General features: G+C 40.3%; 3 protein-coding genes across 3 annotated transcripts in view; 2 read left to right on the top strand and 1 right to left on the bottom strand.

Moving 5' to 3' along the window:
* loxl1 (lysyl oxidase-like 1) overlaps positions 1 to 8,907 on the top strand; it is an 18,317-nt gene extending 9,410 nt beyond the window's left edge. The window contains exons 4-7 of the mRNA XM_026378459.1: positions 3,523 to 3,679; positions 4,089 to 4,184; positions 4,644 to 4,759; positions 6,526 to 8,907. Of these exons, the coding sequence (XP_026234244.1) occupies positions 3,523 to 3,679; positions 4,089 to 4,184; positions 4,644 to 4,759; positions 6,526 to 6,532 (376 nt within the window). The 3' untranslated portion in view covers positions 6,533 to 8,907. The remainder of the gene's footprint in view (positions 1 to 3,522; positions 3,680 to 4,088; positions 4,185 to 4,643; positions 4,760 to 6,525) is intronic.
* A 10,494-nt stretch (positions 8,908 to 19,401) lies between these two features.
* On the bottom strand, positions 19,402 to 24,606 carry LOC113174650 (secretory carrier-associated membrane protein 5-like). Its single transcript, XM_026378730.1, has 7 exons — positions 24,475 to 24,606; positions 23,968 to 24,035; positions 23,661 to 23,780; positions 22,052 to 22,208; positions 21,461 to 21,562; positions 20,900 to 21,017; positions 19,402 to 20,535 (listed from the first exon to the last, which is right to left on the bottom strand). Exons 2-7 carry the CDS (start codon positions 23,972 to 23,974, stop codon positions 20,359 to 20,361), a joined length of 681 nt encoding a protein of 226 aa, XP_026234515.1. The 5' UTR covers positions 23,975 to 24,035; positions 24,475 to 24,606; the 3' UTR covers positions 19,402 to 20,358.
* An 8,387-nt stretch (positions 24,607 to 32,993) lies between these two features.
* Positions 32,994 to 71,384, top strand: igdcc4 (immunoglobulin superfamily, DCC subclass, member 4). The gene is given in 21 exon segments (XM_026378952.1): positions 32,994 to 33,271; positions 48,665 to 48,979; positions 52,900 to 53,041; positions 54,796 to 54,929; positions 58,635 to 58,769; positions 59,724 to 59,876; positions 60,457 to 60,653; positions 60,655 to 60,868; positions 60,957 to 61,121; positions 61,399 to 61,536; positions 61,881 to 62,063; positions 62,420 to 62,632; positions 63,064 to 63,165; positions 63,354 to 63,540; positions 63,777 to 63,904; positions 64,452 to 64,622; positions 64,797 to 64,931; positions 65,644 to 65,746; positions 65,912 to 66,143; positions 66,270 to 66,398; positions 67,346 to 71,384. Coding segments are annotated over 21 exon segments (3,771 nt in total). The 5' UTR covers positions 32,994 to 33,204; the 3' UTR covers positions 67,874 to 71,384.
* The last annotated feature ends 705 nt before the right edge of the window (positions 71,385 to 72,089 follow it).

Below are 72,089 nucleotides of genomic sequence, written 5' to 3'. Positions count from 1 at the left end.
GAATAAATGTTGAGACATTGCAGAAGCTTATCAAAAATAATGCCACGGCAAATGTGGGCTGTAACCAAAGCTAAAGGCGGGCCAACGAAGTATCAGTGTGTGACTTCTTTTTTGGACTGGCAGTGTATATAGGAATTTGTGTATTTTATATGTAGGAGGACACAGAATGCCTTGCCACTTGCTAATCATTACAGGAAGCACAGGGGGTCATCAAAAGTATTTTTTTTTTCTTTTTACGTTAGAAAAATTAAAGTAATTTATTTCAGCTAACTATTTGGAGCTTTGTACAGTAGTTTGGACATACCTCACCATATCCTGGTTGCATTTCTTTATAAGCAAATCTCAGAACACCTCTTATTTGTCCTCAAAGATTCCACTGTGGTCCTTTATGTTTTGCAACCTGAGGTCCGATGCGAGAATCTTTTAAAATCTTTCTTGCTGCAACACAAGTGGAAAATGACTCATGACAATGAAGAAGGCCTGGAATGTTTTGTACATTTTGATTAAAAGTTACTCTTGTTAAACCAGTTACGTGTGCTTCCAGTACTACATTCTCTTTAGTTGACATAGTCAGTGAGGGGATCCAGGAATCCAAGGAGGCAGGGGACCCTTCCAGGCATCTTGTAGCCCAGCACCTCCCACTCTCAATCTTTTTCTTTTCTTTTCACTCTCATTCTTTCTTTTTCACACACACATATGCACATACTGTATACACTAGATAATCATCTCAAGACTGCCACAGAAATGTGTGCCAGTTTTGGAAACACAAACAAAGACTGTGCTTTAACTTCCCAGGCTCTCCATTCCCCACCCTGTTTTATACATATATGTGAATATATTTACACATAAATGGTACAACTTGTATAACCATGTCCCCTTAGTAATAGAAGTCTATAAATAAACACACAGTACACTAGCATGTTAACAGGTACAAGAGAGTAATTCATGCCCATGTTTATAACAATGATACTGTTAAGCTTCAGATAACAACAGACAGGTTTCTACCTGAGAGAAATGACTATTTGGTTGCCCTTTCCATGGAAAGAATGACACCTCAAATGGTCACTTGCTCCATCAGAGGAAAGTATCCTCTTTCCATTTCAAGTCATCCTTTAGACTTTAATGACTGTTCCTGTAAAAGCTGTTGCTGTGTTGAAACATGGGCCATGAAATAAAACGAAAGGACAATATTTATATAGTCTGAGTTTGTCTCACTCTAGGTAATCCAGGGTTTACATAACCTGCTAAAATAACTTAGGTGAATAGCATCTAAGTACTCTATGCAACACAATTTAGATATCAAAAGAATATGGAAATAAATACTTTCAATAACTGAGAGACATTGTGTTTAATTATATCATTTCAAGTTATTGCCCCATTTCAAAACATTGTCTTGTTGCATTAACCTGACAATAATAACAGAGTCTAGGAGACATTTTCTTCAAGTATCCTCTGCCTTGGAGCTGTATGTCTCCAGAGTGCAGTTACTGGTTCTACTAACCTGCCAAGTGTTTTTGCTGCTTGTTGCCATTGTTTAATTGTTGTTGTTGTTGCTTGCTGTTCTTTCCCCTCACCTTTCCACTCACCAAAACTAGTCGAGGCACCACCCACCCTGAGCCTGGTTCCGGTGGAGGTCTCTTCCTCTAAAGGGAGTTTTTCCTCTCCACTGTCGCCTATAGTGCTGCTTAAGTGGGGTTGTTGGGTTTTCTATATAATTCTGTACACAGCTATTTTTTTCTAAGGTCTGAAACCTAAAACATTGTAAAGTGCCTTGAGATAACATCTGTTGTGATTTTGCACTATACAAATAAAAATGAATTGAATTGAAAATAATATGCATACTGTATGTTGCTATCAAGAATGACTGCCACATGCCTATCACCAACATTATAAATGTGGTACTTATTGTTAAGCTGCTGCTTTAGTTTACAATACATAAAATAAAACAAATTCGTAGAAAATCGTACATTTGGGATGTACCAATTTACTATGCATTAGTTGACATGTCTATGTCTATGTCTATGATATGTCTGCGAATGTTCCACACTGTTACCTGCTATATTCACACATGTCATCATATAGAAAATACATGGACTTTGTACTATGGGACTTGCAGGATAAAGTCAGTTTTAAATCTAGGAAAACTAACTTCTTCTCTTTTATCATATAGGCATATGCCTATATAATAAAAAGAGACACAAAATGATGACAAAATATAGAAGCTTTTCCTATCCACCCAGAATTATGTTGTAAATTTGCTCGATGGAAAGGCAGGATACTCTTTTTACTATCTTCTATGTGCACAACAGGCACAAAAGGTTTGGCATTTGGGAGAGGTCCTTCTCACTGACACTGTCACTCTCTTAGAGTTGGTTCTTACTTGGTTCATATGCTGGTTGATCAGTGGCCATGTTTTTCCAGGCTTTCCTAAGCTGCTAAAGTTGTGCAAACACACAAAACACACTGCAACAAATGCAAAATACCCTCTTGCACTGGTACACACAGATATGTACACAATGCTCACACAGATATATGTATTTTTATCTGTGTGCACACACACACACACACAAACATGTCTTTTTATCTTTGTGGGGAAACTTATTGACATAATGCATTCCCTAGATTTTTACCCTAATTCTAACCCTAAAACCTGGTCTTAACCCCTAAACGCTCTTTGAGGACTGCCTAAATATTCTCACAAAACCAAAATGTCCTCGATCTGTGAGGGGAAAAAAGTCAGTCCTCACTGTGTATTAAATAGAAGAAATCACACACACAAACATGCACAAAGTGTACACACTTTCATGCATGAACCCCTCTGATCTTGCCGACTGATACAAACTAATTAACAGCATTCATACATCATCAGGGTGTTAATGTGCTTCAGTAAGACTTCATTGGTAATATGAGTTTTTAGTTTATTTGGTCTTTTGGTACTTGATATGTTCAATCAACGTACAACATCACTTACAAAGGCGTTAACAGATGAGGTCAACAGGTTGTGTATACAGCATATACTGTTAAAGTTTCACTTTACCTAGGATATAGTAAATAGAAAAAAAATGGCCTAGTCACCTACAATGAATTCTGCTTAACTTAAGGTGCTAACACCAAATACATTCCAGCTTGGTAACAGAACATTTAAGGAGACATTTATGTTAAAGCCAAACTGAGCCAACTGAAAAATTGCATTAAGACCTACAATGCGAACATATCCTTAGATAAAAGTTTGCAATTCTTCTGTTTCACAATGTAACTTGAAAAGTATCTGAAAGTTTGAATGCATTCATTAAATCAAAAATTTGCTTTGTTTTATGGTTATAACACAGAAACTACCTTTTTTTTCAGGTAATTTCGAAACTATCATCTGTGTGCTTCAGATAACATATCTAGAAAAATCCATTGTTAATATCTAGTTATTACTCTTGTTATTAGTTTGGCAATTATCATGGTTTTACCTTGTCATATTACCCCTCGCACCTTGTTTGAACTCCACGCTCAGCCTTTTGCTTCTTCCGACAGGCACTACCACAGCATGGATGAGTTCAGCCATTATGATTTACTGGAGGTCAGCACTGGCCGTAAAGTGGCAGAGGGACACAAGGCTAGCTTCTGTCTGGAGGACACCACCTGTGACTTTGGTCACTTGAAGCGCTACGCCTGCACTGCTCACACTCAGGTAATATACAAATGATGACACATGATTGATTTCCATTGATTTTCTAATTGTTTTTTAATTGGTGGTCACCGGTAACATTTTACACCTACTTTTACCCAGTGCTTTATGAACCACTGAGCCATATCCAGCAATTCTTTCATATTATAGCTTTGCTATTGTACGTTAGTATGTCTGTGAAAATAGACTCAGCTAAGAAATATTATAAATACATCACAATTTGCAACTGCAACTATGTTTTTTTCCAGGAATAATAACCAAGTCGTTATTATATGAACAGTTGGATTTTATTCACTGCTGACGTAGTATGCAACATATTAATGCAAATATTGTCTGTGATCATTGACTTAAAATTACTTTGTTTGACTAAGATCAGTGTATTTTAATAGACCCTATTCTCCCCTCTGTTCAGGGTCTGAGCCCAGGCTGCTACGATACTTATAATGCTGATATTGACTGCCAGTGGATCGATATCACAGACGTCCAACCTGGAAACTACATACTGAAGGTAAGAGTCAAGTGAGAAGCCTGCTGTGCATTGACGTGGCTAGTGTATAAACAGCACAGGGTCACGTTTCATTGAAGACCGAGGGGGTTCAGGCCACCAAAACAAATTGATCTGGGGTATGAAAGAGTAATAAAGTAATGAATGTTTTAAAACTGTACTAAAAAACTGTAAAGCTGGAAGGTGCAACACATCATGGCTCAGTACCACAAGCATTAGCACAATTGTGTGTATTTTTAATTTGTATTTCTTCTTGCCAGTATGGTTTCAAGATATATAGTACATTCTAAAGATGTATGATTATGTTCAATACTATTTATTCAAAAATATCTATTAATGCTACTTAATTCATATACATATTCAAAATACATTATTTTTGAAGCCTTATTGCTTAACTGAGATTTTGTAAATATGGTGAATTCTAATTTCTAATAGTAATGTTTCTCTCCTTTCTGTCTCCAGCTCCAGGTTAATCCCAAGTTCTTGGTTCTGGAATCAGACTTTACCAACAATGTGGTCAGGTGTAACATTCACTACACGGGGCGATTTGTCAGAACAACCAACTGCAAACTATCACAGTAAGTAAAACATAATGCAGTGTTTTTTTAATCACATAGTTGATCTGTTATTTTATTGGAAGGTTTATCATTCAATTTGTAATGCTCTCAAAATCGTCCACCTGTTTGTACAATTAAACCCTGGGCAATTTTCAGATATTATGTTTTTGTAGAAACTGTAAATCAGGGTGACAGCTAAATGCAGTTTTATTGAGAGCCTTGTAGTGGTTTGTATTACTTAGTGTACTTAATGGGTTCCAGGCTGAAATATTTGATGGTTTAATTGATGGTTTAATGACTTATGTTATCCAGTTAGGCTTAATAGCCTCTAAAACTTTCATATTTTCCCTCGAAGGGAGATGTCAATGTGTTGAACTTTTCAATAGGGCTATTAGGAAGTATATCATGGCACTCACAATTACTATTATATCCTCTTGAAAAGCCTTTATGCAGAGAGTGGATACACATAAGCAAAGCATCATTAGGTTCAAGTGCCCCAACCAGTCTCACTCAGTTTCACTGGTACAGTGAAATTTCCACTTAGAAACACATATGCCTAAGTATTTGCAAAGTATTTGTAATTTTTTGTTTCTGTTTAAATAACACAAATGATATAGTGGTTTAAAATATTTTAAAGCAATTTCTTGTTTTAACCATGATTTTATGGTCTATTATGTTGTGTTATGATAGCTCCCTTCATTCTTTCCTCATTCCAGGCTTATGTCTTCCCTGTAGTTTCCTCTTGGTTTTTCACTCCCTCTTGAGGCTGTTTTCTGGTTGCCACTCTATTCTGCTATCACGAATTAAACAATGTGATGACGAGTTCTGTAAGCGTGTACATCAGCAAGCACAAACAGTGCTACTTAATTAGAATCAAAATCATTAATCTTTACTCACAAGCTGGTTACATGTCCCTTTTAATCAGGTTATATCAAGACACTGGTGCTATACTTCCTTTCAACAGTTATAATTATTGTTCCAATTTCTCTTAATCATGCTGTTCCAAATTACCAAACCATGTTGAAAAGCCTGAATTACTCTGCCAAGGGTGGTACCTTAAGTAGCCATTCATGATTTAAACAAAAAAACCAGGTTGATGCAAAGCCAGTAGAACATAATCATAAACTGTGTCAACAACACGACTGACGGTTATGTCACCAAATAAATGACTACAGTTTTCTGCTGCCTTCATCCAAGTAGTTGAACATCGCAGCAGTGCTTCCAATCCTCTAAAGTAGTGATATGTCTGATCGCTTAAGCACGTTGCTCAAACTAAGCACAATGTGACAGCAATCATTGACACTCTGAACACAATGTTTGACAACTCTGCTTGACTTCAAATCACGACATAAAAACTGGTCCTCTGTTTTGCTTATTTGTTGTCGCAATAAAACACCAAATTTCAAACTCCTTACATCCGCCTTGGCCCACAGGCGGTGGGGCAAACCTGCCTCACCTCTGACACTACTTTTCGAGGCGGCTTAAAGGAGGGTCGCCAAGGGGCTAATGTCACCTGACTTCTCATCTGGCTCCTTTGCTCTCAGTGCCATTTGGTGGTGGTCATTCACAGTTTTGGATGTTTGAGACTTTTGCTTAGCTTTGTCATCACAGTGAGAACAGCGAGCAGCTATACAATGGTCAACAAGAAAAACAGATAAAATGTAAACACAAAGAACTTTGCATGTGCTGTGCATGTAAAAGTTTTTCTACATTTTTACATACAACATGAGTTGCAGTATCACAGTGCGTTTTACAAAAGTGTTATTTGTTGTCTATTTATTTTACAGGTCTTGATCAGACACTGGAAGGCTGCCACACTAGAGTGACCCTGATTGCTATTCCATTGAAATGTGAATGGAATTCATTTGTTGTTGGTTTATTTGAGGTTGGTTTTTTTACTATTTTGTGCTGTTTTTGGATCCTGGGCCCATGACAAGCAAGAGTTGCACAAGCGCTGATGAGAATGTAGGGGTCTTCAAAACACAACCATACACAAACAACGCTGCATAATACATATTGAACATACATATCACAATAATGAACCAGCAGTTTAGTTCTTCAAAGTCTACTGTCCTACCAACTATATTTCTCATATTGCACCACTATCAGTCTGGTTGGTTACATGCTAGAATGAACACAAACATTAAGAGTTGTTTTGTTATAAATAAACTGTAAAATGGTGCCGGTGCAGAAATGAGTGGTTCTAGACAAATCAGGGTTCAGCTGCAACCCAACAAATAAAATTCGGGGTAAAAGTCCACCCAGGTGTAATCAGCCGTGCAGTTCGACAGACAGAGATGCCCAGTGACTCAGAAGAACTATAATGTGTTAGTGTTTTTTTTTTTCTTCCATTGCCTCAGTGGGTCATGCCGGGATACTGTGATTTTCGGGGCACATCCTGTTTAATGTTGTGTTAACAGGAAGACAGCAGGTCATATTTGCATTTGTCAGCTCCATCAAATTGAAATTCAGCATGCTGGGCGCTCAACTTCTCCAAATCCTTGCATGTCCCCATTCGTCCTTTTTTATTTCAATAAAACAGGAACAGGAAGCTCAGCTGGCAGAAAAGGGTGCTCTTCAGAAAACAAGACTCACAGTGTATAAGCTGTATGTTTACATTGTCTTAGGGTCTCTTCTTCAACTACCAACACTGGTCAGGTGGCACATACGTCATCTATACCTTCTGAAGAATATAAGTATACAAATCTTCCATTGATGTATGACTAATGATGGAGATCATTTTGTTTTAAGTGATTGTACTTTGTTTATCCATTTTGACCTGTTACTGTATTTTTTTTAAAAATTGCATTTATATATTTTCTATTCTTCATAATCAGATTTATTCAAATAGTACGCATTGTTGGAAAAAGCACTACTGCTACAGACTTATCACGCAGAGTGTCAGAAAACAATCTCTACCTACCTCTCCATTTGAACGAGATGTTGTTTCCTGTTGGCTTCCACTGGGCATCCCTGCAATGGCATCCAACCACTCTGTTGCAGCACACAGCTAAAATCCTCAAATCTACTGAATTTGTGAAAAAATGCACAACTTGGGAAGCAAACAAAGACTTAATCCAAATCACTTGAAGTTATAGTATAGTCCTTAAAATTTCAGCCCAGGTAGGATTGGTGACATTTGTGGTTACTGGTGGTAACATAAAGTGCAGTTTAATACTAGACGTTCTGACAACAGCATACACTCGGTCCTTTTTGTAGATAAATTGTTCACCAGAAGAGCAAATTGTCTGTTTACACTATGTTGTAAAACATATGTTTTTATAAGGCAGCTCACCTCACAGCTAGAAGTACCTGGATTCGAATCCAGCAAGTGCTTTTCTGTGTGGAATTTGAATGTTGTTACCATGCAAGTCCAAAGACATGCATTTGAAGTTAATTGGTGACTCTAAATTGCCCATATGTGAATGTGAATGGGCCCTGTGATAGACTGGTGACCTGTCCAGGGTGTACCCCACCTCTTAGCGAATTAGGGCTGGGACAGACTCCAGCACCTCAGTAAAGCAGATAGGATCAGGGATGAATAGATGTTTTTGCAAAGACGTCAGTCAATAATTGGTCGTGTGCTATGAGCCATCATCACCAGTAACTTTCCTCATAACAGCAGAGCACAGTAACAGGAGGAGTTGGACTTGTGGACTTGTACGACCTACATTACCTGCAGCTCTTCGCCTAACACCTCACTGTGGCTGGTTAATCTTGTTCTAACTCTTCCTGCAGTACTTAAGAAACAAACTACACAAGGAATTGATTGTTGTCTTGCTTCTTGCATGTAAAGGCAAAATGAAGTGCAGAAATAGTGAATGCTTTCTGATTTAGAAAGATTATTACAGAATCAAAATGTGCAAGTATTGATCAGAGATGGTAGAAAAAATGTCTCTTCCTAAAGACTATTACTTATTTTATATATATATATATATATATATATATATATATATATATATATATATATATATATATATATACAGCCTGTCCAAAAAAAGAAAAAAGTCACCACCTGGATTTAACTAAGAAAATAGCTAAGAGCCTGCCATTAGAGAAATACTGCATGAATGATTATTTTTTTAGCTGCTAACAAGTTTTTTAACCCTAACTGATGCAGTGAGTAGCTTCTCACTGCATCAAACAACCATTCTTAAACAACCATGTCGGTAAGACACATCCTGTGGTTGTGGAAAAGATGTTAATCTGTTTCAGAAGCGAAAAAAATTATAGCCATGAGACAAGTTAAGAAAACATCTAAGGAGATTGATGAAACTACTAAAACTGGGTTAAGAACTGTCCAATGGAAGAAGGTCGTGTGTTCTGATGAGTCCAGATTTACCCTGTTCCAGAGTGATGGATGCATCAGGGTAAGAAGAGAGGCAGGTAAAGTGATGCACCCATCATGCCTACTGTAGTGTCTACCATACAAACCTGTGGTGGCAGTGTTATGATCTGGGGTTGCTGCACTTGGTCAGGTCCGGGTTTAGCAACGTTATGCGTCCAAACAATGAGGTCAGCTGACTACCTGAATATAATGAATGACCAGGTCATCCTATGAGTGGATTTTTTTTCTTCCCTGAGGTCATGGGGATATTTCAAGATGACAATGTCAGAATTTATCAGGCTCAAATTGCGAAAGAGTGGTTCAGGGAATATGGCACATAATTTTCACACATTGATTGGCCACCACAGAGTCCAGACCTTAACCCTACTGAGAATCTTTGGAAAGCCTTTGAGACTTTGTGCAGAGATCTGACTCTCCTATCATCAATACAAGAAGAAAATTAATGCAACTGTAGACGTAAATAAATGTTGAGACATTGCAGAAGCTTATTGAAACAATGCCACAGCGAATTTGTTCCATAATGAAGGCTAATGGCGGTATAACAAAATATTGGTGTGTGCATTTTTTTTTTGAGACAGGCAGTGTATATAGAATATTGAAATTATATTAATTGCTGAATTTGGACTTTTCCCAGGAACAATTTCAAATCTATGTCCTTATCTTACAAAACACCAAAATGTCTTGTGATGTCAAATTTGGTTTATTGTTTTTTTTTTTTTTTTTTCTTCATTATTTTATATGATTTTACTTTATTTTGCTTTGTTGTCATTTTGCAATTTTAAATGAATCAAATGTTTTGGTTTAAATGCAGAATACATTGTCTTTGGTATCCAATTCATTACCCATGGTGTGCAGGTTTTTCATGTTGTACTGTAAATAGTCAGTTCTTTTATTTGATCTGAAAATACTTTGGTAGCTGATGATTATACTGTATGCTTCCTGAGAAAGATGCAACAGCATGTGAATCCGATATATACAGTGGAACAACAGCGTAAGAGTAGGTGACAATTATACAGCATCTTTGACATGTGGTTATGTAATTTGTCAAAAATGTCATATACAATAAATACATTTACAAGTCCTCTGTGTTCTTGGAATGGGATGTGAATGTGATGCGTTGTGCTGCATATGAGACCCACATCTGTGGGTTTACATAGAATACTTATCAGTTGAGTCAGAGGAAATGCTGTTTGGCAGGTGTGACAAGTCAGCAAAATTATTGCCTTCATTAAAGATTAGGTGTGATATGTTTAATGCATTAAGGCATTTCCACAGTACTGTATGTGATTTTGTCATACATTATTCAGGCAGGGATGCAAATCTGACCTTTACAAATACAGAAAAACACAGTACGTATAAGTTGTATAACACCCATTAGTAAACAACTGCATGGTGGCACACACTGGTCCCATGCATAAAATATTTACACTAATTACACTAGTTTTCACGTTGTAGTTTAGTTTCCATAATTTATTGGGTTGAGATTTGTGTAGACAAAATAATCTGATTGGGTCATATTCCTATCATCTCACATGCTGTCAGCCAAAGACCCATTTATTTCTACAAGTTTACACTCTGCAAGTCTTTACTGCAAATAAACGTTTGGCATTATCTGCCTCCTTTTGGCAGCAAACAGACACCAAAACACATTGTTTACACAGAGCTATTACATGGAAATCACTGTAATGTTGCAACAATGAGAGTATGTTGAAATGTTATCACAGCTAAATAACAGCACAAAAGTAATGAGGTTGGATAGTGTGGAGGTAAGATCCTTGCCCTCCATGTGGCGAGACCGGGGTTTGAATCCCAGCTGTGACCTATCTACAGCAAGAGTCCTTAGGCAAGACCTCCTTACGCTTACCCTGCCTTTGCCTTGTACCTCATTTGTAAGTCACTGTAGATGATACCGCCTGCCAAATGACTAAATGTAATACTCTTCATTTGTTCAACACAGTTGCACGTTTCTTATAGTGACAAAATAGCAAATGACCTGAAAAGTGTACTTAATCATGCATTACATATATTGTCATGTGGAAATAAAGATGTAATAAAACTGGAAGAGAAAAGCAAGTGTGTACAAAAAAATAAAAATATATACACTGTACGGAAATTGCCTATTTTTCAGAAAATTCACCTTGCAGAGAAAAACATCCTAAAAAAGAACAGAAGGCAAGAGAAAAATACAAAAGACAACACGACCTTGTTTGTTGAAAACAAAGATAAAATCTACTTCTCTCTGACAAAGTCTTGACAAAACCTGTGTATTCAAAAGGTCACAGATAACAATTATACTACATCTGATTGCATTAGATTGTGCAGTGCTCCTAATAAACTAAACTCAGTAGAGCTAAATATGGTGTTTGGACACACATGCACGTTATTCGTAAAAGTATTTCCTGCCCCCCAGGAGGAATGAGAACCCATTATTTGGTTGTTTTGATACACAGTTCTCCTTTTCATATTTGGTCTGTCCTAACAAAACCCTAACCCCCGTGATGGGACTTCCTCTTCGTATGGCTTATTTGTTCAGGCTGTTCACACGAAATCACCTCGTTCCAGCTCTCTCTGTCACATTATGTTGTTTTGTCAAAGTACTGCAGTACGTGCTGGTATGTGATTAACTTTGACCATATGTGTTTATGTTAATATGTTTTTGTGTGTGACTGTGTATATTTCTGGTTGTGTATGTGTGTGTGAAAGAGAGAGAGAGAAGAGAGTGAGACACAAGTAGATAACTCTTAATGAAGCAGACGTAAGTCAAATGAGGTATTGAATAGTTATTACTTTTCCAGTAAGACTGGATAGACTTTGGCTGCCTTATCCAAGTTACATTCTACGTAATTGTCCTGCAGCTGCTGGTAAAGTAATGTAAATTAAGTCTTATATTGCTCAGTGGAGTATAGGCAGTAATGCAAATGTCCACCAGGAGACTCTTTTACAGTGTTGGCTTCATGTTCTTGATATTGGTAATGAAAAGGACATACTGCTGTACATTCCCTGCAGCACCATCTGCAGTGGCTGTCAGAGCAATTGAATTAGAGACATGTAAATGATTTAGTACCATTCCTTGCAACAAATGAATATGCAGGTTGTGTTTATCAGAAATGTGTTAGAGGGTATTTCCCAAGTGAGTCCAAACACTGTGAAATTCTGAGTGGAGCACATAAAAATACCCTGAAGGGTGTACAAAATAAAACCCAGCATATATTGAGATATGAAATACACATGATGCATAATGCCAGAAATGCTAACACAAGCATGCTACCGAGAAAATAGAACAAGAGGAGACTGGAGGGCTAAATCAACACAATGCAGAAGGAGGAAGTGTTGGTAGAAATGGTCAGAAAGGCTTGTCAGGTTGTGCAGAACTGGAGTCAGGTGATACTGATGAGCTGATAGGTCGTGCAGTGTTATTAGTCTCCCTGAGCCAACAGTTACACCAAGGTGGGACACCCCATGTAGTGGTAAACATTCTGCACCAAATTCACACAAAGCACAAAATAATGTTGAGCAGCATTTTCTGACTCTAGCTGAAGCAGCAGTCATGTTGTAATTCCCCTCCAATGTTGCAGCCCCCCCCCCCTCGTTCAGTGCGTGAGCTCCGCAAACATGCAGGTCCCTGATCAAACATGAACATGTGACAAGATAGTGTATTAGTATCTAGAGAAAAGGGGAATAATCCAGACTACACACAGATCAGGTTGCAATAAGATAACGCCAAATGCATTATACAAGTAAATAGTTGCTTTGGGCAGCAAATGTTATGTCTGATCTTGGATAAGGTGAAGATCTGTAGGGAGAAGCCCCCCCAAGATAAATATTTCCCCTTGTAGCAGGCCGTATTTACTTTACCAGCAAACCTATGTAAAGGAACAAGCATTTTGCAGCTGCAAGCTTACACCATAATTGAGGAAACAGATCAAGTGAAGTGAAGCAAGACTTATTAGATCTTCCGGCATTCTCAGTGGTAGGACGTCACTGAATACACAAAGCGCCTGCGGGAGCACACTGTAATTCTGCTAATGCTGAAAATGGAAAAACACAAGGAGACACCTTTACGACAACTCCAAGTGTTGGTCATGATCGAATGATGACTTGATATCGCAAATGGGCTTTAGCTTAGATTCCTAGAAGTACTATTGGAGCAGGATGATGAGGCTGGGGCCATCACATTGGTGAAGCTGGTGAAGTGGTTGAGCCCTGGGATTTGTTGTCATACCTGTGATGATAATTTTAACATAGCATCCACTGAGACTGGCCATCACAATATTCAGCCAAGCCAGTGTTCAATTGTAGGTGATCAATACGATAATACAATAAGATAATTAATGAAACAAATAATTATATAAATAAGAAAAACCTTTCACAACTCTCCCATTAGTTGCCTTGAACACTGCTTTAAATTCAAGTCTTCCTCCTCATCTCTTTCCTTCATATGCACCAGATAGTTTATTTGATATTTACTGACATTTATTTCACTCATGCGGAGCATAATCATACGTTTGTGGTGACACTGATGACAAGGTGACAACATTCAGCTTCAGTAATTTGCTCACCTCAGCTGCACCCTCCCCACCCCTGTCCCCTTTTAATCCCAGCCAGTGTCTGCATTAGTTTGCAGTGATGTCATGAGGGAGTGTTTGTGCTTAGCTTATAATTATTTGTATTTAACCAGACTTTTTGTCTGCAGCGCTTCGCCTCCACAATCTGCATATAATATGTATAAGAGCTTAATTAAGTTTGGACTGAATGCACACATCTTTATTTAATAGTGTGAACTCTCTCAGGCGGTTTTGTATATTTTATGATAATTTGCAAGATTTATATATGTCATTTTAAAAACATAAGCCTTTCATGACCAGAGTGCCTGACGTACAAACGCCCTCCTGGTTTGTGGTTACTTAATTGCTGACACAGTCTCAAACCACTCCACCCTAATTTGACCAGCTGGCTTACAACGAGACAGGCCTAAAAGACATGACTTGAGACCTCCATTCTTCACTCCAGCAGGTTTATGTGCGAATAATTGAATTTAGTGGAAAGAGAGAATGGGGACTAGTCTGTGAGCCGACATTGCCAAAAAGTCCACCTCCAGACCCGAGGTCTAATTTCTGCAGAGCCTACTGTGTAGAGATTCTGTGGCACAATATCAAGGCCACAGGTAATTCCTCTTCTGGCTCTAGCTCTGCTTTGAAAGCTAATTAAATGAATAAAGATGTGAAGAAATCTGCATTTTCGCAGGGATAAATGCATCGCTGCATTGGAAAGGTAAGAGGAAAGGCTGGTTTTGTAAAGGAAGAATAGAGGCAAATGAGAAACCACTGGCAGGGAGATGGTGAATGGCTGAAGACATTTGAATAGTGAGGAGAAAACAGTGCTCTGATTTACATGCAGCTGCAGTTGCTGGCTCATTTGTTTTGATAATAGCTCATCCTGCATACACTTTGTGCAGAGCTGACTCCACCATATATGTCTGAGTTAACAAACATTTCACTTCTTGTGTTAACACTCCACATCGAAAGCAATGGGCGTTATAAGAGACAAAGACGCGGCTTGTGTCAAAGACACGAGACACACTTGAGTGCACTGCCTGACAGTTTAAATACTGCCTACCTCATCACTGAAACATCTGGCTTGTCTTTGGTGCACGCTGGAAAAACAAAACACTCTTTCCTTACAACGTAGTTGCCTCGCTTTACGTGCTCATCAATTTTAAATATGCAAATGGACAAATCTCCCGGCATCTCTGGGAGTCCACATGCTTACAACAACCGGGCAATAAATTCTCATTAAGGCTTCTTTTCCTTGAAAGGCAGAAATTGAAGTTGGGATGTTCGTGTTTATAGTCAAGGCAATTTGAACAAATGAGAAGATCTTGTGGAGGGAAGATAGGCTTCCAACTTTAATCAGGTCCCTACTCCACCACACACCCACCCTTCAACTGGCTTCAGGGGAAGTGTCAGTGATGAAGTCAGCCACTGGGAGTGACGGCCCTGTGCCACTGTGCTCAGCCTCCCTCCTCTCTGACAGGGCCATATTTCACCAGACTCATTTTCCAACCTCCACTGTCATCGTTTGCTGCGCTGTCAGGGGAACGACTCCCATCATCAGATCGGTGATTTCAGAGGCTGGTGGCAGCAGCGCTCCCTCGCTGTAGCTGACTAACGTGGCCCGGCTCCAGACAGCTGTGACCCCTCCTTAGTAGCTGGCTGGACGCTCTGATTCCTCTCATCATGCACATGTAAAGATGATCTAGGGTGGAAACGTTAGCTGCATCATGCCAATAGCTTTTGTGAGCTGCTGATTTGTACAGTACATTTGTTTGAGTTTGTGTCAGCACAGTTGTCAAAGTGCAGCTGTCAATGTCAGAAGTCACTTTCCTGTCAAAGAAATAGTTCCACATTTTAGGAAACACACCTACTAACTTCATCCTCAGAGGTAGCGTAGCTGGGACTGGCAGAGGGGTGGGCTCTGTGTGGTGGACCTCAGTGCAGCACCACAAAGCATTAACCTGAGCACAGAGCTTAGGTTAATGCTGCTAATGTATGACTGCCCCGAAACATCCAGCTCCAACCGCATCATTAAGTTTGCTGATGACACAACAGTAGAAGGTCTCATCAGCAACAATGATGAAACAGCTTCCAGAGAAGAGGTCGACCTAAGAACAACAACTGTTTTTTGTGAGCGTGAGCTGTATGTATGTCGTACACACACACACACACACACACACACACACACACTGAAATGATGGTAAAAGTAAATCCGAATGATTTTCAGTGTTGTAGGGTAATCACGCATTTCTCCCAGTTGACGTGGGCTGGTGATGTATGAAGTAAAACGTTATTATAAATGAAACAATAATTGTATAGAAGCAAAATCCTTAGTGACATCGCTGTGCTGTTGGATCACCATCCATTCGCACATTTACTTTTCATCTTTCCTTTCTATTTTAAGTCAAAGCAAACTTTTGATGATGTTAGTGAAATTCTGCGATTGTAGTCGCTGTTATGTTGCTAATGACATCTCGCAGTTTGATCAGTCACAGCACAAAGGCACGCTGAGGTTTTTTATTTCCTTTTTGGGTCACCAACTCTAAGGGCCATAATTAACAGTTTATAGAGATGCAAATGGGCAATTCTGCAAACAATTATGAACATAATTACTCTTTTCTCTTGTTTCCTTTTTTCTATTTCTTTTTTATCCAACTATTCTATTTTAAGACAGTTTGATCATTAACTGCCCAATTTAGAAATCCTTAGGCTGCAGATGCACATTCACAGAGGCAGAATCAAATGACTCCCTCCCACACATTCATTTCACTGTTTCTTGAGGTCACTTAGTAAACTCAGTTTTAAAATTTGCCTTGTCCTTGTAATGTGTTGACTATTAGTCTTAGTCAACTAAGTCTCACTTGGACCAAAAAAAAAAAAAAGTAGATTGTAGAAAATGACAAAATAGCTAACGACAATCTGTTTGAATCACCATGTTTACGAGGGAGCACTTCCCTCGTTCTTCCACATATCAACGCCTGCAGGTTGAGTGTGTGTTACGCAAAAGTGAGTGCATGATTCTCCAACTGTATACCTGTAGTGTGTGTTTGTGTATGTGTGACAGCATGAAAGGGCACTCTCTCTCCTTCTCTCGTTAGAAATGAAACACAAAGCCCTTCTGTGCTCAGTCAACTTGAGGTCATACTATGCTCTTTATGAGCACCTCACCTCCTTCCACCCTCCAGACCTCTCTGTTCTGTGTTGTTGGTACAACTGATCATGTCAAACAGTTGTATATGAGAAAACTCTGGTTAGCTTTTTGTTTTTGCGTGTTTTTTTGACTGTCTCTCGTTTAAATCTCTGCTTGAAAGTGAGACATTTTGCTTTCACACAACATGACAATGACACCACTGTCCTCTGAAATCCATTATGTCCAATAGCTTCCGCCCCACCTTGACAGTTCGTAGCTGCACTGAGCAAAGTGTAGGCTACCTGCAACACTCTGCACACAAATCTGACAATTAGCCACATGGCTATTTAAAATAAGGCATCCGACCTTGGAAGAAACCTCTGGAGGAAAACCATCATAGCAACAGTTTTCCATTGTTGTTGTAGGCAGTATGTATAAACATAGCTTAGGTTTGTTATGTGTTCACCTTTAATACATCCAAAGACCTATTCAATTGTATTCATTGAGATGTAAAGTAAAGAGGTACAGTTTTTGTTTACAATGTTTCCTTGTTATGGTAAATAATTTTCTAATTTACTCCCCTTATTTAGAGGATGAGTGTAAAAGGTGATAAAGAATAACTATAAAGTAGTACCTTCAGACATTTTGAAAACTCTGCCTACTCAACCCAGCAGCCAGCACAGTGCAAATCGCTTTATCTCTATCCCCCTAAGAGAGCTCGTACCATACAACACAGCATCTACTTCCGTCCCTAATCTGCAGGATACACCATAAAACCGCTGCTCGTACTATACCTGCATTGGCTTAACGGGCCTACACGCATCAGACTCAGACTTGAAACTCGCCAACACAGTGGTTAACTCAACAGCACATTCCTACCTGAACACCTTTATCCAGCCCTACAATCCTTCACCTGCTGCGCTGCACCTACCAATGGTACCTGATTATCCCCAAAGCACACAGCGAAAGACTCAGAGGTGCCCCGATGGTGGAACAAGCTGCCTGTCTCTGCAGGCTCAGTATTATAAAAAAGAAAAAAGGGGTTGAAGACAGAAATCCAACATACCACCATACTGTCTTCCATTTATCTGATGGATGAATCTGCATCAGCTGTATTCATAGGTAAATAAGAACATGTTAAAAAGCTGTTGTGTTCCCACTATAGGCAGCGAGTGTAAGATATTTTACTTTAAAGCACCTTAGTTCGTATGAGAAACAGCACATACAGCCCACTGTAAACCAATCCTAAGACACACTAAGCATCTAGGTCAGACCTGCCTTTTTTAGTCCAGCCAGAATGAATTAGGATGTTTTTCATGTCATGTCTTACACGGGGACGAGGAAGAAAACAAAAGGAAAAGCATCTGTGCAGTCTTGATTTGTTATGAATCAATGACCACATTCTGTAACTGACAAGCAGTCCTGTTTACCTGAAGGTGCAAGTCTTTGCTGTCACTTCTTGTCACAAGAGATTGTGTATGGCAATTACAGTGTTTGTTGGTGGCTGCTGGTGGATCCTCTGGGTATTTATATCACTGTATAATTTTATCCCCGTCTCTACAGAGTAATTCTCACTCTCACAACTCACAGAGATGCAGATAGTAGGGAGGAGAACAGCCACACAAATCCATTTAAAATATATTTTGAATCTAATCTCAATGATTGTCACCTGCTGCTGTCACCTGATGTCAAGTGTTTGCAAAATGTAGGGAACAAATATATATATATATATTTTTTTTTTTTGTCAGGCAAGTAGTATCAATCATCCAATGTATCTCAGATTTCTGTTGCTCTTGTCTGACGTTAAAAATAAATCATGGACAAGAAAAATGAAGTCCATACAGTGCCCCTAGTGGACAGTCAGTGTGACTGGCAGACAGCAATAGAGGGCCAATACTGCCACCTGAAGGAAAACACCACACCTCCCATTTTTTAATTTTCCATTTGAAGTGTGTTCAATTGTAGCTGCAGTACCGTTTGCTGTGTGTAATGTATTGGAAACAATTTAAAATCACATTTTAATGATTGAGTACAATGTCTTGATTAAATGGGGCAAATATAATAAAACAGCCACACAAGAAACAAATAGGCTCTAGTCAAAGCAGCCTTCTGAAGTAACGGCATCATAATGATATAACAAACAGTTTGCCATCGGTGGATATTAAACTTAGCAGCTTATTTTATGAGTTTACTTAAACGTGGTTTTTAATGAGCTTAAGTTCTTCATCTATACCAAAGTATGAATGCGGTAACTGTCAGCTACAATGTACGGCATGTTTCACAAATCTAAGTTGATTGAAAAGTGTGACACCCTATATTAAACCTGCTATAGGTTCATGTTGCTTTCTTTTAGCAAAGAGAGAATTCTTCACTGAATACGGGAGAAATAACACAATACCTGATATTTGCACCTTTGAATGTGCTTTTAGTGATTACCTTAAGTTCCTACAATCTAATGGGAAGGAAGACTGAGAAGGGAGTGACATAAAGAAAGAGCGACAGAGTCAAAAGCAAACAAACACAATTGAGGGGGCAGCCATATGTGCAGCCTGTAATCTGTGAAGGATGAATGAAGGTAATCTGTCCGTGTAGATGCTTTTAATTCATACTAAAACCATTAGTGCCCCTCTGTGGTCAACCAACCATACAGCAGGAGAGATATCTGCATTTCACACAACAGCTCATAAAAGACATTTGTTTTAATGTTATTGTTGCATTTGGTTACTCGCTGAATTTACATAGAGTTCATTATAAATGATAATAATCTGACATTTTCAGAGCAAGGTAGACATGTCAACAGGAAGATTCAAACACATCAGCGAGGCAGCTGCTAGCAAGATTTGATTTTGAATTTCAGTTTAAATCCTGCTAAAGTCTTGCAATAATACTGTCTCCTATTGTAATACAGACAGACTTCATTTTGCACATTGCAACATTCTTCCATTTCACAGTGCAATCATTGACAAACCGCAGGGGACCATGATGAAACTGAACTGAGGTCAACGAGAGAATCATCATTTAAAACACTAAAAATAAAATAAAAACATAGTTATCAAACTGCAAAGGATCTTTAGTTTAACTTTGAGTTTGAAAATAAATGAGAAACTAAAACAACATTACAACCTAAGTAATTTATCCTTCTAAATCCTCCCTGAATTTATAACCTAATTAGTTGATCAGTGCTACATTGGACATTTGTGTTTTTGAAGAAAAATTAGATTTTTTTTTGTTTTGTTTGTTGTTGTTGTTGTTTTTGTTGTAAAAAAAAACTGCACATCAACACAAAGCACAGCTCTCATAGTGGAACCACTAAAGTACTGTAATCCATATTAAAAACTAGTTACTTCTCCACAAAGGAAAAAAAAAACATACATACATAATTACCATGCCCTTGAATACAGGAAAGAAAAAAAACAATATCCCACAGAGATATCTGCAGTTTTGCTGAATGTGGACAAAATGTAATAACTTAATATCCGAACATTTGAAAAAATTAATTACCAATATTCGTGCAATTGTCTAAACCCTGTTGATCAAACTTTGGCATGACTCTCATGTCATTTTTCTGACCCTTCTTGTCTTGAGGAGGCTACATCTGGTTGTCATACTGCGGGCTGGAGTACTGATCTTGCATGACTCCAGCAGCTGCCCCCATGGCAGCCTGCTGAGCAGCCGCCTGGACATGAGGGTTCTTCCAGGCTCCTGTGGCCCATTCCTCCTGAGCTTTGGACATGCTGGCCCCACTCCCACGGTAAAAATTATGAATCTGCAAATGATAGATATGTTTTAATTTATTTTTGTTAATGATGTAATGGTATAAAAAGAACTTTAAGGCAGTATTAACTAAACATGTGGTATAATTACACCTGATTGTGAGTGTTATTACAATTCAACTTTGTTCAAATAATCATTCCATCATTCATTCAGCAGATCTATCACATTGGTATCTACTTTACAAGAACAAAAACACATCTGTAATAACAAGTAGAACACAGAATAGAAGCTACAGAACATGATAGAAAGTTATTTTCTGATGCAAAATAATGGCACCAGTGGAACAAACCACCGCACCACTCATCACTCTAAAGATAATTCTTAAGTATCTTTGTAGAAATACATGAGTCAAATACCTTGGTGAGGGCAATGAAGGACAATGAGGCCACAGCAGTGAACATGATGGTAGGGACCAGCATGATCAGCGCAATTATAATATTATAGCTGAAGAAGGAGATGGTAGCCAACCAGCCACTGAAAAAGACAAACATGACTATTAACAAAACCTCATTTAAAAATGGATTAATTTTAGGTATTTGTTATCATGATAGAACCGCAGAACATCTGGACGTTAAATGCCAATAACTCTGTGGTAATATAAAGTTGAAATGTTTTACAGCTCAAACATGGAGAATATCCAGGTATCCAAGTCCAACTGGATTTATTGCACAAGTTAATAATGTCTCACTCAGAAGTGGATTTATCTGTTTAAAACAACTTTAAGATTTTTGTGTGACCTTGCATAACAGTTAATTAATCATTTATGAATGCAGGTGAAAATATCTTGAATGATATAGATAAAGATGTAGATATTCTGATTGAAAATGTGAATTTCTCTGCTATAAGTAGATTTACATTATTTAAAAAAATAAATACAAGAAATAATTTGTGTGCATTTTCAGTCTGGGACTACATACCATACTCCCCATCCAGGGATGCCTATGCTTTGAATGATGCTGATGCCAACTTGAGCCATGAAAACAAAAAAGAACAGCATGAAGTTGAAAGAGCTATCAGTCCTGTGAAAGAAAGGACAAAACAGTATTCCTGCTTTAGACATAATGTTGTATTTTCACTTTGTGTCTTTGATTACAGGTTAATCAACGCCATTCCAGCCCAACAAGAAGGGGAAGTATATAGAGCCAGGAGGAGAGGAAATTATTTAAGAAGATATTTTTGCTGATGATGATGATTTTGACTTTTGAAGTATGGTAAGAAAATACTTTTTTTGTCGTGTTCATATCCTGTAAATGGTTGCCGACATGTCAATAGAAGGATGTGTTCAATTATCTTTATTAGCACTCTGATGTGCCAGAAGGGACTCAAAAAGCCCCAATAATAAGTATACTATAAACCAGGAATGTAACCTATATCCACAGCATAGATTTTATTATCAATGAGATTAGATCTATGAAATAATACTCAGGTTGTCATTCAACACCACCTTTTAAGGGTATACTGCAATATAACATTATGTAGAGAACGTCAGTAATTTAGATTTGACTTACTTGAAGGCCTTGTAGATGGGCCTAAACCAACAGACGTAAGAGCAGGGAGTGAACATAATGAGCCAGATTATAGCCAAACCAAAGTTAGTCACTCCACCTCCACCAAACATCCAAGCAAAGCAGGCAATGAGATTCACTGCAAGTGTAGCACTATTCACTGCAGGAACAGAGCAGAACAAGTTCAGACACTGAATAACAAGAACATGCATCCGTTTGGTACATGCACATGCAGAAAAGAGGTTGCAAAGGAAAGAAAGTTGATATGACGACAGTAAGTGTTGAGATATTTAATTGCAATACTTAACTCATGAAAGAGCTTGTGTTCTTTAAATTACTATAAGTGTGTGTCCTTTTCTGTTTGATTTTCTATTTAATGTTTTGTATTTAATTTCTACTAAGCTTGTCTAGTCTTTAGTTGCCCTTGGTTCTAATTGAAGTGTTGGGCTCTGGTGCCAAGAAACAACAGCTGCAGCATTGCAGTTTTTCTCTTGCAAATGTATTAACACTTTTTTCCTTTACATCATCATTGAATAGTTAGCAACCAAAGCGTGTCATGTTGGGCACTCAAATTCTGTTTCAGCCTGTGTGTTAACTGTTTTGAAAGTGTGCTGTCTCAGTAGACAGAAGTGTTCAAGCCAGTAAGAAAAACTATAAATCTGCACTTCTGCACTGAAAACAAAAATGCTGTTGGCGTTGAATGGTGTTAACAATTGAGATGAGAAAGAAATGTTAAAAGAACAAAAAGCATGACGACTTAAGAAGTGATAAAATAATAAGGGAGAAAAGCGATGCACATTTAGCACCAACACATAGCGACATATGGCAAATAGCAAATCCAAAAACAGTTTGGCACTGTGAATACCTGCTTCTGCTTATTAATTACACAAAAAAGAAGCCACCTGCAGAAAGAAAAGAGTTTAGCTCCAGTGAAAGATTCAAGTTTCAATTCATAGATACATATTGAATGTGTACACGTGATTATTGCAAATGGAAAAACATCCCTGGATTTGTTGATTACACACTGCAAACACAATCAAAACAAGGCTGTGGTGGTGCACGTTGCAGCAGCTTTGGACTCTGTCTCTGTCTTGTTCTTCCCCTGCCCTCTGCTCTATTGCATGCCTTCATGGACGGGCAAGGAGCTTCCAGAGCACAGCAATATCACAAACATCATTTTACGGCTTGTTTATGGTATAATAAACTTTGATAAAAGTGCTTCTGGTCAAAATAGTTGAAATCAATTTCAACATTAACCGCTCTCTTCAAACCAAGGCCATCTGGTCAGTGCTATGACTCATTAGCAAATAAACCAGTCAGGACATCACAGCTACAGCCAATAAAAAATATTTTTGGACCGCAAAGATCCTTGTAAACCATCGACCTTCTGTTACATCCTTTTTATTGTTAGATGACCACAGAGCAGAAAACCGTTTATGAGAGCTGTGAGGGAAATTTTGACAATTTCAAGAATTAAGGTAGCTCCTGCAGGAAAAAAGTATCAGAGATAAAACTGAAGACGCAAACATTATTCATTAGCACAATGCAGGAGGATCATGTAACATGGTACAGTACATATGTTTAGTATTGCATTCCACTGAAAGTCACTCACACATCCACAGGTGGTACATTTTCTTGCACATGCTGCGGTGCTGTTCAGGGAGCTCATCAAAGTCCTGATAGAAACATGGCTTGATTGGAATAAATCCAGGCAGTGGAGGGAAGTTTGGCTCTGCAACAAATCATTTACACATGACACTCTTCCAGGATCGCTTTTTAGTAGCCACATATACACACACACACACACATATATATATATATATATATATATATATATATATATATATATATATATATATATATATATATATATATATATATATATATATATATATATATATAGTTATATAATCACTGACCTGCCATGTGGAGAGAGTCAAGGTTGCTGCTTAAAGTCACTCGTTCCTCAGTCTGTTGAAGCTGTCAGCTAAAGAGAAAACACAGACCAGGACAAGAAATGCTTATTTCTGCAGCCCCTTTGCAGTTTTTGACTTGAATCTCATTATGAGCGCACATAAAGTAGGTGACTACTTTCCATACTGTTTAAAAACCTGTCATACAGTAGATACCTTAGGGTAAACCGGCGTTTACTGCGATTGCTAATACGTTGTACTGGAGGATTTAATGTTTGAGTCGTCCATGCACGTCTCAGTGGTGATTACATTTTAACCACCAATGAAAACACACACACACACACACACAGACACACACACACACACACACACACGCACAAAGTGCTCACATATCGCATGCAAACTGCGTTTGATGGGGGAAATGGCCCGACAAGAGTCGCTCGATGCGACAGACAGAGAGACTGGCCGTGACAGCCAGGAATTACGGATTGCACAGGAATCTAATCTTCTTACCTCCTGCACAGAGCACACGCTCCTCCGGTCACACAGCCTCCAGTGAGGGCTTCAAATGCCTGTTGAACGGGGTGAGACCTCCAATCTGATGATATCTACAAGCAAACTATCAAACGATTATAAGACTTTCTTCTGAGCAGGTGGTATTAAATCCTAACTCTCCCGACTCTCGACCAATCACAGTGCTTCAATCTGCTGTCAGTTTGATTCAGACCAATGGGCGGATTAATCTAATCCTTGACGTTGTGTTGTTGACCCAATCACCGGTTAGCTCTCTGTCCGTGGTGCTGAAACCGAGGTATAGAGCCAACAGTGTGGGACTGACAATTAGCAGTGACAGTGCACATCTATTCTGTTTTATAGATTAATTAGTAACATTCCTCTTTATGAGAAAATACATGCATTTGCATACATGATGCATGATATTTTGCTTACTCAAGATTTCTTATGTAAAAGAGACAGCAGTCAGTAGATTTAAATAATAGGACTGCACTAAAGTTCTATATGTTTGTATGTATGTATATATATATATATTACCTGAAAATGAGGTTAGATTCTGACACAAGCCCTAAAACCAGATAAAGGGAAGTCGGTTAAACAAATGATAGAAGAAAGTGTTGTTATTCATTTATTTATCTGGGAAAGTGTTCCAAAGCTAAATATGTGTAAAATCTACATAAACCACAATGCTGAATGATTAGTCCATCTCATGAACCCATATTTGATTCACAATAGAAGATGAAAATCAAATGTTTACTGAGAAAATGTATTTTTGAGCTTGATGGCAGCAACTCATCTCAGAAAAATTGGGACAGAGGAAAAAAATTCTGGTACAACAAAGTGGTGTTAGCAAGGAAGATTTGGAAGAACATTAAGTTAACTGTCAGACAATTTCAGAATAATGTTCCCTAATGTAAATTTGCAAAGACTTATCATCATCTACAGTAATAATACCATCTAAAGCTTGATACTTTTAAAACTTTGCAAGTGACAAGGCTAAAACACAACGCTCCTTATTAATGATCTTCGGGCCCTTAGATGGCACTGCATTAAAACAGGTATGATTCTGGGATGGATTCAAGATTCACGATTCAAAAAACTTTCTTGATCCCAGAGTGAAATAGTTTTGCCTCATTACAGTTGTTCTCAACACAGACAGAAAGAAAGGGAACCACAACCAGGAAAGATCCACACTATATATGTGAAAAAGATGAATGAAAATGGATCAATATTTATAGCCTATGGTGGAATGACAGCAATTATAAGATGATAATTTAATTTTCACTTCCCCCATCCCCTTACAGAGGGGGGAGGAATTGTACAGTTTCATGGCCACAGGTAGGTAGGAAGGACCTCCTGTGGCGCTCTGTGGAGCATTTAATGTTAATAAGTCTTTGGCTGAACGTGCTCCTCTGTCCAGCCAACACACTGTGCAGTGGGTGGGAGGGATCGTCCAGGACTGTGAGGAGTTCGGACAGCATCCTCCTCTCAGCTACAACATGTGGAGGGTCCAGCTCCAACCCCAGAACAGAGCCAACCCTCCTAATCAGTTTGTCCAGCCTGTTAGTGTCTGACACCTTCATGTTGACGCCCCAACAGACCACAGCATAAAAGAGGACACTGGCCACCAAAGACTCATTCATCACCAGATCCTTTGCAGTGACATCCTTTGGATCAAGCACCGCACTTTAAAGCTCTATCATGCAAGAAAAAGTCAAATGTGAACATGATCCTGAAATGATGCCATCAGAATTTGACATTATTTTTGGAAAGCATGGGCTCAGGGTCATGTGGGTAAGTCACAAGCTATGTAGTGCTATGTTGATAATGTTGAGATAACTTCATTTCAGCATTACTGCATATTTGGTGGTGGCAGTATTATGTTTTGGGCCTAATTTACAGCCACTGGACCAGGATGGCTTTCATAATTGAAGGAGCCAAGAATTCGGATTTGAATTAAATCATCAAAAGATTTGAGTTGTATGAGCAGAAATAGGATAGATACCTCCAAAAGTGCAACAGTAGTGCTCTTCAGGATAATGTGAGAATGTCTGTACGTCAACACCGGAGCAAGTCCACAACTGAATGGCTTCAGAAAAACCAGATCTGCCTTTCTCAAGTGGCCAAGTCAGAGCCAGACCTCAAAACAATAGAGATGCTAGAGAATGACTTGAAGAGAGCCACACACAACAAGTCCCAGGAATATGACAGAGGAGTTAAGCCTGGAAGAATGGGCTAAAACTCCTCCTAAACAATGTGCAGGTCTGATTCACAGCTACAGGAAATGCCTGGTTGAGGTTATTTTTTGATTTTTGGTTTGTTTTGTGTTTTTGTGTCATTATTTTAGGCACGTTATGTTTGTTAATACTTGAGTTAGATGAAGATCCATAAGGGTCACGTACTTTTTCTTACATCTATATAAAGCAGATACTAAAAGCTCTACTTAAGCTTGTAATAGTTTGAGCACATTTTGTTGTCTATACTTGTGTACCTTTACTGCAGTAATATTTGCAGTGAGTACATTTGCATGTAAATGAATATTCTTGTACCACAGTAATTATAGTTTTACATGAGTAAAGAACCTTAAGAAACCCTTACTACCACTGGAAATAAAACTGAGATTAATCCCCGGGATCCTAGAAGGGATTTTCTTTATATTGTGCAAATTCATCTGTGAGACTCCTCATAGTATCATCAGTCAAGTAACTGCTTGCACCAGCAGTTTAAACATAAATATGAGTTTTGATTTGTTGCTGACCTAGATACTAGGTTGGCTGCAGCTATCGAACTGGGGCTGCTGTTTTACTGCTGTGAGTGAGTCTGGAGGGAAAGTGTAAGCTGACTGTGTGAAATGTTTTAGTACTAATCACCCTATTCTGTCATAACTTCACATGGCTTTCTCTTTCTAAAGGATGCTTTTGTCTTTCCAGTCTTTGTGTTTTTAATCTGTTGTTGGCATCAAATACTTTACCTTTATAGTCACAATTCAGTCATCGAGTGTGACTTCTGTCGCGCAAAATGAATAGGTCAAGGACAAAAATATGAGTGGTAGACTTGTCAAAACCTGTCTCAGAGTTTCATTATTGAGAGACTGAAAGAGGTTCAGCAAGGACCTGGCTCAGCATCTGGCTGCTCTGGATGCCAAGATGATCCTTCCAAAGTCCAAAGAAGCAGCTTAATCAGGAAAGAACAAACCTAGTGGTGGCCTGAGAGCTTCAGGGTCCTGCACAGTATCCTAGCTGTTCCCAGGACTGCACACTTCTGGACAGAAATCCCAGGTGTCATTCCTGGAATCTGCTGGAACCACTCTCCCAGTCTGGGGTCACAACCCCCATTGTTCTGATTATCACAGGGACCACTGTTGACTTCCAGGTGTCAGGTGTAAGAAGAGCAGCAGCATGGATGGAGCAGCTTGTCGGTAAATGCCGCACTTGATGGTGTCTTGTGCAATTCACTTAAAGTTGGCCTCTAGGGTTGTTTTCCACAGTCCTACTGAGTTGTTGATGAAGGCCCTTAGAGTCTTGTTGATGTTGTGCGGTTTTAAGCATTCCAGGATTTATGCATATATGCATTACCCATTTGCGTATGCATATGCTGTCTGGTCTTTGAGTCTCCAGCTCATCATAGCTGCTAAGATGCCTGACAGAAGCTTCCGTGTTGTGCAGAGTGAGACTCCTTTGTGCAGCCAAATCCCCAGGACCTCATGCTCTCAAGCTGCTCGTGTTCTGTTGCACACACCTCACTGCAGTTTGAGAGGGACATCCGCAGCTTACTGTCAATTTACAGATGAGAAAAGTTTTATCATCTGTCGAGTCTAACATCTCCCACTATCACTCCCGTCACTCTCATCTGTCATCTTCTCCCTGTATTATTGTTTCTCAGGAGAAGAGGAAGTCTATGACAGGCTTTTCTCAACCCAGCATGCCGTAAGCCTTATACATAAAAACAGAACAGCTGGATATGAGTTGTCTCTCTCGCCTTTGAGATACAGTCCTTTCTTTAACACATCACAATTTTCAGCTGGGATTTTGACTCAGAATCTACATTTTAAGCTAATTAGGATGAGGGCTGCTTCTTTCAAGGAGTAATGGCCCCACTCTGTATTATTAATAGAGCCCACCTACTCCCTCCCCATTCAAGCTCACCAACTGTGCTTCACTATGCATAGATTAGAATGGGAAAGTCAGATTTCCCCTGTGAGCTTTGCCAACAAGGCATTGAGGCAACACAGTGAGTCTTTTATGGGCTCTTTTTGCTGCATGCTTCATCATCATCCTGACTTCAGTGTAGGAAGAAAGCAGGATATTAAGTATCGGGTGAGACAGTAAAAAAATGAGATGGGTAGGAGTGGAAAAAGAAAAAAGACAGAGAGATGAAATGAGAACAAATGAAGCATGAGAGAACATCTTAGCATCAACACGTAGTGAGCATCAAGGGGAGAGATTGTACAGTGTACAGTTACTTGAAGAGTATAGTTTTGTGTGGATTCCTTCTCCACTATTATCCACAAAAAAACTATATTAATGACACAGGAATTGTAAAACTGAATATTCAAATGAACGTTAGTTAAAATACCCATTTAACGTTTTACATTTTGATTTGACTTGATTGCTCCTGCACTAACACACACACACAATCACACAGTTAGTCCACTTGTTTCTTATTGAATACATGAATACATTTTTTTTTTCTTCATCACTAGGTGAATAAATGCACTTTAAATGAGTAAAAAATAAGTGTGCGTTGTTGGACACTCAATATCCCTGCTTGATGCTCTCAAATGTGGCCCAGTGCCAGTGCGCCCAGCGTCATTGTCCTCCGAAAGAAAAACCATTTGCCCAGTCACCTTCTAAGCCCATGTGCCACCTTTGTCTTAGTTTCTATGGAGACGCTTTCCTCCAGGCCAAGTATGTGGAGGGCACCCCTCCAGCGGAAGGAGGTGGAATAACATTGTGGCAAGGCAATCACACACCAACCTCATTAACATATCCAAACATGAACCATGGACCGTAGCGTACAATGTTTGTTCACTAGACATTACACAGTAGTTGATTAAACTCAGCTGGAAATGGAGAATGGATATATATGTATATATGTATATATATATATATATATATATATATATATATATATATATATGTGTGTGTGTGTGTGTGTGTGTATGTGTGTGTGTGTGAATATGTTTTAGCATGATTCTTAAATATGCTACTACTGGAAAACTATTAAAAAACATTGAAAGAAAGTTACAGTAAGACTGTAAAAAATACTTTTTCTTTGTTCACTGGGTTCATTCAGCATTCTGATCACTGTTGACATGAATGATGCACATGGTGACGGTGACGGCGCCTGATGTGGTCACTCCTCAGCACCTCCAGCTGGGGGCACTGTTCTATAGTCAGTAATATTTTTTTATGAGCTGTTGTTCTGTCAGCTGGAGCTGGGTGTCTCTGACCTTGTGGAAGATGAAACGCAGCTATCACGTAGTCTATTACACTCAGTATTCAAATACACAAATACCACAGGCTCAACAGTGTAACATCTGCGACATGGAGACAACAAAGAGCAGAAGAGGAAAAGTTCACACTGCGCATTACAACCGCGACAATGTTGGGACCATTTCCTTAAAACACTACTTTTGAAAACTAATGAGTAAAACAATAAGAATACAGAATATGTGACCATGTTTTCTTTTCATCTTCATTTTTTATTCATGTTACTATAGCAGTAACTGACTGATGATACAGCCACGAAGATTTCTGTATAATCCAGCTCTCAACCCTTAAAAGTAGGAAAGTCTGCTGTCAGGGTGACAGAAATCAGTTTTAAAATAAACAAAATGATGTTTTCTACTCTAACTTTTCAACCTAGCCAAAAGAACCCACAATGGGACACGGATTTCAAAGGAAACAGTTTTAAAGATGCTGCAGTCACTTAAGTAGCACAAAAGCATGTAAGCGCTTTATAACCATGTTTAATGACCTTCAAAGTGAATATCACCAATATACATTTCTGTATAATTCATTATCGCTTTGAGAATAATATAATATAATCTTGATATTTACAGCAGTGACTGGATTGTATGGCTAAGCATTTCAAATGTGCTCTTTATGAATGGTGGCAGTGAATAACAAGTCATCAGGTCATCTTCGTTATTCACGCAATGGAAATCGTGTTATCTTTAAATGATTAATTCAGTTTCATGTATGTTTGCTTCTGCTTGAAGTTGCTAACACTGCAGTGGTGTGTCACTTATAAGAAGTGTTATTTAGTCCCTGAACTCACAAAACTAGAAACGTGCAAGTTGGTTTTTAGAAAAGACTTTAAAATCAGTGTTGACATTAAAAAACAACTCTACGAACATGACGCTATTTTATCAAAAGCACTTTCATGAAAGTGTTTAATCTTGTGCAACAGTCACTACGACGGACATTCTGGTGTGCTGCAGAGTCGCCCTGCTCTTTGCCAAGCAATTACAATATTGTCTTTAGTAGAAAAATCCAATTTGTTTTCAAAGAAAGCAGCCACACGAACCTACCACTAACTGCCAAGACAAACTACTAAAACCTCTTGCTGTTTGACTCAAGCCAGACAAGTTTGCTCTCCTAATTGGTCTCAGTGGGCAGAGTATTAAACGTGTAAATAATTTTCTCAGCAACAGGCCCGCTCTATCTTTGACTCGCTTTCATTGTGAGAAGAAGAATGCTGGAGCCGCGTTCTCTGCTGTTATTCCTGTAGCGTGTTGTTTCTATCCGGCATAAAACTGCTTTGAATGTGCTAATGAGAGACTAATGCTCAATAATAACAAAGTCACCGATCTCAAAATGAATTTCAACCAGAGTGCTTTGGCCAACTATGTCTGTCCGGGGCAATGAATTGCAGATGGGGTTTCAACTGTTGCTGCAGTGTGTTCGGTTGGATTGTGGCTTCAGAGAATCAGGTTACTCGTAATTAAGAGCATAGCTCAGGTACACTCCACTGGATCAGCTTTTGAAGTGCTGATGGGACACAAGTTGTTTGATTTCTGGCTGTCTGGACTGTTGTAGCTGCTTTTATATGTTAATACTTCCTACAATAACCGTAAAGGCAGCACACACACACACTCACAATATGATGGACAGACACTGACAACTCAAGCAAACGGTGAATCGAGGTTTAGTTAATTATTTATGATAAAACTGGCCTAAAGCTCTTTCTCACTGATGGATTCAGATCGCAGTTCTTCGGTGGGGTGATTTGCAAGCAGCTGGTAGTTTGTGTTCATTATTTTACAGCAGCTGGAGATGAAAAAGGAGAAGCGGGGGGAAATTACAGCTTGACCACAATCACAGAGGACACAGCAATGCTATTAGTTTCCCAATGCAATCACATAATCCGATGGCCTAGACATTTGCTTTAATCAGACACCTGATCCGTCCCATTTAATTTCATCAGCTCAAATCAGTCTCATATCAGTATGAAATGAATATGCTGAGATGAGGAATGGGGCTGGTTAACATACAGTAATATTTTCCAAAGGGAGCTTCTAATTGTGCAGGATTCATCTTTTCATCACAGCATGCAACGTACACATATTCAGGTGTATTGTCCATGTGAACTTCAGGGAACTGTTCTCTACAGGGTAACAAGTAGCAGCTGTGCCGCGCTCTGTAGGTTAACTTCTGCTTGAGACTGGTTATTGCCTTTGCTTTTTGTTTTCCTCCCCGACTCTTCCTTTGTATGCTGCTGAGCGTGGAGATGCTGCTGGTATCAGTGCTGCACGAGGCGAGTCTTTGTCTGCTCCGGGGGAGGCTTGGCTCCAGCTGGCTCCTGCTATGTGTTTGCATGCAAAAGTCAGTGGGTCCCTCAGCACTAAGTGCAGGAGGAGAGCTGGTTGATTGATTGGGATGCACACCACCAGCGCCCCCCCTTACCCACCCCCACCCCTTTTCTTTCTCTTCCTCCTCCTCTTGCCCAGGGAGCACATGTGCCTTTCTCTCTTGATAACAAATTTGGTTTTCCAGACCTGCTGGATAGCACACAAACATGGCACTACATGTTACATTACTTAAACTAAACTAAATAAACCAATGACTGTATTTTTTGTAATCCCCCTCAGTGTTTTAAACCCTGTGCTCTTCGTTTTGCGTTTGCAGAGAACGAATCCATCCAACGCATTCATCGTCCCAGACAGACAGAGAGGGCGCCTGGGGTAACATCTACTTCAACACATTTGTTTTGTCAAGTGTTCCTCCTGCGTGTCCGCTCCGACTGGATGTGAATGAAGCTCCCGAGTGTTGGTGGGAAACACGCAGCTGAATAATAAAAAAAAAATAAAAAAAACAGGGGGAATAATGGGTGTGTTACAATCACCAACAGCTTTACGGGACTCCAGCGACGATCAGCCAGCCAGTGTCTGGTGATCGTGTGCGTGTTGTGTGCGCGCACACATGTGGGCCCGCGCGCGCGCGCGCGTGTGTGTGTGTGGACCAGCAGCCAACACACACACACACACACACCATTCGTTCGCAACATGGCGTTGAAGCGCCGACAGACACGACGGCTCTCCGCCGACTAACGCGAGCGTCTCGTTTGGAAAGCCAGGGGACTGTTTACCAAAGAGGCGCAGCCATTTCCAGAGAGTCCTTTACGCACCGGCGGACACGATAGCGGATTCCAACATATGCATGTGACGGTATAGCTGCTCGTATAGACGCACGCCGCTACCCCACTGGTGGAAATCAAAGGCTGTACATGGCGGTGGAGAGTACAATTTGGCTGCTCGGTCTTCTTTCGCTGTTTTGTGGTCCATCCAAGCAAGGTAAAGCGCTCACTTTCATCATCTGCATGGGTTTTTTTTTTTTTTTTTTCTGTGTGTGTGTGTGTTTTTTCTGTGGAGTGCATGTGTGAGGCAGCGGTCCAGGCACGTAACACTGAAGTGTAGTTACTCAGAGCACAAGTGAGCCACTGGGTGAATTTGCACCTTACATGCACCGTGCAATAGCTCATCCGTGTTCTGCGTTCACCTCATGTGGCCTCTCCGCTCCTCTCCTCTCCTCTCCTCTCGGTGCCTCTGGGCTGAGGATGTGTTGTTACTTCAGCTACTGGGTGTCTCTCGCTGGATGGTTTTTGGCCTCAAGAAGTTGCAGCGCATTGACCAAGTAGCAGCCCCCGATTGTTGCCACAGGGCAGACAGAGGGCTTTGAACCGACCGGGGAAGTTTGGGATCAAACGGAGGATGGAGCTCATTATGAGGACTTGTGGGCTCGGCCTCGGTGTTTCATAAAAGCGCAGCGCTCTGGACGTGGCACCGTTTGAAACATGTTGACTGCTTTGACAAATAAAAAAGAAATCTTTGAAATCCACAGTTTAAAACGGGACTGTACGCACCACGCTCGTGGCTTTAACCACTGGCTCATAAAGTATCAAAAGTTATCAAAAGTATAAATATATGATCTTCATAAACTTGCAGACAGGGGACAGTGTCTGGGAGTTGATATTGTTTTATTCCTCAGACCTTGCTGTGACTCCAAAGTGTGGGAAAGGACTGGTTGGAGAGCAGAGGGTGAAATACTGGCTGCAGGATTTACATGATAAAGACCTGTTCAGAAAATCAGTGGAGGTCATCCAGTTAAGTGGTGTTCAGGGTCAGGAAAAGAACATATTAAAAATGGTGAATGTGTTATGCATTTCATTTATCAAGTCTTTCACTGAGGCTTCTCGCAGAGAGGTTTTGTCCTGTGGAGTGGTTGATGAGAATATTTGTGCGTGGATGTAGAAAAATCTAGTGAAACAACCTTGGTGTGGAGCTGTAACATTCTCATTTAGTCATTTTTCAGACTCTTTTATATCAAAGCAACTTACAAGTGAGGTACAAGGCACAGGCAGGGGTAAGTGTAAGGAGGTCATGCCCAAGGACCCCTACTGGAGTTAGGCCAAATTCAGGATTTGAACCCTGGTCTCCCAACCCCAGTCTCCCACATGGAGGGCAGCGTTGTTACCACTACACTATCCATCCGCTATAAGTCATAGTAATACTGATTTGGAGCGAAATAGTCATAATGTTTTTGTGCAGGTGTAAAAATCACAGATTCGCTGTGTGACAAAAATGCTTCACACAACACAACAGAACTTTGAGATTTAGCCTCTGTGGGCTGAGATCTCCCAGAGCTGGCGTTGAAAAATAGTCAGGGGTGGATAGGAATGATAAATGTACTCCTGAATATAGGTGTGTGTGAAAAAATGGCAATCATCACGAGATAACTCATTCCATCCATGTTCTGACTGACAACGCAAAAAGTCAATGATGAAGGGAATAGTATCACGCCAAACCAACCATGTGGCTGGAATAAAGGCTGACGGACTCAGAGCAGAGTGTAGAAGTAAATTACTACTATATGAAGCCAGAAAAACAATTTGCAGATTAAGAGAGAAAGGAAAAAATTAGTTGCAAATAGCTTGAATTGCAGATAATTAATATGGAGTGAGTAAGCTGTTCTAATATCTCTGTAATGTAATACAGTAACAGTACTAACGATCATCCAGACAGACACCACCTACCTCTGAGATGTGCTGTAATTTTATTACATAACTTCCATTATTCATTGTTCAATTATGCATATAGAGGCCTTAAAGGGTGGCAAGTAGAGGTGTAGCTCCTTGACTTCCATCTGTTATAAAACACTGGAAAGGTGAGACAATACAATTGATATAGAGTTAAATGGCCATGCCCTGCAGACTCCAGCAGAGGCAGAATATTTGAATTACTCCTCTTGAGATCCTCCTGACAGGACAGTAAGTGTTACACCCGAGGGCAAACACATCCAGATGATAAAAGCATTACAAGGTAAATAATTGAGATTGTGATGGAGGTCGTCCGTGATGAGACTGAAGAGGAAACTTATTTACTTACTAGGCAAGATGCATCTTTGAAAGTTGGTACTAAACAGGTTTGACAATTTTGTTGACAACTGTAGAATTGATAAAAATGTAGTTAATAAAAACGACTAAAGAGACAATAAACAAGTCACAGATTCAAATCCACTGAAATATTGAAGGCAAAAAAGTGTTTTGCTTCAGAGCATAAGCCACATTAGTGTGCTTTATGACCAAATGAACAAATTAGTATTTATCATGTAGTATTACCAAATAATTACACTGAATTGTTATTAGTCAGCAAGATCAGTAAACAACACGGCCATTGAAGGTGACTCCGTGTGTGTGTGTGTGTGTGTGTGTGCAGAGCGTGAATGTCGTGGGTGTTGGTGGTTGTGGGAACTGAGGTGGGGGCTTGAGGTGTTTCTGGGTCAGGAATGAATTGGTGGGCGCTAGTGGGAGAATTCGAGAGCCAGGGCCGTTATTACATCCACAAACAAAGAGCTTGTTTTGTCCGCTCTATCCATCAAACGAAAACATCACAAGAGAGAATGAAACGAAAAGTGCCGGTCTGCCTGCGCGTTCCGTTATTAATGGACACGATAAAAGAAACGTCTGCAGTCCTGCAAGACTTTATGAGCAATTAAAAGTTATTGCCTCACCTCTGGCCCTTTTTATATGTACATGAAAGTGGTAAAAACAGCAACACGGGTGATACCAGGACAACATCTCGAGTTCATTTACATTGCACCAACAGTGTAACATATCACATTAACTCTTACTATATTTCTGCTCTCAGTCCTTCTAGTTGATTTTTGGGTTCCAGCAGGTGTTGAATAAGCTCACGTGATGCTTTTCTGCACTGGGGAGTTTAACATTCACATAGTTACACAGGTGGGAGATGCCCAGTGCAACAGCAGTCTGCTGCAGTTCCACAGGCGCAGCATAGTGTAATATGGTTTGATTAAGGGAAAAGTACTTCACATTAATTTATTTCCCTGTACCAACTATCACCCATTTTCTAAATTGATTATTCTGCGTGTCTAAGGGAGGAAACCAGAGTACCCACAAGAAAACTGCAGAGTAGGAGAACACGTAAGTGCACTGTAGCCTGCTGCTCGAATGAAAGTTAATTCTAACCAATGGCAGTAAGACATGTCCAACTACTCTGTCATGTACAAAGCACACACACACTCAAACACTAGAACACATCTCTGACACAAAGATATTCATTTGCCCACTCTGTTTGAACATCTTACTCATGCTTTAATTCTCACTTGTCAGTGCTCTCAGTCCTTACACCCCCAGCTCTTCCTCTGCAACTAAAAAAAATAGTTTTTGCCCTCTGTCATCTTCTAATCAAAATACCTGGTGCTTTATTATCACTTATTGCTGCCATAGGTAGAAATAGACAAAAATATCAGTATGCATTTAGTGCTGAACGTTTCTGTGTCTTCAACCTTTTGCTTTACACAATGAGAAACATTATGAATTCAATGTTATTGGATTTTAAGGCTCACTTCTAATTGGTTTAGTTTCATTCTGTGAAACCGAGTTGAATAAAACTGCTGTGGATGATTACTTCATGACTGAGAAATAATGACTAGAAGATAAGATAAGAAAACCTTTATTTGTGATCACAATGAGAAGATTGCATTGTTGCAACAGCAAAGTACACAGCAGAGTGCCAAAAGTAGCAATTATGTAAGATAAATAGAAAATTAAAAATATTAAAAATGCTAAGTGGAATAACAGTGTAAAGCTACAAGAACTATAAGTGTGCACAATATGTGCCTCTGGGTGCACACTGAAGTTCACCAACTTCTCCTTGGTCCTCCCTGTGTTGATGAGGAGGTGGTGCTGACACCAGTCCATGTAATTGTCTCTGCTTCTCATACCGTCTTCTGTCACACATATGCACTAGTTAATGTGCCTGCGATTCCATTATGTTGCGATTACAGCTTCTTCCTTCCTGTATTAACCTGTAATGACACATTATTCAGACAGACAAAGTAGTAATGTATGTTGTTGTGAAAAGCTACAGTAATGTATTGCAGACATGGTGTTATTCCTTGAATAATAAATATTCTCAGGTCACATGGTGTCATCTCCGTAGCTTATTTTCACACAAAGTTAATTTTTATATGCAGCACACAAGAAAACGTAGCCTGTAGGAAACCTGCTGTTGAAGTGACTCTGTACAATGTTGGGAGGGAAATGGTTTTTGAGTCAACCATTATTTCACACACTGTACAAGTGTACTGTGGGACAAAGTTCATTCTATGGCTTAAATATCATGAAGACGTGAAGTTACACAAGGGGTTACAGATTGGCACAGCATCAAAAGAAGACATTTTGAATGTAGAGAGGTCAGAATGTTACAAATATGTAATATTTTTTTTCAAAAGCTGAGAAAAAGTTGAATTCAGACTTTAAATTAGTCCAGATTTTATCCGTAAATTGACACATTTGTGTTTGCAGCACGGTGAAGTCATGGGTATCACTGCTACACTGAGATGTGTGGTGCTGAACAGCAATTTCATCCAAACGCACATTTCGATTTCAGGAATTTCTTCTTTTTTCAATATTCTCCTGCGTCTGTGCTCTTTTAAACAGGATGTTTAGATCAACCACAGAAATTTCAAGCACAAAAAATGTGTTGCAGTAGCTCCGGTTAGATCTGCTCTTTTCGTAGTTTTTGTTGTATTTTCGTTGCTCTTTTTACTCTTTTCTGTCTAGTTTACACTATTCTTGCTAACCAGGATGTGCAGTGGTTTACTTAAATGTTTTTACCTGTTTTTCCAAACTCTTGTTCTGGGAAGCCATGGCAACAGATGCATCCGGGAGTGGAGAGTTCACGAGCGCTCGTATTATTTACCAGCACGACCAGCTGATTGCACTCTCCAGGCCTACACTGTTAGAAGCGGGGCCCCAGATCCCTGTGGAACTGAGAAGAGGCCGCTGGTGATGCAGGGCTGGAGAGAGTGGAAGAGGAGGTTTAAACCTATTCTTCCTACTCGTTCCGGGAAATGTGAGGACTCTGGCAAATATGATGGTCAAGCATGGAGTATGACTATGACCCAGTGGTTACTGTATGCAAATGTGAAGGATGCATACACCTCCACTACTCTGCCCTCCTGGGCAGATCAGATCACAGCCTGGTGCTCACCCATTGTTCAGCAGCAGACAGTGACCAGGAGAACTGAGGAAGTGGTCTCAGGAGGCAATAGAGTCTCTGCAGGGGTGCTTTGAACTGGGAAGTTCTCAGGGAACAGATGGAGACGACATCGACTCCGTGACAGACACCATCACAGAGTACATCAGCTTTTGTGTGGATAATATTATCCCAACCAGGACAAGAAGGTGCTTCTCCAACAATAAGCCCTGGATTAACTGCAACCTGAAGGAGCGGCTGAACAAAAAGAAAAAAGCCTTCTTGGCGGGTGACAAGCCCCAGGTGATGACGGTTCAGAGGGAGCTGAAAGTGAGACTGATGGGGAGCATGAGGCCTGATGAGTAGCTACAGATCCAACTTCAGCATAACAACATGAAGCATGTGTGGTCTGGAATAAAAAAGATCAGAGGCTTCAAAGAGAAGGGGAACCAGGTTGAGGCAATCTTACAAGAGCAAATGAGTTGAACAGCTTCCTCCTCCTCCTTTTCCTCATCCTCATCTGGCAGATACTTAGCCTCCCCCTTCTTCTCATACATACAAACGGACAGCACACCCAATACTATGAATATGAGAGACAGCACACCCTTCATTGGGGACACCATAGAAAATGAGATCTCGCCATCACCCTCCTCTCCCTCCTCCAACATTCCTATTCCAACAAGCCATCTGTCTGTTTTCAGCAGCCAGTTGAAGAGGCAGCTAGAGAAGCTGAACCAAAATAAGTCTGCAGGATCTGATGGAACCAGCCCCAGAGTCCTGAAGGCCCGTGCTGATCAGCTTTTTGGGATCCTACAGCACCTCTTTAACTTCAGCCTGAGACAGGAGTGTGTGCCGAAGCTTTGGAAGACATCATGTCTCGTGCCACTGCCAAAATGTTCATTTCCAACTGTTCTTAATGATTACAGACCAGTCACCCTCACCTCACATGTCATGGGTGTATTAGTGGTGGCAAGGAAACTGGAGGAGAAGTACAGATGGACTGTTTTGTGGTGTGGTAACAATCACCTGACCTTGAATGTGACAAAGACCAAGGAGATGGCTGTGGACTTTAGGAGAACCAGAGACAGTTTAAACACTTGTCTCCATTTTGGGGGAGCGCGTAGAGGTGGTGGAGGGGGTACAAATACCTGGGAGTTCACCTGGACAACAGACTGAACTGGAAATGCAACACAGAGGGACAGAGCAGATTCTACTTCTTGAGGAGGCATAGATTAGCAAATCTTTTACAAGTCTGTGGTGGCCAGTGAAATTTTCTTTGCTGCTGTCTGCTGAGGCAGCAGCATCAGAGCCAGTGACACCAACAAACTAAACAACTCATCAGGAAGACTGGCTCTGTGTTGAGGACTTAACTAGAGGAGGATGCTGAACAAGCTGTTGAACATAATGGAGAGCAGCACACATCCTCTTCACAGCCTGCTGGTCAAACAGCAGAGCAGCTTTAGTCAGAGACTTCTCCAGCTCCCCTGTGATAAGGAAACGTACAAGAAGTCATTCCTTCCAACTCCCATCAACCTGTACAATAATTATCAGACAGTAGAGAGCTCTGCTAGTGACAAAAATCATTATTTCATTATATTGTATTGATCAATAGTTGTCTGTTTTGTTCTGTTTAACTGTGTTAAAATTTGTGTTATTCCTAATATCTTCTGCATCTGTGTGTATGTTGCTCTGTGGCTACTGCAACACCAGAATTTCCCTTTTGTGATTAATAAATTATCTAATCTAATCTAATCTAATCTAATCTAATCTAATCTAATCTAATCTAATCTAATCTAATCTAATCTAATCTAATCTAATTCAACACTTTTAAAAAAAAACTATTAGATAAAAATTAGAGTCCAAAAGTGCAACAGCAAAAAAAAAAACAAAAGCTCAACAACAAAAAGCTTTTTTGACAGTTTTTTTTAATAGCTAACACTGTGTATTAACAGCAGAAACATACCCATTGGCGTTTTCTTGTCGCACCACATTTTGAATGCAAGTCCCGCGTTCTTTCACCCATTGGACTCAGTGTTCTAGACTCACAATGTACAATACACTGATTAATTAATTAATCAATTAATTTCTTGTCACTCTCAGTCTGTCACTGTCTGTTCTTGCACATTTTGTAACAAATTATGACATCATCTTCTCTATCTAAATATACCTCTTTAATGGTTTTATGAAATAGAATTTCTGAATTGTAAAATAATTATTAGTGTAAATGCTGCTTTGAATTTTCTAGTTGTTTATTGACAGTTAATCTTCTGGGTTGTTTTCATGCCTAAACTCACTCCACTCTTTCAGTATTAATGTCCTTACTGTCCATATTTGGGTGTCTGGACACTTAAAACCAGAGCTTGTTGGACATTGGTGCCTGTGGAGGAAAGCTCATTATGCATTTGTGGTAAATTAAGTATCTGTGTGTGTGTGTGTGTGTGTGTGTGTGTGTGTGTGTGCGCACACACCCCATGTGCCCCTTGTGTGTACGCGTGGGTGTGTCAGCTGCGATTTGTGAGTGCATCTTGATCCTGTCCCCAGAGAGTCCATGCTAAATTAGGATGCATATTATTTAAAGATGCCCTGGGCTGAGTTTCAGCTGGGTATATTTGTGCAGTGAATATGTTGATTTTTATTGCACGTGTGTGTGCTGTATGTGCCTATTCAAGCTGCCGTGGAGGCAATCTTAAGCACAGAGGTGTTTGTATGAAAGGAAAAGGAGTCTCAAGCTCGATTTTGTATGCTATGAATTCAAATTATATGCCCTCTTGGGATGTTCGAAGTATTGTATTGAATTTTTTTTGTGAGTGCTTCTTTGAATAACACAGTCTCTTAATACTTCTAAAAATAAGACACTGCAAACTGATTAGTGCTTAATTTCAGTATGAATTCATGTATGTATTTACGACTAGCCTGATGAGGTCATTTTCCTCTTAAATGTCAGACTGTATAATAAGATGATATTTGCATTTACTATCATAAGCCTTGTATTTTTTAAAAATGTTTTCTGCATTATATTGTTATACATTATAATGTGATTCTATATATGAACCACTCTCAGGGTTAGGTGGGTTTCCAGGCTTCCCTATCAATCTTTCAAGCACGTAATTATGACAGGATATAGAGATAGAGTATGTGTGTGGATGGTATTTTGAATTTGAGTCACAATAAATGTCAAGTTACATATCATGACAAATCAGGAGTGAGAGACTGTGTATCACAACCTGATGCTATGCTGTTGTGTTGCTATCTGAGAGAGAACAGCTCTCTTATTTGGCCGTCTGAACATCACTTACAGTCACTTACACTAAAGCTTTGAAGCTTGTTTATCTTGAAAAAGTCACACTTCAGATTCACACTCTATTGGTTTTAAACACTGTAAGTGTAAACCACTGCATAGCAACATTGGGTGTGCTTTTCCTGCCAATGTAATAATTGTGTTTTGTTCACACGTGAGCCACATATGAAGTGTTGCAGTAATGTTACCAAATGTTCCCAATAAAATATATCTTTGGACCAATAGTACATAGATTCTACCAGCTGTTGCACTGAGTTGCACCTCAGTTGCACACAGGGATCAAATGTTGGGGAGTCCGACTGTCCACTATGCTCTTTGGTAGTGCCCATTTCTCCCCAAATCTTTTATCCACAAAGGATTCTGGATTTTGGAAGATAACTTGTCCCTAACAGGTCAACTTACAAAGCTCTAGATACTGACTATAACCTGATTTCAAACTGAAATTTAGCTTTCTTTATTGTATAACTTATTAAATTGTAGCAGTCTGTGTTGTGTGCACTTTAATGAGAGAAACAGTAGTTGACGGTGCTTACTTGGTCAGCTAACCTGCATTCACATTCTTTTCATTCCTCCCTGCTGTCTGCTCGGTCACATGACAGCACAGTTATACTGGAGGTGTAGGTTATTATAGATAAATATTAATGTCACTCTGGCTGAGTTACAAGCACATGCTACTTAGAGAAAAGCAGTTCAGAAAATTCACATGCACACTACAGAGGTCTATGGAGGTCTGTGCTGTAGTTCCTGCACCACTAATACTACATATAACCATGTAAAACACAGTTTTGAATTACTTGTGCATTCATAGTGATGCCCTTTTACTCTCATTCGGATGCAGTATACTGTACTACTCAACAATCGACCATATATCTGTCATGTTACTCATCGAAAATGTCATTATTAAAATCCCAGTGTGAACATAATATGTGCAGCCTGTTCAGTGCAGCATGCCCTTCCTCTGTGCATGTACTGTACCAGTTAGTGTCAAGTAGCAGGCCCATTTATCATCTTAACCTTGTGTGAGATGTTCAGCCCTGATCCTTGTACACAAGCATTATAACATACATGTGTCTCACTTCAAAGAGCAGTATTTAGTAAGGGGGTACGTAAGGCACCTTATAGGACTCAGGTTTTTCAGATTGTCTTCAGTCTGTGCTGCCTGCATTGTGTCCTATCTCTGAAATCCACAGCTAACTTTCCGGGTTGTTTTTTTTTTTTTTTTGCCCCTCATACTGGGAACCTTTACTGTGCTAGTCACAAGCTACGATGTCCATTGTGCTGCTGAGGGAATAAACATTCACATTCAGATGTTGCGTGTTAATCATGTTAGTTTTATTGCTCACTTTGTTGATTCATGCAAGCAGGCCTGGCACTTGACATCACCATGGGGAGGCCCCATGCTGCTGGGAGACCCTGCATGCTGGAACACCACTCTGTGATTGGAGGAAGCCAGACTGGGTTGAATGAGCACTGTACATAGAACAGGAGACACGAGGGACTGGACGAATACGCCCCCTCTCCCATTCTCTATCCCTCACTCTCTGTTCTGTTCCCTTTCCCCCCCAACATGCACATGTTTAGTGGGACAAAAACCATCTCCCATCTCACATTGATCTTACTGATTGAAAGTGTACATGTCAAGTTTATAGTTTATTAATGTACTGCAGAGCATAGAAACTATATTTCCTCTTTGACAGTACAGCTTCTGTACATCCACAGTGTATCAGGTTGACAAATACAGGAAGATGGGACTTGTGTTACAGGTTTGGAAACTATTTAGAGCTGTAGGACTTAGTTCTGTGTGCTTTTCACTATTTTGATATTATTATTATATTTAAACAACTAATTTATTAATAGATTGATTGAGCAGATCTGAGAAAGAAGTGCAGCCCTTAAAGCAAATAAAACATTTCTTTTCTGTTAGTGTTGTGGCTGCATGTATAACCTTAGTCAACTCTCCATTGGCCACAGTCATTAATATGTTTGATTCAGAGCATCGGCTTTCTGACAGTGAAAGTCAGCGCGTCTTTGTGGTTGCGATGACTGGGTGTTCGAAGAACCCTGCTGTTTCATCATGGGAGGAAACACAGCTGGAACGGTTAACACCTGACACTGCAGCTGTTCAGATTGTTGAGTGACTCACAGCCTCACTCTGGATTCAGTGAAACGTTGAGACCGTGTATGTAGTTAACTAGTAAACACAAGAGTTTTAATCCGGTATCAGAGTAAATAAAGGCTCACAAATAGAATGAATGAATGTAGACTCAGGGGGGTGCGATACATTTTAACAGGAAGAACCGAATGCCCAAGATGTTATATTTAACATGCACAGGCAGAGATGAAGCCTAGATCAGATCAGAGTCTAAATATTTAGACAGCAGCGTAATGAGTCTGTCAATGAGACCTTCTGTTTCTTGTTGCACGTACATTTCTACCTGACTACTGAAACATGAGAGTCTCCATCTCCCCACAGGCTTTTATGGCTCACTACCTCTCCGCTCAAATCTTCACAACTGCGGCTTCGGAAATATCGATTCATCTGCTGAGTAGTCTTTGGCCAGAAGCACAGTTTAAGCACGAGGGATATATTGTTCTGTGTTGTTATCAGTGTGAGTTAACTGAATTAGCAAACGCCGGGTCCCACTGTAACAAAAGCCGAGCTCTAGTTTAGCTTGATTTGAGGTTTAGTTTGTGCAATCCGGACTTACCACACACACGCACACACACACACACACACACACACACACTCACACTTTCCCTGCTGTAAACTGCTCCCTGCTATCCATCAGAGCAGCTGTCCCTGCTCACTCAGCCTGTATTTGAGTTTCGCTGCTTAACAAGGTCTTACAACTCCGTTTTTTTCTGAAACAGCTACTACCATGCACATTCACAATCCATCGCAAACATCATTCAGGAAACAACTCGTAGCAATTATCTGCTGCCGCTGTGTCAATGTAGTAGATGTACAAGGCGGTCTGGTTATCACTGCTTGCGAGTGCTTTAGTGGTCCCTCTTAACAAAAAACGTCTGTAATCACATTTCGCTGCTCTCTTTCAATTCAGTCTCAAGGCCGGCCTAATCTTATCTGCACTCTTCAGTCCTCCTTTTTTTTTTTTTATTCTGTAATTCTTAGTCTCTTTCTTTGTCCAATCACTCACTGTATCCACTCTTTCCGTTTCTTACCCCACATTGTTCACATTTTTTTTTTTTGATCTCATTCGATTCACTTTCACATTCATGAATGCTGACATCACTTCTTCTTATGCTAAATAATACAATCTATAAATGTATAATTTATAATGTCTATAATAACCATTATAACTATACAATCCCTTAGTGATTTAAATTAGTAAGTAAAGAGAAACATAAAAAGGCAATATGACGGGGAGCAAGGATGAGAAAAGAGACTTTAACTCGTCAGCAGGAGATGAAAAGACACTCAGATTTCGACCTAGTGCTTGTGCTGTTGGACCAGTACGTTGCTTTCTGTGCAGTTGTGTTAATGTGTTTGTCTTTGATGAAGAGTGAACCCTCGTCGACAGATGTTCAGCTGCTAACTTAACGTTTTGTATTTAACAAAGATTCTCTAAATAATAACTAGATTTAGCTTGCCAACCGAGTTTCACTTTATGTGACGGTAACCCGAACTTTGTTAGTTTCACTTGTTCTTTCACTTAAACATAAATTTACAGAGGAGTTTTAAGTTTGGGCGACTTGCATTGAACAAGATTGCACCTCAGCCAGTGTTGTTTTTCGTCTGTTACGCTGAGTCGAGTTAGCTGTAAAGTCTGAAATTCAGTGTACTGTGGTGCATTTTGCAGCTCTTGCGAATGGTTGCTGGTTTCCAAAGTTGCATAGTGGGGTAAATGGCAAAGATACTTTAGTACAGTCTCTCAGAGCAATTAGCATTGTTGTAAAACCTTCTGTTTTTATTGTGTGTCTCTAGTAGAAACTCCTAAATTCCCACTGTTTTGCCAGCTTGATAATATGGATTAAAAAATCGGGGCAAATGAAAACATCATAATGTCAGCATGGGACAAATGAAACTCCTGTTCACTGCACAGAGAAGCCCTTTTTGGACTGTTTTACATGAAGCCTCTGCAGTTCCTAAAGGGCCTAAGATATTCACTTTAGAGGCTGTGGAAACCTGAGCTGCGGCCTCAGGGTCACGGGGTGTCCAGTCTCTGCTGACAGCGAGCTAGGCCTGATGAAATATTCGCTGCAGTGTTGGGTCAGTGTCCTCCTCCTGCTCCTCCTCTTTCTCCTTCTGTTCTACCAAATGTCTTGTGAATAGGGGGATACACTGTGCACTAACAGTAGCACACTGCTGGGAGAAGTATCGACAGGATTGCGAGCGCTGCTCTCCTAATTTCTCCATCTCCCCTGGCTCTCTTTCTCTGTCAGAGTAGAGTTTTTCACGGTGTTTGTGTGTTTTGCTTCGCTTAAAACTTGCTTGTATAGTTGATTCTGAATAGGATCAGCCCATTTCAGAACAGTAATAAAAGAGGTGCACATAATCAGTAGTCGTTCATAAAACAGCTGTTGCTACATTATCCAAATTATAGTTATTGGCACAGTTAGAGAGCTATTGTAAATCCAGATAAGATGTTAAATTGTTACTCACTGAGCAAAATGACCCTGTATTATTTACAGACGTTACGTTTATCCTCCCCCCTCCTGTTTTTTTTTTTTTAAACATTTGATCATCTTCTCTTGTCTGTTGGTCTCTATTTCATCCACTATCCCCTTTTGTAATCTGCTTTTGTCTCTCTACTTAAAGTAAACTATGAACCTCTTGGCACAGTGCCATCATAATCCATTCACCACAGTTCACAGAGACCGCACAGCCACTACTGTATCCCAGAGTGCACCGTGTCTTTTCCAGCAGCTCCCACTTGTACAGCTAAATGGGCACTTCACAGATCCCCCCCTCTTCACCGCATTGTGTCCTTATGAGACATTGACAGTGGCTGTGCGGCCGTGCATGTCTGCGGTATGTAATGAGTGTGAACGTGTGGGTACGAGTGTGTGTCGGTCTGTGTGTGTGTGTGTGTGTGTGTGTGTGTGTGTGTGTGTGTGTGTGTGTGTGTGTGTGTGTGTGTGTGCTGTAAGTGGCCATGAATCTAGGGCATGTTGAGGTTTCTGCTGTGTGTTAATAACAGGATTTTTATTCCCAAATGAAGTAATCAGTATATGCTTACCTTGACAACTTTTTAAAGGATAGTAGGTCATGCTAAAACCTCGGAAAACTTTTCTAGGTTGGACCCACAGGTTAACAGGTCAAAACCCTAGCTAAAAGGAAATAGTGTTTTCCTCCACTGTGTTTCTGTTTTGGACGTCCCTTATGCCTCTTCTAGCCCTTTTTTTCTAAAGCGTATTAGCGTCCATATCTAATGCAGAATAATTCTCCCCCTCTCACCAAGAGAAACCAGCAGCGAGCTGGGAAATGGCTGCTTATGTTTCAGTGACTTAATGAGACCTGATTGGATGAAAGTGATTTGGATCAGAGTCAGTTGGTGTGCATGCACTTAAGTAATCTTGTTCCTGCAAGATTATGTATATGTTGTAGTATTTTGTCTTTCCTTTAGTGTTTGAATGTATGTTTTGTTGTCTCCATGACGGATGTGTGTGTGTGTACCAGAGTGCTGTGCAGCAGCCTTTCTCTGCATTACACAGCCTCTTCATCAAGAAGTGCTGGTGGGGGGTTCAGGCCTCATTTAATCAAGAAAAAAATTCCATCTCCCATTAACTTAATTAATCCAATGCCAGAGAAAGAAAAGCTGAAAGAAACCTGCCTGTATTTATGTCCCTCTGAGAAAATAATTTTTCTTAATTCGTAAAGAGGTCCATCAAATGGACTATATAGAGGTAGATAAATGAGATTACTTACCGAGGTACACATGAAATTGTGAAAGTACTTCATGAAAAAGACATTTTATGTGACTTAACATGAATTCATAGTATTAATCAGCAATATACCAATCTGAGTCATTACTACTTAGCTACTCATTCACACAGACCTTCATATGTTGAGGCGACTCCTGAGCGTAACAAACCAAACATGCCCCTTTTCTCTGTCAGTGCAAATTCAGTTCAGTTGCGTTCTACTAAAGCAATAATGGCAGCTGTGCTTGAGAGCGCAACACATAAATCATCAAACAGATATGTCTATAGAGGAGGTTAGACAATAAAAACACAGTGTAGTGGTTTTCAAAGCAACATGAGTCAGCTCATCTCAAAGCTTCAAAATACATATGATAAAAAAATGTCTACATCAAAGTACCGGTAGTAGTAGGAGCTAGTAAGTAATAAATTACCTATTATCCCAGGAGCACATTTATGAATATTATAATATGTGTATCAGATACCAACACTGCACCTTATGGATTCAGTATTTGCAGGGTTCGTAGTGTTTTAAAATGTTTTTCATCTGTCGTCTTTTCTCCTAAGATCTTTAAAGAAGAGCTGTTTCTTACTAGTTTCTTTCTCTATGTGGTTCTAATAAAATTAATAAATTGAAACTGTCTTTCACGGCACTTACTGTCTGATCAAATTCCAAATGCATTCAGTTATATTTGCAGTCTTCTTTTAAAGTCATGTTACATTTAATTAAATACATATTTACAAAGAGGTATGAAATTATTAATAATAAGCCTTTATGTAGTTGTTTCTGTAGCAATCTGCTCCTCAGCTCACACCAGCTCATCAACCTACCGCTCGTCTTCTCTCTCATACTGACTTTAATATCTTGCTGCTGACATACAAATCCTTTCATGCTATTACAACCATTTCCCCTTCACCCATGCCCTCATTTTTTAACAATAAAGATTAACTTAGCCGGCATGACCTGCTGTAGTAACAAACTTTTCTTTCTTTGTCCCACACAGAAAAGCCGGTTTCAGTAGAGCTGAGTTGCGGGGCTGGGCCCAGTCATGTAGTGTTGGAGCCAGGTCTGCCCCTCTTGCTGGACTGCAATCTGGGAGCCAGTGATACACCTTTCAATGTCACCTGGTTTCAGGATGGTCAGCCCCTGCCTCTGGAAGGAGATGACTATCTCCAGTATTTGGCCAATGGATCACTCCTCCTGCTGGCCACCACCAAGGATGAGCAGCCTCTCCAAGACGTGGAGGGGGCCTACAGCTGCATGAGCGCCAGTGCCCTGGGAGCCCTGAGCAGCCGGACTGTAAATGTGCTCCTGGCAAGTAGGTGTCCAACAATGCCCCAAACACCTTGGTTTATTTTGGCTTCCTACTACACACATGCAGTTTATGTGAGCTGTAGGCTTAAAATTGTCTGTAGAGGTAATAGGTATAAGTGATTCTGTCTGTCTGGGTGTGTGGGCTCTGTGACAGACTGTCTGGTTGTCCAGGGTGCACCCTGTCCTCTCCGTTGACCTCGGCTAGGCTCCAGTCTTCATGACTTCGTGGATAGATAGATAGACATTTTACGTTTTTGTGTGGGTTGAATAAAAAATATGACTTGTTAATTAATGACAGATTGTTTATCTTTGGGCAGAGCCAGCGTAAGTGTTTCTCTATTTCTGTTTCCAGGCTTTTTGCTAAGATATTGATCTTCTTGTCTTAAGTTCTTGTCAACTTTCTTGTTAGAGAAGAATTTTGTTTATGTTTATTGTTTACACACACACACACACACACACACACACACACACACACACACACACAGACTCAGAGGGATGTACTTGCATCAGTGACAATAAACTTGGTTCTACTTTTATCTCACACAGGACAGTCAAGTGGGGAACTAACAAGTGTCCTGGGAACAGGTATACTCCTGAACATCAGTCTGTTAAAAGGCGCAGAGCTGAGGAGGAATAGAGGAGGGAAATGGGAGAAATGAATTAAGAAAATATGGTTGTGACGGACGAGAGGACATCTTTTTAATTGCCCTTCTGAGGAGGCTTCTTTCTCTCACACTACTAAGTGGTAGTCTTTATTTAGTCATTAGCTTTGTGTAAAATGAGACGCTATCCTCTGTGGATGCCCCTGCTTTTGTCAGCTGTCACATGCTTATTTATGAGGACCTCTTGTTTGAGGGACAATAGGAAGTAAAGGGGAGGAAGAGGGGGAGGTTGGTTGAATGGTGGGAAGGTGGAAAAGGCTGAAGAGAGTTTGTGCTAATGGTGAAAGGAAAGGCTTCAGAGACTATTAGGAATGACCTTCAGTTTGTGTGTGTGTGTGTGTATGTGTGTTTTTAATTAAATCAGCCGTGAGAGGCTATGAAGTAGATGCGACCAGTGTGCAGGAGGTTGAAGCTGAACTGCTGCAAAATTGACATTGAGCGGACATTCTCATTTCCTCACTCATCCTCATGACCAGCAATGAGACTGAAGAAAGAACGTAGCAGAGATCACATCTCTGAAAACATCATGAAAGCCACCTGCTCCAGTTTCCTTGTCACACAATGTGACGCGTGTGTGGCCTTGTTTAAAAGCAAAAATATGTTGGAATGAGAAAGAGACACTGAAAGAGACCTGCTATTAAAGACAGATAAAAATGAGTCTGCAGTCTTTAATTCGATGTTCTCTCTGTATAATGCCAAATATGGCGTATCCTGTGCATATTGTATTTCCTAAACACATGCATGGGTAGATGATGATACTGGTAAAACCTACCTTTTTCAGTCAATGACCCCATATCGTGACCAATTGCGCCGTCATCTCTATGCAGGAAAAACTGCTTTAATTTACATGTTAATTTTTGGTTATTGCAACACATTTTTAATTAAATTTAGTGTTTTTCAACACAGCACATCTCTGCCTCTTTTTTAATGATTCGTTTTGAGATAAATATTTTATACAAACTTTATCATTTTACCAATATATACGCCCATCTTCACATGAAAGAATTATGTTTCAAGAAGTAAAATTTAACCTGAGAAAATCACTTTAAGTGTTCCTTCCTGTCACAACTTACTGAATTGAGCTCCTATGCAATACCTAAAAGCAGTAGTATATTTTAAATAAGAAATAACTAATTTAATATTCCAGGTATTTTCCAGTAGCTACCATTAAAATCTGTGAGCATGGTTATTGGTTTTACTGTTGCTCAGCCTAAAGCTGCCAAGCAGAGGTCACGGGTGGAATTATCTGCTTGCACAAGGGGAGGGGAAAAATGCTGCAATCTGATAGCTGAAGGGCCAAAGAGTGGGGCATAGATAGAGGGACAGACAAAGACAGAGAAACTGTCGGGGTAAAGTCAAGGGCTGGAGAGAGTGAGAGAGAGGCAATGACAAAATGGGAGGGACTAAAAAAAGACAAGATGGGGACTTTTTATGTAGCGTATCGAAGGGTTACACTCTTTACACAGAGCAGCGCCAAAGGAGCCGCCTGAAAATCTTCCGTTAGCACAGAGAAAGACCTTGTTGCTAGGAAACAACTGGACATATTTTTGACCCCGTGGCTTTATATGTCACCTTTTGCTGGGGGTGTTATGCTGAAAAACTGCCCAGTGTATCATCGCAAGCCCAGGAAGATGATGGTTGATTTCGCAACATCAAAAACCAACAGTTCTCCGTGGTGTTGCGTGAGTCTGTCATGGAATTTCATCGCAGGCTGGAAAACACTCATGGAGTCCTAGGAAGAGACTAATATGATTATGCTTTGAGCCTGTTGCCGTTGTAGATAGATGCACACAGCGATCCAGTAATCTAATCACAACCTGTCGGCCCTGCACTATGTGTACAGGCATCAGGGCACAAACTACAGTAAAGACTGATGCAAGAGATGAGCTGCTCTGCACACACACTCGTGCACAGTTTCCTTGTGCGCACACACACACACACACACACAGAGTCTGACTCTGGCAACTTTCGGGTACTCTGGCAGTGTTGCAGGTGGTGTGTTTACATGAGGGCACCAGAGTGTGTAAAGGCTGGAAGTGGTAGGGGTTAATCATCAACTCCTACTGCAAGGCTGCCTACACAACAGTCATTGAAAGTTTTTCTGAAACGAATCAAACGCTTTCTGCTACTATGTCCTAACACGCATGTCAGCCTCTGTGGATGTATTGAGAAACTTTGTTCCCTCAGCAGAGTAGGAAAACACAGATGGCCAGTTTGTTGCCATGAATAGCAGTTGGTGTGATAGGGGTTAGGGCTGTGTCTCCATGAGCTCACGGCAGTTTGGAGGAAATCTCAAGACAGTCATTAAACTGACCTCAAGTTTGAAAATGCCCAAATCCGGAATATGGCTTCGTCTGTCTACGGTCCAGTGCCAGTCTCTGAACTCAGTTCTCCCTTCCATAGTTTTGTTTGTTTAAAGTCAGATAACATCCCACTGTGTGTCTCCATGCTTACGTAGTTTTAGCCACGCTAGCTGCAGACCTATGGATATCAGTTTCAGCTTTTTACTCCCTTCTGTCCTGAAAATATGTTGACGATTAGGTGCATCGCAATAGAAATGAATGGACTCAGGGGATGAACTGTGCTGACTGGTTAGATTAACAGCTTATGTTTTTGTGTTAAGGTGCATTTATTTATTCAGATAGACTGTATTCTTTTACTGTTTTATTCAGATAATGTATTGTTTTACTGTTATTATTTGTGTAATGTTGATTTTCTTCCATCACACATATATTTCCTAGTCCCCTTTAAAACAGTTGGGCTGTGGAGTCTGCTTCTTTTGTGTTACCTTCCTGCATTCCTTCTGCCTTTGGTTGCCTTCTCTGTCTTCTTTTTCTGCTCTCTCCTTTGATCTACCCCCCACTCTCCCTGCTCCTCTGTCAGAGCTACAGGCGAAGTGGCTGGGACAGCCAACCAATTTTGTTCTCTTCTCCAACAGCTTGTTCAGGGTCAGAGGTTAGAGGCCCTCAAACAGTACTCACTGCTGCCCCCTGGTGCTCAGCACTATCTACATTTTTAGGCTTGCCTGTGTGTGATTGTATTGGGGATGTGAAAAACGGAGCCCTCTCAAGAACCTGGAGAGAGAAATAATCTAAGCCTGATTAAATCCCAGCCATTCCTTATGAGCACTGATAAAATGGAGCTGTGTATGTGTTCAAGTCTGTTACATAGTGTGTGACAGATGTGGCACATCAGATCTCTGGGAAATCATCCAGTTATCAAGCACCAAATCAAATGATCTCTATCATTTCTATGCCCTCAGGCCTGTCCACGTTTCATCAGGAGCCATCACCTCAAACAGTGCGTGCTGGGGGAACTGCTCGCTTCGAGTGCCAGATCGAGGGGGTACCTTCACCTGTTATCACCTGGGAAAAAGACACAGTGCCGGTCCCTGAGGAGACAAGGTGATCTCTCCTTAAATGTTGTTGTGCTTCAGTTTCTTACATTACATAAAACATATATGGAGAAGCAGAAGTGATTTCTTTTATATATTTATACATATTAAACAACTCAAGGTTTAAAAGCAAGGGCTGTATGTAAAATCTCTTGGTCATCTTACTTAAACTGGTTAAAGCAAAATTCTTATATAATAATATTTTCCATAATTACTGATTTAATGCTAGTAGAAATGAAAACTACCACTGTTGTTGTTATCTTGTTAATTTTAAAATAACAAATATTGTGGCCCTATCCGTTCGTGGTTCATTGGGTAACTCACATGCTGATTTCCACAAATTATCACAAATGGGAGAAGATGCCATACAAAATGACCTTGCTAATTTAGCCTCGATTGATTCTAACACACTGGTGTTTAAATGTCGCCCTGCCATCACCTCGTCCTTTCTCTGTATATTCCTCTGGAGTGTAAGGCGTGTTATTACAAGCTCCAGTAAAGTGTCTAAGTGTAGAGTTAGCAGGGTTGGTTTGACCTTGATAATATAGTGCAAGATTTACTAATACCAGCAAGTTAATGGAATATGGGGTCACACGCAGTCTCTTTATGCTCTTTTTTTGTCAGGCCACAGCAAACGTTTGGAGGAGAATACATCCAATGTTTACGTGCAAAAAAGATTTTCCTGACACACCACCTTGACTTTTAAACTAGATATTCACTACGAACCTTCTGTGCTTTTACAACACCTGCACTTGCTACAGCATCATCAACAGATCTTTTTCTATGCAGATCCCCTTCACAAATGTTCTCATTTACTGGGCCACTTAACATATTGACATTTTACTGTGGCTCTACTGAATTTGCTTCCAGTCTTTTCACAAAGAACTGTGTTCTGATGGCTGCTGTAGACCTGCATGACCCACAAACAGCTTACAAGGATGTGGTTCTCCCACCTCATGCGCTGTTAATGGCCTCTTACAGAGATGAGCCAAAGGATGTCTTGTACATTACTGGCTTTTCTTCTCTCAGTTTCTTTCTTACACAAATGTGTAAGAGAGAGAGAGATTTGGCCGCTCTTCCATCTCTTGGTCTTTCTCTTCACTGCTGTCTCCTTTTCATCTCTATTTGTTTCCTTCAATGCTTCCCATTTTCCTCTTATTCTCTAATCTCTGTCTTTTCTTATGCACTATTTTTTACATCCTTTGCATCTCTTTATTCTCTTTGTACTCTTTATTATCCTCGCCTCCACTGCACTCGCTTTCCCTTCCTTCCTCCTGAATAGACTACTATTGACCACATTTTGGTAGGATTATTAGGTTATTAGTTTCTGTTATGGCATCACATTGGTGGGGCAGTAGGGACCTAGATTCAGTTCAGAAGAGACACATAGAGAAATTTGGCATAGAAGCAGATACTGTATATTCTAGTAGTCTAGTAAGTATTTTTTAAACATGAATACAAATAATATTATATACGGATGTTATACTGTTTTCTTGATTATGATTTTGTGTAGCTTTAGACTTGCTTCTCTAAGGTAAAAAAACATTTACGTTCCTGTAATTCCTCTGTGCCTTGGTTATACTCAAGAGCCTCTCACCTAAATAAAGAATGATGGAGTCTTGAGAGGACCCAGCAGGATCCCCACCGATTACCTGAATGTTTCACGCTAGCGGGCACTAAGCCTTTTAATCATTTGTTTTCTCTCCATCTCTCATTCACCTTCTTTCTCCCGCTGCCACTTCTCTTTCACCCTGTGTGCAACAGGTTCATTTCTCTTCCTAATGGCGTGCTCCAGATTCTGGAGGTGACCACGGAGGATGAGGGTGCCTACCGCTGTGTCGCATCCAACTCTGCAGGGAAAGACATCAGTCATGAAGCCAGGCTCACTGTCACCACAGGTGAGGTCTGTTGCAGTGCATTATAGCGTTTTAATAGGCAACTAGGCTGTGCTGGCAGGTGCCAAGCCAATCTTAAAAATCTAATTTAAGTTCTACAATAACAACTGGTGCTAACAAAGCAACAGCTCATCCAAATTGTGTTTGTATTGTGGGCTGGAAATTACTGGAGCTCATCTAGTCTAAATCTAATTCATTTTATTGCAAACTAAATTCTGTGAGTGTTTATTCATTTGAATCTTTGTTTATCCGGGCATGGGACTCACATGTAGAAGAGAAATGAGTGAGAGTCAGGTAAAATTTAAGGTATTTATTTAAGAAAAACCTCATCACTTTTTCAAGTTTCTGGACAAACATTGAGGTGTTAAACATTAAGCTTAAACGTAAGTTAACATAAGCTGGCACACTACTGTTCTTGGACAATGGTTAAAGCTACTGGAGGATTCTTTCCTTTAGAAATGTAGTGTGTCTGACTTGAGAACACAAATTGTTACATCTCCTGTGAAACTCGACTGAAGAGGTCAGTGGCTGAGTTGTAATTTTAATGGAAAAGTTACCAACAATCTTGACAAATACTTATTTATTGGTGTAAACAACTTTGTGTCTGTGGATGTAGGAATTCAGAGAGTGGGTGAGTAGAACCAGGCAGTAGGCAGGAGATGGTATATGATATACAAAACAAATACACAAAAATCCTCTTCACTAGGCAGAAAGCAGAGTGTGGAGGCAGAAAAACAGGCAGGTCCAGGCAATAAGAAACAGACGGCTGGATGGAAAGCAGTGCAGCAGCAGCTGACAGTCTGTCACTGAAGTAAGACACAGCACAGGTTAGGCAGTTAAGTAAGGGGCAGAGACAAAAAGGTAGAATTGAGGCGACTGTTGCAGCAGCAACAGTAACAACTACTCACATCCCATGGTGGTGCATGCAGATTAAATTAAATGTTGTTTTATACTCAGTCTTCATTAACTGTTGACTGACGTGCCGAAATAGCTGTGCTGGGCTGAAAATCAAAATCATCAATCAGTCATTAATCAGTCAAAATACACAGTGAGAGAAAAGAAACACAAATCATATGTTTTGTTTATTGATTTGTGGTATTTAGACTGTCAGGGTGAAATAACTGTGCACGTGTTAATTTATCAATCTTTAACAAAAAAACGATAGCCTACTTTGAGAATAAAGTCATTCATGTTAACGTTGAAGAATAGTATGTGATCTAGAGTTTGATGAAAAGTTTCACATTTCAGCTTGTTTTTACGAAATATGAACAGCTGATTCTCTCAAGAATTAAAAAGACCATTCAGACTGTTATTAGAGAAAGGTGGAAAGGTCCACATATACAATGCTATGGAGGGCGCATCACTATTCCCAGCATGGTTGACTTGCAAGTGCATATGTGTAGAGACATCATTGATATGGAGGCATATATTGTGATATTAGAGATACATGCTCTTTTTAAGTGTGTCACACACTAAATAAAATTATTTATATTTACAAAATGCATTTAAATTGGTCAGTGAAAACACTGATCTTTTCTGTGTGCATTTGTCAGACAAATATTGTAAACATGTATTGTATAGTTACTTCCAAATGTATGAATGACCGATGCCGAACACCAGTAGCTGCTGCAGAAGCTGTCACTGAATGTTTATTATATTTATATATACCCAGACCAATCTTTCTCAAACTCTTCCTAAAACAATACCTCTGACTCATTAAAATGGAGTGCAGATTAAAAAATGATATTTTTCCTTATTTAAAACAATCCAACTACAACAATTAACAACAGATGTGTTAGAGCCAAATGAGTTTACTCTAAGTTGATGTCTGACACTCACTGCTGCTAATTGTTCTTCTAATGAGAACAAAACAAAATCACCCATCTTCTACTGTGTTTCAGCTGGTAACTAATCCATCTAACATTATCGATGAACTAGAACCAAAGGTTGCAGTGATGGATAACTAACGTAATACTTACACTGTGCTCTTCTTTCAGTGTCAGTATTTTTGATTAAAAATTAAAACTCTTAAAAATTCTCTCCCATGAAACGGGTCTTAGTATTTACAGTCTCCCTGGTGTTTTAGGACAGTTTGTTTTATATTCCATGTAGCACAAGTGTTGACAGGATATAACTGAGCTGGAGTGATGATTCAGCAATCCAGAAGAAAACAAAACAAGGCATCCAAGAATCTGTAGAAAAAATGAGAAGGACTATATTTTTCTGCACTGGCAGGTGTAACGCTTGAAGTGCTATTTCTTTATTTGATACATTGGCATTTATGTGTTTGTTATAAGATACTGTATACTATGTACAGTATGTTTGAATGAGGCTGTAATGACAGGCACTGACACTGCAAGGTTATTTTCCCTTTGTGTTCTTGCTTCTGTCATGGATCCCTAGAAGGAAACCACTTAAGGCTCTATTATGAGCTACTTCATGAAACAGGTGTCAGATATGCCATCACTCCGAATTATATGACTAGAATACCTCAGCTGTCTCAGCAAAACTTAGACAGCTTGAGTTGAGTACTTAAAGTATTAGTAAGTAGTTAGTTAGGTTCAGACAAACATTTTAGATTTTATTTCCTTAAATATGAATCTTTTAAAGGACAGTGTGAACGAGGAATGGTTTTCTGTTAGTATGTCCATATGTGAACCTGACTATTGTCTTAAGATGGATGGATCCTTTAACTTCAGAGGAAGTAGAAACTATGAAATATTCAGCTGCCTTAAACCTCCAGTTTCTACATTCTTTTATTCTTGTCATTGCCATTTTTTACATGCTTTACACGTCACCCACACTCATCACATTCACACACAATACTCCTACAAGGCTGCATCATGCAATGCAGTCTTCACAAAGGCAGACAGACCCACTTCAAATCTTTATGCGTAAGCATGGGCTGCTGTATGTAATCTTCATGATTAATTTATAACGTGTTTTCCGAACGCCAGGGGAGCATTGGCGTTTTGTGCTACTGAGAGAGCTTGGCTGAACAGAAATGCAGGGAAGTAAGGGTCTTGCATGCTCGTAACTTGGCGACTGATACACAATTGAGAAATTGGCTTTAACTAAAATCCTTCATTGCTAAGAAATCCTGTGAAATCCAGAAACATCTGCACCACCAATCAAATTTCCTGTTGCATTCAGGTCATATCCACGTCCATCATCTAATCAGATAAGATTTGATTGTCACTCATATACATACTCAGCCATCTAGAGTCAACCTCTTCAGTTCTCTAACCCCTGTCTGGTCTTTTGTCTAACTTGAACATTTAATAAAGTATACAATTTTCTCAGTGTATTGTATTTTCTCAAAGGGTCAACCCATTATGATTCAGATCGCCGTGTGAACAGCTGAAGAATTATCTGTGGTTGTCACCTGGATTTCACACAATAATAAGAAATATTCACACAAATATTACTTGGTTCTGTATATCAAATAGGATCCTACAAGTCCTACTATGGGTTCGGCAGTTAACAGCCAAAACTAAAGCTACTTAAATTAAAAGTGTTTTTAATTCCTCTGCAATTATTGCAGTATTTACATAATGTGGGTTAAACACGGATTGGTCGGTGCTTGCTGAGAGATGGGATAGCACTTAAAGTAAATAGATTCATACTGTCATCGTTCATAGATCAAGCCCTAAACTACTTAAAGTTGCTGATACATTACTAGTGCGTCTACTTCCTTTGTTGCTGCAGGTTCTACAGAAGATCTGAACAGACTTGTTATTGTTGCACCACCTCAGAATGCCACAGTGGTGCTTGGTCATCCCGCTGTGATGGAGTGTATGGCACAAGGTCACCCGAAACCTCTGGTGTCCTGGAGTAGACAAGGTAATACTTGCAGAAACTCAGTTCAATGTAAATTCACTTCTATTTAATTCATTTTACAATTGTATGGAGGACATAGGATTATATAGAAAAAGCCAACAAAACCCTCTCGAGTTGAGGTTATACAACAGTGTGAAAGAAAAACTCACTTTAATGGTGGAACATTCACCGGAAAACTGCTCAGGGTGAGTGGAAAGTGGAGCGAGGAAAGATAACATGCAATGGTGGCAAATGGTTAGAGAGAGAAGAGCGGAGATCTATGGGTAGGAAGCAATCTAAGTGGGACTGAGGTGTTACAAAAGAGTCTAGAGCTGCGTACATGAGCATTCATCTGTGCCAGTTATAGGGAGGGTTTCCTTTCTCTAATAATTACAGCTTTATTTTTATAGAAATTCCTGACATCATTGCTGAGAGTGCCACCTTCTATCAAGCTTTTGTAATCTCCACTTACGCTACAGATTTCTGAATTGAAACATGGAGCTTGTCTCCTCTAATGCACTCAGAGAATGACTCTCGTTTTCCCTGTGAAATGGTCCAATTATCTATAGGGCCTGCATTGTTTGCCGGGCGCCGTCACTATTAGTCGCTTGTCTTCTTTCTTTTTGTTTTTGTGTCACGTGTTAATATCCGTGTTACTAACACAGAACACGTGTGAATATGTCTGCAACAGATCAGCATACATTTGGCTTTAAAGCACTGTGGTCTATATAGTGAATGACTCCACTACCAATGCAGACACCTCTATGAACTCAGATTGAAAAGTCACAGAGCCACCTGTTGGTCAGCTTGTGTCATTACAGGTGTAATCTCCGGCTGCTCAAAGTTGTGCCTCTTTATGTTGTGTTGTTTTTATACATTACTGAAAGCTTAGCACCAGATGATCTCCACTTTCAACAGGGGTACTGTTTTCATTTGTATGATAAGGGACTGTGCTCTGTTGCTTGCTCCTTTGATCAGATGGTAAGCCTATTTCCACGGATGTGATCGTCCTCACAACAAACCTGGTGATTAGGGACACAAGGCGTCACCATGCTGGAGTCTATGTCTGCCGGGCCAACAAACCCAAAACCAGAGAGTTTGTCACTGCTGCTGCGGAGCTGCATGTGCCCGGTAAGAGTGATGCGCAGTACATAATGACAGATTAGGCGTTTCTGAGAACTCTTTTACTGACACTAGTCCCTGTCTCCCATTTCCCCTTAAATCACCAAGTTATTGAGGGTTTGTTTACACACAATCTTTGGTGCTGATTGATATAACTACCTTTCTGGGAGCCCCAGTGGCTTAGGGGTTAGGACACAGACCATGAACCATAGCATTACTGAGCAATCTTCAACATTCCAGCTGAGGACCTTAGACAGGCTTTATTTTCTACTCTGTAATGAGATATATTTTAAAACAAAATGTAGAAGTCTGGGCTGACTTTAGTTAGTCGAACATACAGTTAGAGAGATCTGCATGAGATCCTTCAGATGTGACTAGATCACTCAGATACAGTGAGGTAGAAAGAAAACTGTAAATCTCTTCATAGCTCAGTTCTTTCTACCTATTGATCTTCACCCAAAGAACTCTTACCTTTGTCATTAGATCATTCACAGCAACACGATGCTAAAGCGAATCTTTTCTTGCAGTACATCTGTATCGACAGCCTGCCAAGTTCCACAACTTCTGCTTTGTTTTCTACTTCCAACAGCCCCGCCAGTTATTCTCCAGCCCCCAGATACAGTGTCTCTCTCCCGGGGAAACACTGCCAGGTTTGTGTGTAACAGCTCTGGGGAGCCTCCTCCAGTGTTGCAGTGGCTAAAGAACGGGCAGCCCATCAAGTCAGTGAGACGAGTGAAGACTCAAAGCCCTGGAGTCCTGCTCATCAACCAGCTGGCACTGGAGGACGCAGGCTTACTACCAGTGCATAGCAGACAATGGGCTGGGAACGGCCTGTGCCACTGCCAAACTGACGGTCATCGTTAGGGAAGGTCTGCCCAGCCCTCCTCGTCACCTGTCTGCTACACCCTACTCCAGCACAACTGCCTTGCTCAGCTGGGAGAAACCTGAATACAACGCGGACCAAATAATCGGCTATTCTGTTCACTGCCATCGAGCTGCAGGTGTGTCTCTATTCAGGAGTTTTTCTGCACAGCACAGCACAATAAGCACATTTAAGACTTTATTTGAATTGGTTTTTATCCTTTTCAGGCTTAGATAACGTGGAGTACCAGTTTGCAATGAACAATGACACCACAGAGTATCACATCAAAGAGCTTCTTCCTCACACGGCCTACACATTCTTTGTGGTGGCTTACTCGCCAATGGGTGCTAGTCGACCATCTCTTCCTGTCACTGTGGAGATGCTGGAGGATGGTGAGTTATCAGGCTAACAAGGGTCAAATAAGGTCAGCCTGGCATGTTTTATGGGCTCATGCAGCAATCATTATCAGTTTATCAACCTGTAACTCATCCCTACATTGTGTAGTCTCTCCTTGGCTAATGCTTAAAGAAAACAGTCACTTGATCCACAATTCTGAAGCATTTTATAGTTTAGATTAGTTATAGGATGTTTTCAAGCTGTCCAGTGCAACTGTGCAAATCTGTCAGATACGCCTTGAATCTCCTATCCCTTTTCCTTTTCCCTTTGCAGTGCCAAGTGCCCCTCCTCAGCTGTCCATAGCCAGCACTTCCCCCACAGACATCAGGCTGATGTGGCATCCACTGTCATCGCAGCACAGTCGAGGAGCTGTTACCCGCTACCGCATTGAATACAGCTCTCTGGATCAGGGTTGGTAACCGCTGCTGGACAGCTGAATTTAACTGCCCTGAAATTAGTAGCATTTCTGTGAAATGCGGAGTGTTATTTGGGAGCTAGTTGTTTCTTGACATAAGTTATTCACAAAGTTACAGTATAGGATAGAATTTATGAAACTATGTCGATTATTTCTGAAAACTTTATATAAAAATGCAGGAAAGCACAAGCAAATATATATATGTAGATTATTGTTATCTTTAGATAAAGAGCTCTATTTTCTCCAGTAAATCCAAAGGTGCACTTGAAGAGTTGCATATCTGGAAATGATTTAGTGAGACCTCTTTACAAGAATATGTCTGTATTCTATATTCCCACAGTGGACACTGTGTTCTCAGTAGAGGTCGGGGGTAATGAGACTCAGTTTACACTGAGAGAGCTGCAGCCCAACCAGGCCTACCGACTGAGGATAGCAGCTGGAACAGGCATTGGTTTCGGGGTCCCATCTGAGTGGGCTCAGCATCAGACATTAGCCCACTTCAACCACAGTGACAGCAGCATGGGTAAAGGAAAGACCGTGTTAATTTGTAAAATTGAGGATAATGGTATTTATATAGTAAAATATAATAGTATAATATAATTGTAATCAATTATATTATAACTTTGTCTGATCTTATTCGACTGTTAGCGGCTAAAAACCTTTTGTACTTTAGTTATTTGTCCTGTGACCAGTTTTGAATGTTTCAGTGATGTATTCAACATTTCAAAATGTAAAAGTAAAGTCATTACATCCCATAAGACATTCCAGATCAACACATTAGCTTGGAACAACTAATAATTTAAAGCCATAATATGCAACTTAGACTAGCACTAGACTGAAAATAAATCTACTCCATCCTTTTTCTTTTTCCTTTTTCAGTGATCTTTGCACCTACTGAGCTGAAAGTCAGAGTCAGAGTCAGTACACTCAATGTGACATGGCATCCCTCACCCAATCACACACTGGTCTCTGGTTACAAACTGTCATACCGTGAAGTGGAGCCTGAAGAGTCAGCCAATGGGGAAAGGACAACACAAACCCACACCATCAGGCTTCGTAAGAAGGCAAGGTATCATCTACTCACTGGGCTGGGTAAGTTGGGGCAAGTTAAGGTTTTTAAGGTCTTAAAACATGGAATGAAGGTTGTGATTTCAGGATACAGGAACATTAGACTGACTGCTATTAGTTTGACCTCTAATAGCCTCTTTGTGAGATGCTGTCTGGGCTCACTTGTAACCTCTAAAGTCAAATTTGCAATAATTCTCTCTCCTTGAATGTTACATTTAATTTGAAATGGAAGAAAGTTTTTTAGAGTGAAATTTTTAGAGACCTTTCCAACATATTATTATCATGGGTTATTTAAATTGACAAGACAGCAACATGTGCAAAAAGTGAAAGGATATGAATACTTTCCAAAACCACTGTGCAGTATATATAAATGTTTCTTAATTGTTTCTTAGTCCTATTATGTTTCAGTCTCTTCTATTTTTCTCTATCCTACACTGTGTGTGTTTGTGCGTCAGTTCCTGATCAGCAGTACGAGGTGAGGGTTTGGGCATTCAACAAGCAGATAGAAGGTGCAGCTGCAGTGTGGAAGGGAAGCACTGACAAGCCAGTTGACAGAAGTAAGATTTATTTTTGTGTGTGCCTTTATAAAATAATACAGGATTTAATGAAAAACATCTGTCTTGGAAAAAAAAAGTGACAAAAGACACCACCAAGCATTTTTATGGTGCAGCACATAAATAACAGAAATGACATTTTCCAACATTCAACACAAGTAGCGTGAATTTACTGTATGTGTGTGTTATAGCATTGTCAGCCCCCATGCGCCCGCCTCCATTGCCCCCGAGCATCATCCAAGCCACAGCCAACAGCTCCACCTCCATCTGGCTGCACTGGGAGAAACCACGGTTCAGCAACGTGCGCATTATCAACTACACAGTCCGCTGCAGCCCAGCAGGAACCACCAATGCCTCCCTGGTCTCCTATCGCACCAGGTAACACAAACACAACCTTCTAATAAAGAAATCATTCAGTGTTCTTAGATTAAAAAAAGAGCATATCACAGCAAATAAGCAACAGGCAGCTGGGAAGAGTTAACAACGTAAAAGGAAATTTATTGTAGCAAACTAATAAGATTAAATTAAAAATACAAGTAGATTGTTGTTCTGTCGGTGCAGAGTCTAAACCATACTTACAACACACACTCAGGAGTGTTCCCTCTTGTGTACAGCTCTGCTCAGGACATACTGCTCGGGGGATTGAAGCCCTTCACCCGTTACGAACTGGCAGTGCAGTCTAATGGAGTGGATGTGGTGGGGCCCTTCAGCAGTACTGTAGAGGAGTCCACTCTGTCTGACCGTAAGTCTCCACTGTGCTCCTTATTTATTTTATCGTGTTTTTAAAAAGCAGATTCAAACGTTTGATTGTGCCAGTTTATTTATTAAGGTGAAAGTGCTCTGTTCTTACTCCCTGAAGGATGCGGTGCAGATTAGTGTGTTGACTAGCTAGTGGCCAGTGAGTATGGGCATTGGTGACGGGCACTGATGCCTGATAACTGTTTCTAATAAAACACCCAGGTGTAGACGCTGCTCATATGTTGGCCAGCAGCCCTGTAACAGCCAAGTAAGGGTGGTGAGTGCAGGCTGAGCCACTTTTAATGACATTATTACCACCAGACACCTCGTCACACTCTCCACTAACGTATCATCACCTGAGCCCCAGTCCATTCTCCCATTGCCCTGCCCTGCCTGTCCCCTCTCTCCTGTACGCAGGTGGCAGGGACACGAGGAAGCAGATGGTTGTCCCACAATATGTCAGATTCCCCACCAAGACAATATACATTCCCCAGCTGTGAGGCCTCGTTTCTGGCTTCTAATTACTGACCCAGTCCTCCCTTATCCTTCAGGCCCCGCCACGCCACCGGAGGAGCTGCAGCTGAGTGCTCTCGACTCCTCCTCTGTGCTTGTGAGCTGGCGCCCCCCGCTGGAGCCTAATGGCATCATTGTCAACTACAGGATCTTGTACACTGGCAACCTCAGCCAGCCGGAGCACTTGTGGAACAGCCTCATTCAGGATGGTGGGTGTTGGCTTTTCAAGTCATCTTCATGATTCATAATATATATATATACCTATTTTACACCCTAGTCTTAAGAATATGTGAATAAATGTGCCAAATTAAATTAATACAATATAGTTAATATAAAATAAAATTTATTGCACATCTGAAACTCTGTCTGTTGCTCTTTTTCAGGAAGCATTACCAGTGTGGAGATCCAGGGTTTGTCCAGTGGTACCCATTACTTCTTTAAATTAGGAGCATCTACTGAGGTGGGGCCAGGACCTTTTTCGACTGTGAAGGACATTCACACTCCCCTTCAAAAATATGGTACGCATCATGTAGTAGTTATATAATATAAGTGACAGTAATAAGAACATCATCAGAATAACAACAGAAAGAGGCACAAACCGTGGCACATGACTGTAAATACAAAACCATTAACCCTCCCAGTGAACTACAATCCAACATAAACCTGTTAAACTGAAATTAAAGGAAATATTCAGGAGACACTTTCTATTAATTTAATCTCTTGCATGCTCCTACAAAAGAGGACTGTTGTGAACAGTATGTGCTATTTGTAATATCTGAACACCAAACGTGATGCTATAAGCATTGAGAATGCTTTATTTTTCAGATTTTCTTAATAAAACCACAGAGTAACAGGTTTATTTTGTTCTCATGGGCTGTGTGAGTGTTGCCAGGATGCAGCGTGTGAATGGGTTTGAGGTAGTTAGTGGGTGGGTGAGAGCTCCCGCCATCTGTTTCCTCTCTTCTCCATGTCCAGACTGCCAAAGATGCCCAGCATAAATGAATATCAATGAAGGCTTGCTTTCCCTTGTTGAATGTTGGCTCATATTTCTTTGCCAGTGTAACTTGGACTTAAATTAAGAAATCAATACATTCTCACAGAGTCTCATAACAACAGTCTCCAATTCTCTTCTCTTAAGATGGAGCTCTAGGTATAACTCGACTAAAACTGTTGGCCGTTGGCCATGTGTAAAGTTGTTTTTTTTTCTTCTTTTCAACTGTGTCTGGACAGAGCTGGATATCCATACTGTGACAGGCATCATAGTTGGTGTGTGTCTTGGGCTGATATGCATCCTCCTCTGCATGTGTTTCAGCTTTCGTAATGGCAAATCCAGGTATGGTAACATGTGTAGATGAGTGCACAGGTACTTGTACTGTAACTATGCACTAATCCACATACCAGATTTATTTTTCAAGCATGATATCCCGACTAGACAACTGTACAGTACTGAAGGCTTCTGTAGTGCCCCAGTCTCTAACCCTCCCTCTGCTCCACATAGGGAGTTATCTGGCAGCTTGGACTCCACATCTGCGACCCCTCAGAACAGGAGAGGAGGCTGCCCCATTCCCTCCAACATGCCAGAGTGTAACGATAGCCACGAGCTGGAGACACTGATGCCCCCAGGCAGCCAAGAGTCTGGTCAGCCTCCAGCAGGGGCCCCAGAGGAGCAGAGCTTGATGGCAAGTGCTAATGCAAGAGAAGGAGAGGATGCCCCAGCACCTGAACCCAAGGTCAAACTGTGCAAGGGGAGAGTTCTTTTCCAAAAGATCAGCGGATACTCTAGTTATGTTTTCATTTGTCAGTAGAGGGATAATCCTTTTAATTGTGGTCCACTCACTGTTTTGTGTAATTTGCAGGCTGCTTGGAATGGCTCCGTGAGTCATAACTGGGCCAACAGAATCACCAGATACAGAGACACTATAACAGAGGACTCTCCAACAGTCATTAATGGAGCTCTCAACATGCTCATTACTGATAATGACACGGTAAATGAATGAACTAAATACAGTACTGTAACTACTGGTCTGACAGTCAGCTTTACTATCACTGAACGGAGCCATGTGGCATTTCTAATTGACAAAGTGGGGTGGCAGAATGGTTGTTAGCTAAACAATCATATGTTTGGACCTGCTGCCTTTTATTTAATTATTTTTTTGTGGGTTCCCTCACAGAATTCAAGTGTTTGTTGACTCCAAATTGATTGTAGTAGACTGGTTACAGCACCCAGTGACAGCTGAGATTGACTGCCATTCAAACAGTAACAGTGGCAGATTCACCAGTGAAATTATTTTTTAAGTAACAGGTACTTGATTTCAAATGGAGGAAAGTAGCTTCTCATTTATTATCTAGTCCGTGACCTTTACAGCTGGATAGTTTCTAACAAGAACCACATAAAAGTGATCATTAAGATGCACTGGCTGGCTAGTACAGACTGCACAGTATCTGATATTGTGCTGATACTAAAGTTGCATGTGACAGGCTATAGTACTGTATAAGGAAACATGATTTTTTTGTTTCTTACATATTTGTTTGTATTTTTACACAACATATTTTTACAATTAACATTATAAGTATATAAGTAAATAATAAAGGTTGCTAGACAGTGGTTGCATGAGTGCAGGGCAGAGCTGCTTACATTTCAGGGTTATCATCCATGAACAAAGTACAATTCATCTGATTGTACTTGTTGTTCTTTTAGAGTAGTGCTAGATTACCATTGCAAACCATTCCAGCTTACAGATTGCTATGGCAGATATATAGTTTTGTCCATTCCTTACACTTTTCTTAGAATAGGTTCATATATACCACCCACTAGACAGTCCAGTTACAGTGGCTAAGGCTATGACTGATGTCTGAATAACCCTGTTACAGTTCATCAACTAATAGAGAAAACTGAAGGAACGCTGACACCGTTTTTTTTTTTTTTTTGCAGGGCTTGGAAAAACATCTGTGTACATACATGTACAGTAACCAGGTCGAGGCAGAAGTCATCGTTCACTCAGAGCTGTCACATCCGAACGGGGAGAAAGAGGAGGAGGGCAGTGAGAGGGAGAAGGATTCTAACACCACTAAGGGACCTTCATTATCAGAGGACAAATATACCCCTTTGAATCAGACGAGCCCTCCAGGAGAGATAAAACCTCTAGAAAAACGGGTGCAATGCCTCTCGAGTCTTCCCTCGATTACATTGGTAGCTAATCACAACGGGGTGCTAGACGGCACGGGGGATGAGCCAATTGTAGACATAGAGCCACAGCAGGACATGGGGCTAACCAACGGCTTCCACTCTCCCAAGACTGTGAGGCCTGTGCTCAGGTCAGAGCATCTGGAGAACGGGGACTCTAGACATTGTCCTTCTGCACCAGGGAAGGCCACCTCTGTTGGGCTCTCCCCTGCCCCCTTTGTCAGCTCTGGCCTAGTCCACTCTACCTCAGCAGCACACAGTTATCTGTGCCCGTAGCCTCTGCATGTAGGCCATCGACCCTTACACAAACATAGAGACTTAGACTGATGTTTCTTTCTTTTAAAACCCAGGAAGAATCCCTTTGGCCTATTTTCATGCACCTCATCATTGGATTTCTTTCTCTTCCATGCAAAGTTTTTATAGGTACATGGGATGGACTGTTTAATACATGTGTATATACAGTACAGTATGTTGTATATACAGTACATATACAGTTTATTTTAGTGGTAGAGTACTCTATGTGGGTATGCTTTCTGTAGGATTGCAACCATGCTGTCCTCCAGGTTTCTTTCCAATTCATAGAAATGAAAAGAAAGCAACTTAACCAAGGAGATGGAAGTGGATTGTAAGGAGGCTTTTCCCACTGTGTTGCACATGGCTCTGTTCCACTCAGGAATGAGAAAACAAAAGCCTGGAACCTTCCCTAACTGAGCACTTGGACAAGCTATCATCCGGGATGGGAGGATCAGTGGCAGAGGCTCAGTGGGTCTTCCTGGGCTTCATCATGTGGATGCTACTTTACTGTGGCAATGAGGAATAAGCCTTAAAGAATCTCTGCACACCCTGGGAGTGCAGAACACCTCCGCAGCCTCCGCTTGTCTCAGGGTCCATGCACACACACTCACATGCACACACACACACACACACACACACACACACACAGGTACAAACTGAGCTGATTAGAGCTGATTCCATTGTATCTCACACTGGCTCACATATAAATACACATTTACACACACATTTCCTGACTCGAGTGTGTGGGTCTCAGGTGCCTAATTGTTCTAGGTGCATTTCTAACTTGTATATTTCTATAGATGAGTATGTTCAGTACAAGTAAAAAAAACAAGTGTCAACATAAAGAATAAAACACACACATAAAAATCAAACGATATTGAGTATACAGGTTTGGCACACGTGAAGTATTTCCTTTTCCAAAATGCCACATACCCAGGATGAGTTTGATGATTTTGTGAATGGGGGCACTCAGCTGGAAATCGAAAAGTGAAAATCTGATTTTGGAATCCAAATATTTATATGTCCATGTTGGCATTGGTTTAATTATGTTTGTGGGAGAACTAGGGGAGATGTTAACCACCTACCTGTAGATCACTCTTCTGGTTTAGCTCCCGGTTAGGGATGCACCAGTGTCCGCACTCTCTTCAAACTGCTGTTCCACTGCTGATTGGTGTTGTCTAAAAGTGGGTTTTGCAGTACACAAATGTTTGTCAATGGTACAAAACAGTTTATTTTTGATCTGAACATCTGGAACATGCCTCGTACAGTCTTTAGCAGTAACTTTTACAGCCATCCTACCTGTCCTTTGCATACATGATTATATGCAGTATCCTGGATAGATAGCATTCGTCTTTACATTAAGGAAGTAACACCACATCGTGTTAGCAGTCTCTCATCAGTAGCTGCGATGAGAGTCATTTAGGGACAATATGGAGTTTAGGCCAAAATTCACAGGAATCAGATGAATTTGTGTTTATTGTTGGAATCAAGAAATCCTGAACGGTCTCAATAATGCTGTATGTGAAATGCCAGCTATGTTTATATTTCAAGGGAAATTCAACTCAACTTGTCTGATCAGTGTTATCAGATACAAAAAATAAATAAACAAATACAAAACTTTTTTTTTATTTACTTTGACCCTAAAGTGTTGGATAATATTCCTAATTCCTGATGAACCATTATGTGAAGCTGAGTGAGTCAGTGTAAAAGGGGAACTGGTGCATCCCTACTTCTTATCAACAGCACTACCTCATTTCTTTTCAGGACGGTTTCCAGTGTGGCTTTATTGGTTTTATGTAACTAGCACCTTTTTAAGATATTTTTGATTTTACAGCCTTTGATATTTGCAGAAATAATCGTCCTACACTGACTGTATGTTCTCATAATATGTCAAACAGTAAATTATGTCGCTTCCTCTCAGATCAGAGTGTGTCACTCAGTATTATGTTACTATTTCACCCTTTTATGCAGAACATCTGAAACTCAGCGTAGCCAGTCTCACCGCTTGCAGGTCCACTTGCTATTTCTTGCCAGGGAATAAGAATCTCCTGCTGCGCGACCATGTGTGCCATCTGCAGGCAATGAATGTTACTACACCAATGTATAGTTTGTACTATAGATAAAGGCTAAATACTTAGGCAGTTCACCAATTAGCCATGTGAGTGCACTCTATGGGCCTGATTTACCAAGATCCTAAATAGCAAGAACTACATTTGTTTAGTTTGATGGCTCTTTACAGGTGCAAACAAGGTGGAGGCAGACGTGTTTAAAAGAGGTTTTTCCATGTTTCACTAGTGTCTGTCATGGAGAGTTTAGGGAATGATCAGCATAAAAGCAAGAGGAAATTCGATCACGAGGAAGCACTGGAAAGACCGCTCCTATAATTCTCAGGAAATGAACAACTGCATGTCACGTTTGGCCTCATTCAGTGCGTCCTTCACCTGCCTGAACCAAATAGGACTTTGTTTTGTGGAGCATTACACATCTATGGTCCAAAAGCTCACTGCCAAATGCTCAGCATGTGGTTCAGAGGGCATGGCCCTGCCAATATTAGAATATTAGTACATACAAACCTCCAGTGAATCAGGCCCTCCAGTCGTTACGGTTCTAACCCCACCTACTTCATTTGGAATAGCAAATATGACATTATGTGTAACTGTACAATCATTGCCTGAAAGTGGCACAAACAAATAGCAGCAGCAGTTTTCAGTCTTTGTCTGTGGAAGGAGATAATTGACAAGTTCTGTCTGTTCTGTCGTAGACGAGTGAGTTTGTTACGAACGGGTTCACGTCAGAAAGACTATTTTAATGATTCGAACAGAAATGTTATTATTTTCACTTCTACATGATGTCTCATCTTCTCTCAGGCAGTTTTCTTTTTCAGTCCATGTTTCTATCCAGGTCCATGCAACTACAAAAATGTCACCAGCTCAACTCGAACACATCAGCAAAAGCAATGTAAATGGGTCCTCACAATGTTGTATGAAAACCCCTCATGGTTTTTCTTCCCAGCATAACTGTGTTTACTCTAAAATGTTTCATTGTTCTGAACTTAATTGCATGGTACCTCAAATATGCTTATTTTTTTAGCCTTGCCATGTAAATACTTAAAGTCACAACAGGATCCATGTGTTTTCTTTACTGCAGTAGCGGTTTTATGTATAGGGACAGAGTTGAATGTGTGCTCAGCAAACCGGGGTCAAGCATTCATTCAAAGTGTGAATGACTTTGCAACATCGGGATCAATCTAAAGTGGATGACAATTGAAATGTGAATAGTGCAACCACAGGTTTTGGCCTTGTGGTTTGATAATCATTTTCCCTTTGTATAAGCTAAAGCAAACCACCAAAACTACAGCATGCCTGCATATTTTTTCTTCACTGATGCTGTTCTATATTAATACTGTTTCTCAACATCTTCAAAAGTTTGGCTGTCCTGAGTCCAGAAACAAGAATAGTATTGTCCAAAAGCATTCCAGTTTTCTTTCTTAAACATAGCTCTCTCTCTCTCTCTCTCTCTCTCTCTCTCTCTCTCTCTCTCTCTCTCAAATCAGCCATGATTAACCATGCTACCTTAAGAAGAGAAGTGCTAAAACCCCAGACTGTGTTTCTGCTGCTCTGATAGGTTTCCTCCAGACCTGGGTTCAGTTTCTCCATTGACTGCAAGAGTTTGCAAATAACCGACGCCTGAGCCGAATGTGGGCAAAACTGCTTGGACTGACAGCGAGTGGCTGGCGATCACTGAACCGCGGCAGTCGTTTCAAGTTGTCAATCACAGTGGCAAATACGTTTTCTTGTGATTTTCTACACCTTTTTATGCTCATTGAGCTGCCTCATGACCAATATGATCGTTCAAAAAGAAAAAAGAAAAGAAGACCTTCCACGATTTGATGTTATTTTTCTGTAATATTTGTCACAACTGTGAAAATCCACCATTGCACTGCATGTACTGTAGCAGCCGTTCACCCTCCGACATGCAAAGTGTTCAAGAGCATTTTGTTGACACTGCAGACAGACCACAGTCATTTTTGCACTCAAGTACTCTAAGAGAAATCAAAGGACTGCTGATGCTCTTTCATTTTGAATGATTTTTTTTCTAATGAACATTTAACCACGTTTGGAAACGAGATGATTTGTGCCAGTGAGTTTCTGTTTCTGGATGTTTGTCAGCGCAACTAAAACACAATCACATCTGTAAT

Source organism: Anabas testudineus, chromosome 3 (assembly GCF_900324465.2).
Source record: "Anabas testudineus chromosome 3, fAnaTes1.2, whole genome shotgun sequence".
Classification (NCBI taxonomy): Eukaryota; Metazoa; Chordata; class Actinopteri; order Anabantiformes; family Anabantidae; genus Anabas; species Anabas testudineus.
Note: the sequence above shows the minus strand (reverse complement) of the source record. Positions and strands in the feature narration are given on the sequence as shown.

What these genes read in the sequence shown, in the direction of transcription:
- LOC113174650 (XM_026378730.1), bottom strand. An exon ending in CCCATCTACAAGGCCTTCAA is followed by an intron (nt 21,563 to 22,051) that starts GTAAGTCAAATC and finishes TTTCTTTCACAG; the next exon opens with GACTGATAGCTCTTTCAACT. An exon ending in ATCCCTGGATGGGGAGTATG is followed by an intron (nt 21,018 to 21,460) that starts GTATGTAGTCCC and finishes TGTCTTTTTCAG; the next exon opens with TGGCTGGTTGGCTACCATCT.